Source organism: Leptodactylus fuscus, chromosome 1, assembly GCF_031893055.1.
Source record: "Leptodactylus fuscus isolate aLepFus1 chromosome 1, aLepFus1.hap2, whole genome shotgun sequence".
Taxonomy (NCBI): domain Eukaryota; kingdom Metazoa; phylum Chordata; class Amphibia; order Anura; family Leptodactylidae; genus Leptodactylus; species Leptodactylus fuscus.
The window spans coordinates 146,320,378-146,392,466 of NC_134265.1; the positions used below are offsets into that span (position 1 = coordinate 146,320,378).

At 40.2% G+C, this 72,089-nt stretch overlaps 1 protein-coding gene across 4 annotated transcripts; it reads left to right on the forward strand.

Annotated features, from left to right (window-relative positions):
* Positions 1-19,470: 19,470 nt before the first annotated feature.
* On the forward strand, positions 19,471-58,733 carry TLE1 (TLE family member 1, transcriptional corepressor). 4 transcript variants are annotated; one of them, XM_075278080.1, is made up of 20 exons: positions 19,471-20,238; positions 21,551-21,651; positions 24,275-24,338; positions 24,444-24,488; positions 33,156-33,218; positions 34,831-34,935; positions 41,057-41,258; positions 41,832-41,848; positions 44,318-44,434; positions 45,472-45,525; positions 46,083-46,235; positions 47,214-47,358; positions 48,147-48,337; positions 49,368-49,444; positions 50,366-50,615; positions 51,380-51,627; positions 53,178-53,325; positions 53,933-54,083; positions 56,442-56,518; positions 57,019-58,733. In XM_075278080.1, exons 1-20 carry the CDS (start codon positions 20,215-20,217, stop codon positions 57,124-57,126), a joined length of 2,340 nt encoding a protein of 779 aa, XP_075134181.1. In that variant the 5' UTR covers positions 19,471-20,214; the 3' UTR covers positions 57,127-58,733. The 4 variants fall into 4 exon arrangements, with proteins under 4 accessions (XP_075134181.1, XP_075134187.1, XP_075134192.1 ...); XM_075278086.1 differs by having other exon boundaries at positions 34,831-34,905; positions 41,054-41,258; XM_075278091.1 differs by having other exon boundaries at positions 34,831-34,905.
* The last annotated feature ends 13,356 nt before the right edge of the window (positions 58,734-72,089 follow it).

Here is a 72,089-nt window from a genome sequence, read left to right on the forward strand (position 1 = left end):
TCCAAATCTGGCAGTCAGTATAAAACCCTGGATCAACGTGTCCTTAAAATCTAGAGACCATAACCTGTTATATTTTTCTCTTCAGGAAAGGCATCCCGACCCTCTATGAACTTGTTTAATGAATATATATATATATATATATATATATATATATATATATATAAATATATATATATATATATTTGTTGCAAGACCAAAAAGGTTTAAAAAAAATAAAAACATTTGCCATTGCACCAGTCACACTGGATATAGACACTGTGCATTCTGAAGATATTGCTTTTCTTGTTCTAGATAATTTACTTGTTTAAATTGTGTTGGGGCTTCCTTGGTTACACTCCCATAATCCAGTACTTGACTAGGGAATAGGGAAGCTGGTTAAATGCAGTTCTAAATGTAATGATTCTTCCCCCATCCCCTATCAAGTATGCCTTTGAAGTATGGGAGGAAACTCACAAAACACGGAAAGAACATACAAACTCCTTGCAGATGTTGCCCAAGGCAGGATTTGAACCTTGGACTCCAGCACTGCAAGGCTGCACTGCTAAAAATTGAGCCACCATGCTTCCCAAATGTAATGATATTTGTTTTCCCTTGCCTGTCTCTCTGCTATATTATGTGATACCTTGATTTTTATAAAGACGTTCTGAACACTGCACATAATTCTGCTGAGACAAGTAGTAACTCTCCGCTATTTGGGTTAAATAATAAGGTTCAGTTGATGTTACTTGAACTAGTACTCCTAGTTGGGACTCTCTTCCTGCTTTAGTCAGTAAGGAGGAGCTCCAATCTGTTCACATGGTGTCCAGATGTAGAACTACTCTGTGTCCTCATGTGTGACAATATATCTCTTCCCAGTCTCCGTCCAGAGTCATGTCATTAGGAATAGAAGTCCCACCCCCATCCTTGAAACCAAATAACTAAGAACCATCAAACTTAACTGAACTTGAATTGTTTTGTATAGAGGAATGGTCCAAAATACCTTCATCCAGGATCCAGGAACTGATTAAAGCGACTAGAGGCTGTTATCTTTGCAAAAGGAGGATGTACTAAATATTAATGTCACTTTTCTGTTGAGGTGCCCATACTTTTGCATTGGTCAAATTTTGGTTTAATGCATATTATACATTTTCTGTTAGTACAATAAACCTCATTTCAATCCTGAAATATTACTGTGTCCATCAGTTATTAGATATATCAAACTGAAATGGCTGTTGCAAACAAGAAAATATTTAGAACTAAAAATGATTAAGATTAATAGGGGTGCCCAAACTTTTTCATAGGACTTTATGTTTGCCAGCCTTAGGCCTTATTCATATGAATTTCAAGAAAATGGCAATGCATCTGACATTTTTTGAAAAGCTATCACATGCCCATTTTCAAAACAATGGCAGTCTATGGGGTTATGCACATATCTGTGTATTGAAAGGACCATATGAAAGGTTGGTCAAAAAAAGCACTCAAGATTATGAAAGATCCGTGAAAATGCATGTCACATGAATAAAAATTTTTAAAAATTGACCATTTCAATTTTTCATAGCGTTTTTTTATTATGGTTGTGGGCATATAGTCTAATACCCGGTTCACATTAGCGTTTGGCTTCCATCCGGAAGGAGTCCGCAAGAGAACCCCCCCGAATGGAATACCAACGCAACTGCAAGTGCTGTGCAATTAAGCACATAGACCCCATAGACTATAATGAATCTATGGGGTCTTGTGCGGGCTAACATGAACCGACCCTTATGACACATAGACAAGTCAGTGTTTATTACAATTTATGGTGATCTACCATATCGAAGTTGGGCAAATTAAAACCTAACATAATTTCTCTCTGTTTGTTATATAAAATTGACTAAATATTTTTATAGAAAACACGAGGTTTGAAGTATTCTTAAACACGATCCATGTACTGACTCTTTTGGGCAATTACATTAATGAAGCACTCTTCAGTCTGTTGCAGATTGCTTGCAGGGTTTTGACTTAAGAGTCCCACACTCATGTGCACTTCTCTATAGTTCCTGACTATCACCTGGATAATTTAGAGCTTGGAAGCATTGCTCTTTAGACCTGTAAGAGCCCTTACTGTGTTCCATAATCTATACCACCTACAGTTCCTTTAATATTCACTCATATAATACTTATCTCATGTAAGAGCGTCAGAAGTCAGGGTTCTCTACTATTCCTTATCTTAATTTTTCTTGCCATAACAGAAACATATTTTCATATCACTTTATTATAATAATAAAAATCTTACATGTACGTGTACCAGGTGGTCTTCATTATACAGGTCACTGACACTGTCAAACTTCTTTTGAAAGACGACACTACACCTACAAGGTTATCAGCATGGAGCCAAGAAGTCTAAAACAACTGCAAGCAGCAGAGGAAATGGGCTACATCTCTAACACCTTCCACATCTTTGACATAGATACAGTTAAAAGTTGTCAATATAAACATTTGATCCTTACACTAATGATGCTAATATTATCTGCTACTTTTCCAAGCCTTAACCTAAACTTCTAAGTAGTTTATTGCAGCACTTCTTCACCCAAACCACTTGTATATGTTCAACAACTGACAGTCAAATGCTCTTTACATGTCTAATTTCCCATTAATTCATGCAACTTCAACAAATGACCTGCAACTGATGATGTAGACAAATGTATGTGTCACTATGGTAGTCTATAAGATATAGGATATACATTTCTAAGAGTTTAATGTGAGTTGTTCATTCTTTCATTTTTGCGTATTTTTATGTAATAGCTATTGTTCTTTATTTTGCATTACAACATAGCCATAAAATATGTGAATTTTATCAGCGTTTCAATGTTTACAATTTTGAATCAATTATTTTAAAGTAATATACAGTTATGGCCGTAAGTGTTGGCACCCCTGAAATTTTTCCAGAGAATGAAGTATTTCTGCCAGAAAATTATTTCAATTACACGTTTTGTTATACATATATTTGTCTCCTATGTGTGAATTGGAATAACCCAAAAACTTAGGGAAAAAAAGCCAAAAATGATATAATTTCACACAAAACTACAAAAATGGGCCAGACAAAATTATTGGCGTCTTCAACTTAAAGGGATTCTACCATTAAAAAACTTTTTTTTTCTAGGTAACACGTCAGAATAGCCTTTAGAAAGGCTATTCGTCTCCTACCTTTGGAAGTGATCTCCGCTGCGCCGTTCGTTCCAAATACCGGTTTGTACCGGTATGCTAATTAGTTCTCTCGCAGCGATGGGGGCGTCCCCCAGCACAGGAGATGCGATGGGGGCATCCCCATTGCTGCTCGAAAACCAACTCCAGCACCGCCTCTGTCTTCTTCTGCATCTTCCCTTCCTTCTTCGGCTGGATGTCGGACGCCTGCGCAGTACACTCTGTTCGGCGAACTTTGCAACTGCTGGTGCCAAAGGAAATGGGGGACATTCATTTTATACCATGTAAACCCTACCCTGGGTTTTCCTTTATAATTACAAACAAAAATTTTGAGAAATCACAGAAAGGACACTAATTTGCAACACTGAGGGGGGTAACACTAATAAGTTGGGTAAAAAGAGTGATATTGTAAGAAGGCAAAGTTAACACAGGGGTCTTCTCAGGGCCAAATCTATTATCTAAGGTGGGGGCCAAAACTGCAGCATTTTACAGTCACTGCAAAGGACAAATCCCAATGACAAATTGCAGAAACATACCGTCAGTGGAAATGCTGCTATTTATAAAACTGAAACGGTTTTGGAAATCGCAGCATGACAATCATACCTATGAAAACACTGGCGGTTTCCCTATAGGTATAATTGAAGCAGAAAGTCTGGTGAGAAAACTTCTGTGGTCTTTCTGTGAAAAGTGCTGTGGGAAAAACCGCCATGCATTTCTGCCGCGGTTTTTCCAGCAGCACTTTTCCATAAGGCCTGAGCCTAAGCCCACTGTTATTATCAATTCTGGATGCTTATTGGCAACACTGGGCATCCATTGACTATAAAGGTCACTCAGTATGAATTAGAAATTGAGCCTCTGCTTTGTATCACATGGGTATTATAACAATGCCAAACTTTACAATCATCATTTTATGGAGGAACCTGAAATTTGTTCAGACTCCCACTGAAATGAATGGGAGACTTGAAAGGCATTTTTGAGAAAGATTCCACCTAAAAAATTTTCTGTAGTACGCTCGTATAAACGGTCACAAAAAAATGGCCGCGGGCATGTGCAGTCGGCTCTGCCGAGGCTGGACGGCAGAGTCGTCTGCGCATGCCTAGAAGTTTGACCCCCAGTGCTGGAAGAAGATGCGGAAAGAGACATTCCAGATGAAGACAGAAGCGGCGCTGGAGAGTTCTCTCGCAGCATTGGGGACGCCCCAAGTGCTGTTTGATTGCTGCAGCCCGCCCTCAGTGCTGCGAGAGAACTCATTTGCATACAGAAGAAATCCATGATTTCTACCGAACAGCGGCCCAGAGAAGACATCTAAAGGTAGGAAAAGAATAACCTTTCTTAAGGCTATTCGTACGTGTTAGGGAGAAAAAAATGCCATTTTAATGATTGAATCCCTTTAAAAAGAAATTTTTGTTTTTGAAATCCCTAAGAAAAAGTTTCTGGCTCTTTTGCTTTGTTCTGTAAGGAAACACGCATTTGTTTCCCTAAATTTTGCTTATACTGTTACATGTAGAACAATAGTTCTGCACAGTCTAAACAAACACCAAAGCAGTTCTTTGTAAAAGAGCGTGAAATCTCGAAATATACTGGAACTGTGTATGTGTGTATGTGTGTGTGTGTATGTGTGTGTGTGTGTGTGTGTGTGTGTGTGTGTGTGGTCTAATGCTTCTAATTTCTTTGCACTCCACTTCTTAGGGATAACTGTTGTAACCCCTGTAGGCAAAGCTAGATTAGAAGCAAGAGACCGCCTTTTTTTCCCAGGATCACAAAGGAAAACTACTTATCAAGCACAGCAAGTTTTTATTAACATTTCTTTGGCTATGGTACAAAATGTTCTTGAATATGGAAACTTTCCAGATCTCTTAGTTAGCAATTCATTGCAAACATTTCTTTGCATTAGTTAATGATCCAACTACACTTGTAAGCAAACAGCACCAACATATCTAATCAACGCTGCAAAACTAACAGAATGCTTAGAACACATCTGGATGTTATTTTCTGCTTAGACTGAAAAGAAAACATATGCAGATTCTTTTGATCTAGGCTTAAACAAAGGGATTGTTGATAAAGAGGCAAAGTGGCCAGTCGGTATGTCATTGCTATGTAGCATGATCACTGATATTCAAATGTTCCTAAATTCATTTACTTGGCTTCCTGCAATCTGCAATTTTGGCCATTTCACGAGAAACCGCAGGAGATGTTTTTAGGGCTAACTTCACTTGAGGTTTTCACTGCTATACAATGTGCTACTGATCTGTTTTGTCAGCTTCTAGATAACACTTCTCCTTAAAAACATACTAAATATCTGACGCTAATGTATTTTAATTACCCAGATGGAGATAGCCGCTTTAGAGCGTTGCCTGCGTTCCTTGTAAATAAAAAGTGGCATCGTCAAATCAATTAGATTAAATCACAGGAAGTGAGAGTGTGTGCGAACTGCCAAAAACATCAGATTTGCTTCATTTTTATTTTTGTAAAGCTCATTAGGTTGTTGCTTCATTTTCCACCAAGCCAAAATATTTTTAATGTTTGCTTTAAAAATTCCATTTCCAATTCATCCTATCTTCGCCGCAGAATGTGATAATACAACGAAAGGTCACTGTGTTCTGGATGTTTGTGTTTTTTCAGTTAGCGGAGCTCCGTTAATTAAAATGGTCTCAGGTTTTCAAGGTTTTATGTGTTTTTTATTCTTGTGAAAACTCAACGAAGCATGAATACACTCTTGGTCTTGGCAAACGTATCATTTTAATTTCCAAGAATAAGGGGAAACTCTCGGAATGTCTTGACTTTTTTCTTGGCCTGCCTTTTGAACCTGGTCTGGCTCCTAGCTTATAAAATGTTTAAACCATAATAAAAATACTATGTGGTCTGTGGTGGAATTCCCATGTCCTTCCATTCTCAAAATAAATCCTTGTATGAAGGTTTTACCAAACAATGATAAGTGCAAAGCACTACAAAAACTCTTCATTTATCACCTGGGAAATGTTTACAGATATGTCAGGAGTCTATTCTGCTAATAAACATTCCTTTTGTGTAGCGATAGCTCGAAAGGACTCTCACCCAAACCCATTTACTTTAGCATTAGAAACACATATCAAGTCTAATTTTTGATTCGCCCGACAGCTCTGAAGTGCAGGGGGTGTAGGAAATAACAAAAGTATCCCTATTACCTATTATTATCCAATTACAACCCAGTAACCAAATACATTGGGAGATGAAGCCTTTATTAGAGGCTCTTTCTCTAGCTCTGACTAAATAAGATCACAGCACCCATGCTTGATGAGGCGGAAGTGGAGCTTTGACATTTATTCACAAGCATGTTCCAAGCTTTCGATGTTTTTAGAAAAGCTAAAAAAGCCCACAAGGAAAGTCTTGTAACATTGTACACATTATCACAAATAGTAATTTAATGTCCTGATTACAATAATACAAAGATAGAAATACTTCTATTCATTGTTTATTACTATCAGCTCTTTAGATCTCTTTATCTATCTATTGTCTATTTTTTGCATTACATGGGTGAGAAATACATGAGCTGAGACTTGCATCTGTTTACGGTAAATATGGTGCTGGCTTTCTTGATTTTTATTTAATATCTATCTATTGTCAAGGTCTGGGGTTGCTAAGTGGGGTGGCATAGACACACAAGTCCAGTTTCTTTTAGTCCAAAACAAAAGTAGAGTTTATTTTCACTCAAAAAGGTAGTGCAGCAACAAAAGGAAACAATACAAAAATATACACCTGCCCGGCTAGGCTCTAACTGAACATAGAATAGGTTACCTCAACTAGAATAACAGAAATCCAAAACAATTCAGGACACAGCTCCAAAGAAAACTACCGCTCTATTTGGCACTCCAGCCAAGCTCTGCCAAAGTGTTGCTGCTGGAGCAACTTCTTAAGCCTCCTTGACGAGGAGACTCTCTGCAGCTAATCATCCCCAAAGTGTGGACTGGAGGGGGGTGGAATGACAGGTCCCACTACCAATCCTACCTGTCATTCCTAAAAATCCAGCCCAGTACTGAGCATTTACCAAAATGCTCAGCAGACAAAAGTTGTCTGCTGAGAACAAACATTCCTTCTGGAGTTTTCTCATCTCACCCACCTGAGTAGTCTGGGTGAGATATACACCCCCTCCATTACCTGACCAGCCATGGGCTTAAACTATCTAAAAAAGAAAAGGCTTGAAAAAGGTTCAAGTGTCTTGAGCTGAAACGTTGCATTTTGTATGGGGCAATTAACCCACAATTTTCACTACTAGGGGAAACACGGTGGCTCAGTGGTTAGCACTGTAGCCTTGCAAGCGCTGAAGTCCTGGGTTTGAATCCTGCCAGGAACAACATCTGCAAGGAGTTTGTATGTTCTCCCTGTGTTTGCATGGATTTCCTTCCATTCTACAAAGACATATTGATAGGAAAATAAATGTACACTGTGATCCCTATATGGGGCTCACAATCTACATTTAGAAAACAAATTTAAAAAAATCACTACTTTCTATGGAGTGCCACCTATTTTTGCGTTTTTGCATATTGGAACTTGCTTGAGGCTGCCACCTTTCTCTTGCTGGTGCTGTCTTTATTTGGACATCTATCTATATCTATCTATCTATCTATCTATCTATCTATCTATCTATCTATCTATCTATCTATCTATCTATCTATCTATTCATTAATACACCAATCAGTCAAGTGAATTGAATAATATTGAAAGGATTAATTGAATTAAAAGGATGGAAATAGTAGGAAGTAACTGAACAGTCGGTGCTTAAAGTTGGAAGACGTAAAGATTTGCAAACATAATGATGAGACTGACTTTGACAAAGGTCAAATGTTCATGGATAGACCAGTAGGTCAGAACAATTCAAAGGCAGGTCTTCTGGGGTGTTCCAGGTATGCAGTGGTTAATACCAAAAGTGAACCATACAATAACATCTGGTGAAATGGCGATAACCTCATGGGCGCCCAAGGTGTACTGCACAACCTGGACTTGAAGGATTGAAGGCTAACTGGTATGGTGCGATGCCAGCTACTGTAGAAATGAATTGCTGAAAAAAAATGTTGGCTAAGTTAGACATGTATCAGAACACAGTGCATTGCAATTTGCTGTATATGGGCCTGTATAGCTACAGACTGTTCAGAGTACCCACTTAGACTTCTGCCCATCATCACGGGTGTCTACAATGCACACAACAGCATCAAAAGCAGGTGTATGTCACTTACCTTGGGGCAGACATGGCACAAGAATGTGCTATGAAAAGAAGACAAGCCAATTGAGTGTGTTATTGTCTGAGCAATGATCTGCTGGGGAATCTTGAGTCCCGGCATTCAGGAGAATGTTATTTTGACACATGCTACTTACGCTAATATGCCACTTCATGACAGTTGACATAAAAATGGCACAATGCACGAATAGTCCAATAATAGTTTGTGAACATGACAAAGAGTGAAGGTACTGTAGGGACTTGGCTTTCAAACTCCCCAGATCTCAGTCTGACCGAGCATCTGTGAGATTTCTTGGAATACATGTTTATTCTATGAAGGACTCACCTTGAAATTTACATGAATGAACAGTCTTGTGGAGTCCATGGAGTTCTTTTTGTAGCCCATGGAGGGTCTATACAATATTATTACTTAATGTTATGACTGATAGGTTTCCGTGTTATGGGGACATAGATTATAGTCTAGGAGAGTAATCTGTTTTGGATACCCTTTTGTATATGCCACATTACACCACGTTCAGGCCAGACTGTCTCTCAATTAGCTAAAGCCAAGAAATGTGCAAAGAAAAACATTGCTCTGTAAGACTGCAGGCACCATTGAAAACAAAACGCAATTTTTGCACTTATGAAGGGGTTCCCCTGGTGATGTTAGTTTATTAGTTGGCCCAAGAAACCTATAAATAGTAGCCCTAAAGTAAACCAACAAAAGTGTACTATAGAACTATTTGAGTGGGTGGTCCAGCAGTGTATTGGACTAATAGTCAAAAGACTGAGCCCTTGTCTACAAAATAGAATTGTACCAATAGCTGCAGAGAATGCGTATACTCCTAACACACTGACATCATAGGAGTTAATATTCATGCAATGCAAATGATTCACATTAAAATTTTACAATAATATGATCTCATTTTCAGGAAACCACAAGGCTCTTCAGGTAGGCCTCAAGATACTGCGAGGATTGCAGTGACTGCAGGTCTGTCTTTGCCGGAAGGTTACACTAGGACCTAACTGCATAAAGTTCTGCAACATACATTCTTTGCTTCCACTTCTTGTATAATGTATTCTAAGTCTCCAGACATCAAATGCATGGGGCGATAAACAATTAATGTTCGGAAAGTATATGGACACTTCACTGTAACTAGTGCAGGTTAAATGTAATCATATTATTATTGTCAGTATCATTTATTTATAATCCTGACACTTAAGCCAGAAATGTTTTCCAAACTTTAGTCATCATCGTAATGTCTGTGTTATGAATATTATAAAATCTATATCTTTTAAATGAGATCTTGGATGGCGACCAAAGAACATTTTACAGAATGGATGAAATTTCTTAACTCTCTCTGCTCTTGCTAAAGTGCTCCATTTGCTATGTCATTTCATTAACAGTAAATACACTGTATAGTCCACCCCAAAACTCAAAAAACATTCAACTAGTTAGAATAAAAACCCATACATACACCTTTCACATGCCTCGACCTACATTGTGAAATTAGCTGGGTTATAAAGATGTGGTTGCCCCACTTTTATCAGTCTTTCAGCTGCAAAAGGTGCAGAAAGATAAGAGCAAGTGGGGAAAACACTCCAAAAAATTATGGCATATGAATAGGAAATTCAATGGGTAAGTCCAGACATAGGAAAAAAAAATTCTAGTTCAGATTTCAGTGCAAATCCCCAGTGAATTACTATTTGTTACATTTATGAAGGTTGCTATGAACCTAAATTAGGTGAAATAAATGGTAGAAATTGGAGCCATTTTAGCAAATAAATCAGCATAACGCAGATTATAAAAAAAAAACAAAAAAAAAAACAGCATCCTCATTTTTTACTGAAAATATTTACTAATAGGATATAAATTGGGTATAAAGAAGAAAATGTTTGTTTTTTTACCGTGTTAGCCAGTGGGTATGAAATATAAAAACAAAAAACTTGAGAGTCTTCAGTAGATGATACCTTTTTTATTGGCTAACTCATAATGATGATAGAATATATCGTTTCGAAGTTCTTTAGCTTCTTCTTCAGATATCTGAAGAAGAAGCCAAAGAGCTTCGAAACGTTATATTTGTCATCATTATGAGTTAGCCCTTAAAAAAAGGTATCATCTACTGAAGACTCTCAAGTTTTTTGTTTTTGATATAATTTAGGAGAGCAACAAAAGCAATACACTTCAGGAAGAAATCAACTTAGAGCTATGCTAAAATGATAGTGATCTGAAAAATAAAAGGACTGTAGATAAGTACTGTTCAGATTTACACCACAGAGCTCATCCACATGGCTGTACTCAGGATCTCAAGTATACTCTTAGAAATCTGCGGTCCTGTATTAAATATTTCAATCTTGCATAAATGTTTTACTTTCATGGATTCCAATACATATGGTCTAACAAGTAATGTATTATATAGACATTGTTTCTTGGGAGAATATAGAACAGCATACAGTAGCACACACTTCTCATAGCTCTCTCAGGGAACTATGGGTCCCCATAGATATTTCCCCATAGATATGTTTACAATATCAATAAAATATGCCAAGAAAAATGTCTCAAAATATGCCCAAGCATAGATGCTCCAGCCACACAAAAGTTCCTTCCAAAAAGTCTCCTAAGATGCTCCCTAGGTAGATTATTTTGCTGAACATTCGGAAGCCTAAAATGCTGTTGTTGATTCTTTTTGACCTATTACATACAGACCGTTGTCAAGGTCATCCGATTGACATGCCATCAATTCCCATTGAAATTCACAGTATATTAGGATAAAGATGTCCCTTGTTTTTTGATCTGTAACACAGCTGTGAAAGCAGTCAGGAAAACTGATTTTAGTTTTAGGATATGGTCAAGTTAAAACTGATGTTCCTCCAAAAATTACATCCTATGAAAAGCATCAACTTGAAGTAATAGACAAGAAATCGGAAAGTAAGAGGAGTGTAAAGGAAAAAGGAGAAGAAGTAGAAAAATTGGAGAGAAAAAAACATAAAAGAGGAAAAAGTGAGGTTTCTTACATAGTGTTATGTCAGTTGATTACTGCAGTGACTGGGACATTCACGAGCTCACTGCATGATAACGGACCATAATTTCTATGCAGTGACTTCAGTCCAGCAAATACAACCCAAAAATGGACTGTTTTCCACAGATTGGACTCATTCTTGTGAAAGGGCCTGTTGGGAGTAAGACTGGAGCCTCCAGACCACTGTCCTAATGTGAGTGACAAGACTTCCTTGTTAGGGTATATCAGGTTCATCCAATGATCTGCTATTATCTTGACCAGGAAGGAAGGGGCTGCAGTATACATAATGGCGGTGTCTACTGATGATCAACAGACTGATATGTAAGAGGTGCTCCCATCCTTCACGTGTTAGATTTGTTCCTTGGGAAGATAAGTAGAAATAAACATGTATACTTGGCTGTGTGGACATTGGCAAGAGGTTGCCAGAATGATATTTGGCCTTGGAAGTGAAAAATATTCATTTTATTAATAATCAAAATTATTTTGAGGAAATGGTGCCAATTGATAAATAGCTTCCAAATTGCAGTGGCCATAATGTCAGCCTAACATTAATACTTATAGTAAGCTCACAACTGCCCACATAATGCACATTACATAACTCTCTACACAATGTCAGATATATATTATAGTTTCTGTATATAGTCAACCTCATTAGAATGCAACACATTGCCACGTTGCGCTCTCCTTCACTGTCAGCAGCCAGGAAGTTACATGTGAGAAGTCAATCAATGGCTGTTCCATCTAACATCTTCTTCCTATGGTGACCTTTGTCATTGAGAGAAAAGGATAACTGTGTGGCTGGATTGCAATATTACTATTCACTTTAGCTAACTCTGAGCATATGTGTATCAGGTCAGACTTCCAGCAGAGTTTGTGTCTGTTTATCGGTGTCTAAGATTTACAGATATTTATGATGTGACGTGTAAAATGTTAAATTTATGTTGTAGACAAAGCTCAAATGAATGACAGACAGAGCTAACTCTTAGTATAACTGCTGAAAAGCCTGCTCCTCTTTGCTTCACATTATTTATTACTAGGACTGGCATCATATCTGACATTTTTGTGGTCGTCTTTTGAACCAAACATGGGAGTGGATACAAAAGAGATCAGAAGTCTCATCAGCCTTTCCTTCTTTTTACCTTCACTTAAAAAACTGCATCAAATACTGCTGCAAAATGTGTATGTGATTCTAGCCTAAGGCTAGAGCCCCATGTGGCAAAAAATAAAGCATTGTGCATTACCTGCAAAGTTTATGGGATTCTAGTGAATCCCATCCACACATTGCAGAAAAAAATGTTCAGCGGAAATGCAGCGATTTCAAAAATGTCAATTATACCTACAGAAACTCTGGCGTTTTCCTATAGGTATAATAGAGGCAGAAGGAAAACTCAGTGGACTTTCTTTGAAAAATAATGCAGAAAAAAATGTGATGACAAGGGGCGTAACTACCGTGGTAGCAGTGATAGCAGCTGCCACAGGGCCCGGGACATTAGGGGGCCCGGCGACAGCCGCTACCGTTGCGTTTTTGTTTTTTTTCTTAAATAGGTCATTACTGGTTGGAGTTACTCCCTTAACATACTGATCCTGGTTCCTGCCCTGGTTTTTATACCCCGGAGTATAATAATAGTGTTTGTGTGGACCGCAGCCTTACTTGCCGATCCTCCCCGCTCCGGCACACAGCAGCTTCTCCAGGCGGCCGTGGGCAGCAACCAGGATAAGTCGGGGGTTAAGTCTTTTCAGACCCTGGAGTATACTGATTGGAGGCCCAGGGGAGGTAAGGGAACATAAAAAACATTATTACTTACCTCTCTGGGCTCCAGGCAGGCTTTGGGCCTACTTGAGTGATGTCCCTGACGTTGCGACGCAGGCCTGGGTCACGTGACATGCCATACGTCATTGAAGATGGCCGACATCAACAGGGATCGCATCAGAGCCATGGATAGGTATGTAGCAGTGTTTTTTATGTTTGTATCCTCCCCTGGGTCCCCGATTATTATACTCTGGGGTCTGAAAAGACCCCAGAGTATAACAATTGTTCATGGCTGTCCACAATGGGGCATAATACTGTGTTCAGGGGCCACTAGGGGAAATAGTGTGTGCAGGGGCCAGTGTGGGACAATATTAGTGTGTGCAGGGTCCACTATGGGCCAATATTAGTGTGTGCAGGGTCCACTATGGGGCAATATTAGTGTGTGCAGGGGCCACTATGGGGCAATAATAGTGTGTGCAGGGGCCACTATGGGGCAATAATAGTGTGTGTTGGGGCCACTATGGGTCAATAATAGTGTGTGCTGGGGCCACTATGGGGCAATAATAGTGTGTGCAGGGGCCACTATGGGGCACAGTACTGTGTGCCGGGCCTACCATGGGGCATAATAGTGCATGCAGGAATGCAGGGGGGGGGGGGGGGTTAAGTCGGGGTCTTCGGAATCGGTCAGGGGGCCCCATGTCAAAAGTTGCACACAGGGCACCACCATTCCTAGTTACACTACTGTTGATGATCTATCCTATTAAAGTTTGGCAGGGGACTGATGGCCACGTCCCCGGCCGATCAGCTGTTTGCAAAGGCTACATTATTTGGATGACTGCTGCGCCTTCTTCAATACTTGCAAAGCACAGTGCAATAAATTTGTATAGCAGCTGTGTTTGGTATGGCAGCTCAGAACAGGACTTAGCTATGATCAGGCCATTTGACCAATGAACAAAAGCATAACTACCAGGGTAGCAGCTGCCTTTTCATACTCCCCGAGTATAATGATCGGAGGGCTAGGAGAAGTGAGGAAACATGAAAAACACTGTTACTTACCTCTACTGGCTTCGGGCCTACTTGGTGATCCATTAGTGGAATAAAAAGCTAGCACAACCCATTCAAGTCAATGGGAGGCTTTTTTTTCAGCGCTGAAATTCCACACCATTTGCCTCTGTGTGAATGGACCCTCAGTAGTTTTCACTACTGCAGGATTTGACTGTAGTTTGTATTCCTGTGCAAACTGGTGGGCACAGCCTAGGTGTAATGTACTGCACACAGTGAGTAGAGGAGAATATGCTCTAGAACTTTCTCTCTTGGTCATAAACAATCCAAGAATCAAGGAAGGCATATGTAGAGAAGTACTAATAAGTACTGATGTACGTAAAGTAGTTTGGTTGTGCTATTTAGTAAGCACCTATCTAGCTCCAGCATCAAACTAAACCTGTCTTTCTTCTCTTATCTACTGCTCTTTCAGAGATTTTCAGAGTGAAATTCAGAGTGGGGAGGGAAATAGTCTGATAAGAGAAGAAAGAATTTCTCACTGAGTAGCTTAGAATCGCCTGTACATTGATGTATGCAAAATAATTCCTAAAAACATTATGACAACTTAATAAACTTAATAAATAGGACAGGTCAAAATAAAAACCTACATTTATTAAACACGCTTAAGTCTTTGCTGCTAACGGTTTTTATGCAAACCATAATTTATTGCACAAAAGTTAGCAAAATCATTAGTAATGTTAACATCCAAATGATTATCATCTTATGAATTTAGAAATGCTCTTACCATCCCATTGAACTGCTCCAGTAATGAACATTCAGTCTCAAGTGTTTGTGCAAACAATTAGGTCAACAAACCCAGAGGATCAGATTGAGCATGGGTCACTACCATGATAAACATTTCAATACACTGTACAAGTATTCACAGCTACTGTTGTAGACATGAAGACCACACATTGAAATGAACCTGCCATTGTTAGTATAAAGTGGGCATGCCAGTCTTTGAATCCTTTGTAATTCTGCTAGCATCACCACCCATCTGTGCAATAGATAGCAAGCTCTTCTAGGTAACTAGCACATTGCTGTAATGGAAGATGCCTTCTGAAAGTGACACCAACAATATCATTAACACACTGTGCTAGATCAAAGAGGTCAATTGTAGACGGTGAGATATAAAAATCCAGACTTCTTGGGAAAGATTGAAAGATAATGAGAGAATCCTCTGTAGATTACAGTTTGTTTAATTTACAAACTGAAAACCAATAGACAGCCAGACTAAATGATTGTTGTAATACTCTGTGGTATCAAACTGTGTGCCTGGAAAAGTCCAGCTGTTAGCTGAGATAACAAGATGCATGGGGTTACCTTTTACCCTTAAGGGTCGTGCAAGATCAGGGATGACTGCGTCTGTTATTCTGACATACACTGATCAAATGAAGACATCAGTTTGCAAAGTTTCAAAGAAAACCAACTCACAAGTAAAGATCCATGCCATACATTAAAGGCCTTGTCTGGAGACACAAAGCCATGGCCACTGCACTTATAATACAAAAGCAAACCACATAATTATTAGATTCTATTAGGACAAATACTCTGATGGCTAAATGGAGGTATGGTTATGTCATCCTGAGAGTTGAGAAATCTTTTAAATAGCTGCCTCCTCTCTAATATGTGACAGCACATCACTGACTATGCCAAGAAAAGGGGCTTAGCATTTAGGTGTGTTCATGTTCATGTGAGTGAAAGGGGCTGGATGGTATATTGTATATGATACGACAGAGACAAGTGGGAGTTCAGATAAAGAGGGAAAAGCAGAGGATAGGAGGACCAGAAATGTGTTGGCAAGGAAAGGCGCCTCCCTGCAAGAACACATCATAGCTTTCTAAAAAACTACTAAACTTTCGGCAATACATGACTGCTCATCTGTTACGTTGGTTATAGTATCTTTGCTAACCCCCTCCCCCCCCTAATTTGTAGATGCCTGAAAAGACCCCAGAGTATAATAATTGTTCATGGGTGGTCCACAATGGGGCATAATACTGTGTGCAAGTGCATTTTGTAACATACAAAATGATCTACAACCTGTCCCCTCCATATATCTCCAACCTAATCTCCCGCTACCTGCCCACACGTAACCTCAGATCTTCCAATGACCTCCTACTCCGCTATTCTCTCATCTGCTCCTCACACAATCGTCTCCAAGATTTCTCTCGTGCATCCCCCATACTCAGGAACTCCTTACCAAGACACATAAGACTGACCCCCAGAATCACAGGCTGCAAGAAGGTCCTGAACACTCACCTGTTCAGGAAGGCCTACACCCTCCAATAACACTATCACCACACCACCATCTGAACTGTCTCCCCCTCTCCTTCTGTCTCTACCCCCTTCCCCCATAGACTGTAAGGGCCCTCTATCCCACTGTGCCAGTCGGTCACTGTTAGTATTATATCTACCTGTGTATTTTGTGTACTGTATGTAAACCTCCAAATGTAAAGCACCATGGAACTAATGGTGCTATATAAATAGACAACAATAATAATAAAAATAATATATGTCAGCCAAACCCAGCAATTTCAGCAGTACTTGCTGACCTTGTGTATGGGGTCCTCTGGGCTCTCCTCTAACAAAAGATGTTGGGGGAGATAAAGATCAAACAGTTGGATTTCAACAGCCAGATCCTTTTGTTCTCAGGAAGATAACCAACTGCCAGAGGTGTCTGGTCCTAACTTTTTCACCTCTTCCCTTTTAGAATATATGCATACTTGGCTCAGGATGTGTATGGGGGTGGTCTGGGAAGATAAATAATAAAAAGCCACATTTGCAGTATGGACACTTTCCCCAGCATTAAGTAAACAGTGAATCTATCTATCTATCTATCTATCTATCTATCTATCTATCTATCTATCTATCTATCTCCTATCTATCTATCTATCTATCTATCTATCTATCTATCTATCTATCTATCCTCTTTGCCTTGGTATTAGAGTGCTTCAGACATTTAGTGAAGCGGGGAATGCACCCCCAGTGAGTTCACATAATATCCACTGTAACCTAATATGTATTTATCTTTATAATCTTGACCATGCCGTGTTATTATGCTGACACCTGGAAATGTTTTACTTCGTAGATATATGCAGTGCTGATCTCCCCAGGGGGATAATAAATGAGAAATGAGGAAATGTGTTATTTAGTAATAATGGAACCCATGACTGAAAATTCCCCTAAAATAAACATAATGCAAATCTTTAACCCATTGATAAGCTGCCTGGCCTGAGAATGCAAAGGCTCTTTGTAATCCTTTGTTTGCATGATCCCTTGGTACAGCCCAGATCCTTGGTAATGTCACACATTACAGTAACAATAGGATGACAGGAGCTAGACAATCAGTAAATACAGGCTACTCACTCTGCATATTACTAATAAGGGCAGAGGCCCAGTGCTCCTTTTAGAAGGCCATATAGTGATTTCAGCTTCATATGTGTCTTTATTAATGGCCATACTGTAGGTGCTGAAGGACTGAAGACTAACAGAAGGCCTTTAAGCCAGCAGGAGCATTAACCACTATATTATCCCTAGTTCTGGAGGATTATTACAATTATAAGCTAAATATGCTTTAATTAGTCTTTAAGATTTTAGTGTTATGTTTTTGCTCAAGTTGGATTTCCCAAGCAATTAATGCTGTCATTTCAAGCAGAGAACGAGCTAAGCATCCATATTAAAAAACACTTTGGATTGTAATTGATGGTAACAACCTCATTTCAGTTGTATATGTGGAGCTACAATCCAAACAAAGGCTATACATATGGCTGCTGCCAGATCATCCAGTCATTTAATAGCACCTACACCATATGCCATACACCACATTTTATGGGTGCTTGCGGTATATTAGTAAGGTGTATGATTCCTACATAGAACTACATCACCAACTGGCAGAGCATGCAGCTACATGAGAGGATCAGAAAGATGTCATTTATCCAATTATTCTAGAGACACACAGTGATGGCTAATGGATTGGACAGAAAGTGGTTCAGCAGTAAGTACAGAACCATACATGAGTATGGCTGCACTAGGGTAATGGGTTTGAACTGACCAAGAGACACGTTCTCTACATTTTTGGGTTGGTCTTTTGATTTCTTTGCTTCCAATTGAACATAATGGGAGGCGGATTCTGCCCCAAATCCGCAGCAAATTCTGCCCTTAGGTATGTGCCAAGCTCATCAAACAGTATGTGATATTTGCCTCCAGAAAAACTAACTGGCAAATTTCTCCTGATATAAATTACCCATCAGCACCACATTTAGTGAATTTGTTATCCCACCTATGGCTAGGTTCACATCTGCGTTTGGGTTTTCGTTTGGGGGGGTCCACTTGGGGATCCCCCAAACATAAAATCTAATCAGCATAAAAAAAGCGGTTACCCGCGGAAAGTCATGGACCCCATAGACTATAATACGGTCCACCTGGTTTCCGCCCGAAAAATGTGCCAATGCTGGTGTGAACCCAGCCTATACAGCCTAGGGCAGGTATTATACCTTGTGTTCTTGAGTCTGTTTAGAGATGGGTGAAAACAGGAGGCAGAAATAGGACATGTGAATAGACCCATAGACTCTCTTTGTTCTAAAAGCAGCTGTCTGAAGGCCATTCATAAAACGCCCATCACATAGTAGTATGAATAGGGCGTGAGTGGGGGTAGGTGACCAGGGATGACCAGCATGAAGGTACTTGTATCCAGGCCACTTTGTTCTCACCCCCATGGGAGCTATCTGTTGACATGTCACAAGCTTCACACATATTGGCTCTAGTGTGCGCATGGGACAGATACTTGGAGTCTCAACGAGTTCTGCTCTGCTACTGGGTGTATTTTGTACCACTCTATGGAATATGTCGTCGCCATAGATGTCACCAGACTTGTAAGAAGAGTTGGAGTCTGGAGGGGAAGGCACATTGGACGTCCCCCTTTCATCTATTTCTGAGGCAGAACCATAAATACTCCCATAAATACACCAGCATATATTTTAGTATTATAAACACACACACGCTGCTTGACGCTCTCGGCCCCACGTTACTTTGATTGACAGCCAGGCAGCTACTTCTCCATCTCACCGCCCTTCCCACTCTGCTGCCACTTAGCTCCTCCCCCGGCCGCACGCTATTGGCTGCTCGCTGCGCCCAGCAGTCCGGGTGGAAGGCTTCCCCAGGAACGACAAGGGGAGAGCGCCGATTGGTTAGATGGTGCAGCAGACGTCATGACCCCACGTTGGTCTAGCAGTGCTGCTATTGGCCGCGACGTGCCGAGCCTAGCATGGTTTGGGCGGGGCCGGGTTCTGGTTAGCTGGAGGAGTGTGAAACCGCGTGTTAATGTAACCAGTTGTGGAGAGGAGAGGGCGGCCCGAGCCGTCTGTGTCCCGTGTACGGTGCTGCCTGCCAGTGGGAGTCTCCGCCGAGGCCTGGATCCCGTGTGTGCTATCCAGTGTGCGCTGCGCCCAGTGCTAGGGTTTGATGTGCTGCGGGAACTTTGCGCGGGTTGTAGCCGCCACTTTGTTGTGGTGCCCGGGAAGGTGGGGGATGAGCGGGCGGAGCTGCTAATTAGCCGTCGGAGCTCCGGGCTGTTCTTGGTCGGCTTTGTGTTGTTTGTTTGTCGGCCGCGCAGGATCTGCTCCCACCGACTCCCTCAGCTGGATGTTTACGGATTGCTGCCGGGGCTCTGCGTCCTCTCCAGTCGCCTGCACTGCCCCCTCCCTCAGGCCATGAGCCCCGGGGGCTGCTGAGACCCCTTGTTGGTGGGGGACCCCCGGATACTCGCACGCTGCTGCCTCCAGCCTTGTGGATCTATCCGCTCAGGAGATAACTTAGCCGGGAAAGTTTGCTGTGAATCCCCGCCCGGGTCCGGGCTGCCGTCTCCTTGTGCTCCGCAGACAAAGGACGCCCAGAAGAAAGGAGGAGGCGGGAGGGAGGATGCTGGCTGGCGGGGCCCGCTGCATGTAGCTCGTGTGCCCGCCGCCCTACCGGGACCACCACTCTTCTGCCATTGGAGTTCAGCAAAGTCATCGAGAATTGAGCTGCAGAGGGGCAAAGCGGCGGTCGGGAGAGCCATGTTTCCCCAGAGCAGACACCCGGTGAGTAGTGTGTGGGGGGCTGAGGACCCCCAGCCCAGCCGGGGTCTCGTGTCTATTGTGGTTTGTGTAAAGCCTTCTCATGCCCACATGTCTGCCATCTGTTCTGTGGGGGAGGGGGCACTACTAATGTATGCCGCATACCACCCACTCATTACCGCCTGAACTTTCTGTCATCTCTGGAGCCCTGCGTTACTGTGCGGCTGTCCTGCGGTTGGAACTTCCTGGTTGCTGGATATACAGCCACTTGGGTTTTTTTTTCTTTTGGTTCCTCAGCAGATGAACAGGAAGAAGTAGTCAGTCCCCACGTGGGGAGAGCACAGCCCCTTGCCTCTCTAGTGCCCCCTAGCTGCTGCACTCATGGCACACACTCTCTCTGTGAATGGGACCTATGTCGGACAATGTATTGACCTGTTTGGGACGGGGGTTGACCAGTTTTATTTTCCCTGAGGCCTGAACTGGCTGCTTCCAGTGAGCAATAGCTTGCCCACCAGTCATGCTTCTAATGTATATAGACTATCAGTTCTGCCTTTTGTGTATTGCTGTGATATGTCCATGTTCACATCACTCTGTGGAGCGTCCTAAAGCTGTGTGGTCTTAGGCCTAGTAGTTCAGTATTGGTAGCGTGCATTACTAATGGATGGAAATGGCCTTGTGTTTCTTAGATAACTGCGTGTTCGTTTAAATATTAAAGGTCTTAGACATTTTCTCTATTATAGACTTTTTCATGTTGCTGGAAAACTTTGTGTGAGTAGGGGGTGGCTGATCATTAGGGGTCTGACCACTGGGACTCTCAGCAGTCTCGTAGGACCCCGGAGTCCCCAGTGCTTCTGATGGGTGTCGGAAATACGTTTGTGGCAAATCCCTTATGAGATATTGGACACTCTCGTCAGTTCTGTTGTTGGATGTGCTGTAGTGTCATTTACTCTACCATTTAGATAGTAGACTTGTCACACCAGCTGGTATTGAGTGACTGGCAGGGTGGCGGGTTCAGCTATTTATATCATGCAGGTGAGGTCTATGCTCGGGGTTGGCAGAATGTGTGTCCCACCTATTTCTGCTGTCTCCATTCAGAGAACAATATTGGCTGTGTTTGCTGCTAATACATTCATTCTGGTGTTGGATGAGTTAATCAGCATTCCTGCTTTGCTTGGCAAGTCATATGGAAACATTTCTTGGTGGCTTCTTTGAGACCGTTGTGGGAATAAGACTGCGGGGTATTATGTCTGCTTTGCCTCGAGTATCATTCAAGTGGAAGCTGTATTGAAGTTTTTGTTTTAATATTTAATTTCATTCCTGTCTTTTGGTTCCTTAGACGCCGCACCAGGCCGCAGGCCAGCCATTTAAATTCACCATCCCAGAGTCCTTGGACCGAATCAAGGAGGAATTTCAGTTTCTCCAAGCGCAGTATCACAGGTGAGTATCTTGCTTGTGTGTACACGTAACCTAAGCTGGGAAGTCATTCAGAACCTGAGTGTTCTCATCTGAATGGATTGCATAAGACTTGATGTATTATCTATAGAATGGGTCATCCATATGAGATTGGTAGGGGCTCAATACCTGACACCCCCACTGAACAATTGCTGCAACCTTGGGATTTACACTGGTGGTGTGCAGGACTTTGTAATCACAACAGCTTCTTCGTCTCAGGAAGTGACCTCACGTCTGTTGGTCTCATGGCGACATCTCCTCTCCGTCCTATTGAAATGAATGAGACTGAGCTGCAGCATGGCCATGTAACCCACACACATGACGTCACTTCCTGTTTTCAAAGGCCTGTACATCCCCTTTAAGCAACATTCTAATACACATCATATTATTGTCCCTTCGTATGATGTATCTTGATATTACATAACTATATCATGTGCCTGTACATTACTGTCACTGTGTCTGAGCTTGGCAGGACACAGAAAGCTTTTTTTGTTTTTCTTCCCCCGCTGTGGTACAAGGTCGTTCATTGGTGTGGCTGTATGTAACCTCCTTCCAAGTCCCAAAAACCTGTTTGTCAACTTTAGGCCTGGACTACACTGAGACTTCTTGTAGCTATACCGACTTTAAACCATTGAGTTTCAGTTGCAGTCCACAAGTTTACATAAACCTCAATGCATGCATTTGATATTAAGCTGAAGCTCAATAGTTAAAAGCATTTAGTGCTAAAATAAAGTTATAGTGCAGCCCTGGTGTAATTTTATCAGTAGTACATCATGGCTATAGAAGGTGCAGAGCTTAGTCATACCTAAGTGCTGAAGAGGGGTGCCATATAAAAAGACAGCAGTACTGTAACATAAGCCTACACATGTTGGGGAACTGAGAACACTCGGGTGAGCTTGCATGTATATTTAGGGTGTTTGATGGAATAGCTGTCTGCCGGTAAAGATGACAATCTTATGTTTGGCAATGCATGGTAAAGTAGCCTTAACACGATACAGATCATTCTTGCTATTCAAATATATATTTTCTGGAAATAAACAACCTCCCTCGCGCCAGCTGTTCCACTAAAACTCCCAGCACTTGCGCACACTCATCTGTTCATCTCCTATAGATAGTGAAGCTGGCAGTTATGGCGTCCCAATAGCTGGTGTACTAAAGGTTGCTAGTTTCTGCATGTGAACGGATAGATTGGCTCTGCATTAGACCTGAGAAATGTGTCTAAACATCTGGTTCTTAAACCTGCTATTGCTGTCATGTAAAGCGGCTCGTCTATTGCTGGGTTTATTCCGTTTCTGGTGAAATAGGCAACTTGTAAACTGTTTGGAATCTTAGTTTTGTCATTCTGTTAGGCCTTGCCCATTTCATTCATTAGGTGTTTACAATAGATGCTGCGCTTTTCTGCAACCCCAGTAGGTGGCGATGCTCACACCACACTATTGTTTTCAGAATGGTTTGTCCTGTTTAAATAAACTTGTCTCTTTTCGCCTGGTGTTGTGTGTTTTCTACCTGCCTGAGAACTGTCAATATTTGCTCTTCATTTTGTAACAAAATCTTGACTTGAAAACACTACATGAGTCAAAGCTGTTTACCTACAGGAGCCTGCTGCAGTCATAAGGCTGTGTGGATATGGGGAAATTAGTCATTGCTTATGGAAATAGGAGCTGCTGCATTTTAAATTTCTCGCACGTCTTGAAGCCTGGTTCCCATCTGCATTCGGGCCATTCCGTTCCCCTATCTGCATGAAATATGTGGAAAGAAAAGTCCTGTAAGCAGAACTTTTCTCTCCGCATTTTTGTGCGTAAACCACACGGACCTCATATAGTCTATGGGGTCCGAGGGTTTCCTTAGGTAACTGCTTTTTTTTTTCTGCAGATAGGTTTGCATTCAGAGGGTCCTCGAACAGAAACCCAAATGCAGATATGAGCCAGGCCTTAGCCAAAAAGTAGAATTGGATATGTGCACATGTATAACTGTAACTTCCACTTTCATGTCAATGGGGTTAGTACAAATCCATGAACATGCTGCAGAAACAATCCCATTCACATGTATAGTATGGAGATTTCAGATTTCTCTGCATGTATCCTGTTTTTGGTGCTGTATTGATGTGGGGTATTTTGGTAATTACATGAGATAACTGGACTCCACAATCTTGAGGGGTTGCATGTGCCCTGTATGATGAGCAGTTGGCACATGCTCTAACTTTGATACAGCTGAAGAGGAGCTGTAAACTTAAATGAAGCTGCACATGTTGCATGACCTTTAAAGGCAAGGGTCACATGTCGGTTTTGTAGCTGCTTCTGCTTTAGGAACAGAAACAAAAAAAAGCAATACTAAATCTATAGTATGACAAACATGCCTGACTATATTGGGGTCCATTGAGTTTATGGAGTCTATCATCCCTCGGTCTACACCACATGTAGACAGTGAGATTGAAATTGGTATCTTAAGTCTGTGATAATGGGCGAGTCTTCTTTTAAATGGCATGTATTGTACTCTACAACCTCCATGTACGTGTACAGTGTGTAGATCTAAGTTGTCTTTTTATCTCTGCATGAATACATTTTTTTTTTTTTTTAATTCTTGTTCAAACCTTTCTACTTTTCTACAGTCTTAAGTTGGAATGTGAAAAACTGGCAAGTGAGAAGACAGAGATGCAGAGGCACTATGTGATGGTATGTAGCTTTCCATTGTTGTGGATTTAAATTTTTTATTTTTATTTTTTTCTGTGTTGTCTTACTTTGATATATTCAGTCTGTCCTTTTTTGTCTTTTTTTCAGTATTATGAGATGTCTTATGGACTTAACATTGAAATGCACAAACAGGTAGGTTTAACCTAGTGGCGTCACTTGGTCTTAATTTTTTTTTTTTTTTTTTGTGCAGCAGTTATACATTATAACCATAAAGGGCAGATAGTGAAATTTGGGGGCCACACAGTGGCTCAGTGGTTAGCACTGCAGCCTTGCAGCGCTGGAGTCCTGGTGTTCAAATCCCGCCAAGGGCAAAAAAACCATCTGCAAGAAGTTTGTATGTTCTCTGGTGAAATCTACATGTTCCTTTCCAGTCAAATGTATGTTTCGCTCACCTTTTGGGTCTTGGACCTGTTTCGTTCAGTCTTATCGCACTTGACCACAAATTTGATGGCTTCTTCTCGAGTGCCAGAACACGGCTTGTTTTGTTGCACTGTTAGAGCTGCGATTCCATGTCAAAGGGTAGATTTTTTTCATAATGTCAAGTGTTCCATTGCAATATTTGCTTCATTGTCTATGTAAACTGAACACTGACTTTATATGTATCACTATATGTTTGTATTTCGATGAATAAGTCTCTTGGCAGGATTAGACTACTTGTGTTCATCCGCACTGCTTTCCCTCCCCCAATGAAACAGATGACATTTTGAAGAAATGCTCAATCATTTTCTTTTTCCTATTGAAAATGCATGCACACTCTTCTGAACCAAGTGTGCATGTGTATTGGGAATTTAGCAAGTATAGAAATATGAGCCCGTTTAGTGAGTTAGAGGTGTCTGTAGATCCATTTGTCACCCGTAAATGAGCATGCCTGCTGATGGTTACTAACCTCTTCCCCCTTCATGTATATTACTTACATGGTTACTACTGAGCTGCTGTTTCCTAACTGGTAACTTGGAATATCTCACTGATTGAGAAATACACATAGGTCATTGGTCGTGGAAACTTGAGATATGGGCTGTTGGTTTTCGTGTTCCCATAAAAGTCTCACTTATGACCACGATAATGGTGAATAAAGAGAGTATTGAACTGGAACAAGGCACTAAGGGCCTCATAGGAGAGGAGCAGCTAAATGATTGCTCAACCCAGAGGACCCTCAATTCAGCTTGTATTGTCTGCCAAAGAAAGCATTAATGGCAGGGTGTAAGTATTCAGCAGATATGCTGACGTTCACCTTTTCATCGAGATGATGGTACAATAAGTCTTTAAGAAATCGATTGGCTCTTAAAAAAGATTATCATTAGATGAAGTTGCACAGTTGGACACATTTCAAAGTGCAACAATACACTTGGTGCTTGATGTATATGTGCTAGTCCGTCTAAAATTCTTGTTTCATTAAATTAAAGAGCATGGCTGACCGACCAGGGCGCAGCAGAGAAATTGATTAGTTCAGGCTTCAGGTCCTGAGTATATTCAAAGACCTTTAGCAAGCAATTGGAAGGAGCGGCATTTCTGTGGGGCTTTTCTTGGGCAGTATGTGGCTGTAGGGTAGACATTAGCATTCCCATGTCTGCTGAAAATGGTTCCAAGAAAGCTGCTTTGTTCATTGCCTAAGGTCACTTGGGTTCTTATGAAAAAAGACTTTCTTCTCTGGTTCAGTGTGGTGCGTGTATCTTTATGTAGAGAGTTGACTATTATACGGTTTGATTGATCCTGTTATATTGATGATATTCTTAATGATATATTAGGAAATACATGCTTTCAAAGTGTTTTTAATATGGTAAGGGATGATTTTTCAGTGTCTTCTTTTATAATCTTTACACTATGAAGAAAGCAGTATGAGAATAGTAACATCTTCACTGGTGCTTATCAGTAGTGGCAGCTTTTACCTCACCCCCCACCCCCCTTAGAAAGCACGTTTTGGGATGTTTCTTCAGTCGCCGCCATTAATTGTAAGGAGACATTTGGTAGCTAGTAATCATAATTCTTATTAAAACTGGTGACGTGAAGACCCCAGGGTGCAGGCAGGCTCAAATTGATGCTTTTTGCTGACTGATCACCAGCATGGCCTAAGTGCTCATTATGTTGTAGAGAGGGCCTTTGGAGCGCTCATTACGTTTGACAGGAATTCTCTCTAGGGGAAAACTGGGCATTAGCTAGACTCCTGACAGGCTGAAATTATTCCTGCTTTATGGCTTATAACCAAATGGTAGCAAGGAATCATCTGGGGACGCAAAAAAATGTCATTTCTGACAACATCTTTGTTACTGGGAGATGGGAAAAAGGGGCAGAGGAAATCCATAGAGACGGCGTTAACATTCTTACACCCGGCTGCTGTGTCGATGCTTCACGTACATTTTGTGAAAGCCGTCTGACTACGGTCATCTCTTAGCACTATGATGCGTGAATAGGATATGTACTTGGTAAATATGTGCAGATTATTTTTTTTTCTCTACCAACTGGTTTCATTGAGTTTGAATATGCTTTACGATGGTTATGCACATGGCAGCAAGCTGCTATTTCCATATGAAGTTTACATTTCTGTCCGTGATATATAGTGTTTGCAGCCATTGTATTATATAGACCCTTTTGTAATTTTCTTTCTCGACGTCTACTAAAAAAAAAACAAAAAAAACTTTAATGTAAGATGAGATTTTCCCCTCCCCCATTGTCATGTAACCCCTTCCTCCACCCCCCCAGGTAATTGATCACAGAGCCTATTGAGGAACCGTAAAATTGTCCTTGGAAACAGTATTCTCTCTTGCTGAGGTGATAGGTCAGGTCTTTGTTTCACTGGGTGAATAGGGATAATGTTTGGGACCTGCCCTGTAATTAACACTTTACATGTCCCTGTAATTTTGCCCCCCCCCCCCCCCCACCAGCCACCTGCTTTTTGTGAGTATTTTGTTTTCCAGTTTGGAGAAGTCCAGTGCAAAGATGTCCTTTAATTGTTTTTACCTAATTCTTTTTACCTCTAAGTGCTTGCACAGTTATCAAACTGTTTACATCTGTCTAAAACTAGATTTTAAAAAATTTCCCTCAAACTGTACCACTTGTGAACATAGGTGGCCTCTGGTATTGCAGGTCAGCTCTGACGTGGCTTAGTGTATTCTTCTACAGTCTTGTAGTGACACAGCAGCAGTGGGGAGTAAACTTTGACTTAGGAGTCGTATTTCCAAAATCCAGATTTAATTTTTTTTTCGTGCGTCAACATGTCCTTACTCTAAATGTATAGCGCCAACTTATTCTGGTTGTTGTCAGTGTATGTGTGTGTCTAACTGGTAAATTAATTAAATGGATATATTGATCTATATATCTATCAGTACATTTCATGACAACAATTGTTGGAGGTTATGGAGTTCTTTGTGTCCAGCTATTGATGAATCTACACATGAGGAAATAAACACATTAGCAGAGGAGGCCATTGGGATAGCCATGAAATAGATTTAAGAACACAAGTTGCCAATACAACTTGTTTAGCAGTTTGCATAGACAGGACTAGTATGGATTTTTTTTCCAGTTGAATTTGGGGCCATGCCATATCTGTAATGCTTATTTTAAGCCTGTAAGTAAAGGAAGCCTGATATTTTATAGTCTGCATTATTAAACAGTCCGCTCAGTATAGGAGAAAACAGATGTTGCGAAGTACTCTTCTGACCAATATGTCCTGGTCCTGCCTTAATCTAGACACACAGGAAATTGCTGCTCAGCCAATCTCTGCCTCATCTTGCATTCACATGAGCGACTCTTAACCATGAAACTTGGTTGTGTGAATGTGGGTTTGGCCTCATGGCATGCAATCCTACTGATTTTTATATTTATACACCATAGTCAATAAAAAGTGAATGAGGTCTTAGGAGTGATTGTGTGGCATTATCTGTGTCTAAGAGGGCTCAGGAAGTAGAGACCAGCAGGGCACCCAGACAGCTAGAGGCAACAGGCACAGCACCAAAAAACTTGGATGTCTTTGCATGTTGAGCAGGCACTCACTAATGGTAATATTCTGGTATTGGCTTGCTCTGGCTTTTCACTTAAGTAGTCCTGCTATGTCATCTGTTGCTAATTGTAGCCGTAGTATTTTTATGTCATGACTGATGTGTCGAAGCCAAAGGCTCACTTTGTGACAGCGTGACACCTGCTTGATTGCTGACATTTTCATATGCTCGGCTAGTGAAAGTATTTTGAGTAATGCCAATCTGGCTTTTTTGTCTCCCTAGACCCTCACAAAGTTTGTTCTCTGTATTGTGAAAACAGTGTGATGTCTCAGGCTTGTCAGCCACTTAAGGGTTATCATGTTTCAGGCTATGGTTAAAAGTTCTGACATGCTAAAGATGTACAAGAGCAAAACTCTTGAGCTCTTGACAAGGGTCTTCTGCTGCCAATTGGCTTTATGTCAGCAGCAGTTACAGCTGCTAGGGAGCTGGACATTTACTCTAGTGAGATGTGTAGTGGAGAACATTGGGACAAGTGTTTGAGACGTTCAGTGACTCACACATTCATATTGTGTTATTTATAGGAAAACCTTTTCTTACTATTTTTTTTTTTCTATTTATTGATGCCATGTCTAATACAGTCCAAGTTGACTTGCTCATTTTACCTAATAAAATGTTGCATTACCAGCCAGTCAATGACCACGACTGGTGCAAATTTACAGCCTAAGCCAATCCTAACATATACAACTTCCTAACATGCACTATTCTTCCGAAATGCTAGTTTTGGAGAGATATGTGATAACCTGTCCGTCCATCAACCTCCACCTATAGCATATATAATGTTGTTCTCCGATAATGTCTGGCCAAGTGACTGCTATTCTTCCTGTAAATTAAAAAAAAAAAAAAAAAAATTGCAGCCATTTATTTCCTCCAGTTACCCAGTACTGATTCCCTTCTGTCTTTGTTTACAATGCGACCCATATAGTCAGTTTGTGGATACACTGGTCATGAGGTGGTGACTAAAGTATGGCACAAGACTGTTGTGGCCATCTGCTGCCCACTTGTAATCATAGAATTAATTGGGAGCACCACCTAAGTGTGTGTTGGCGTTGGTTTTCTGTGTGTTTTTTTGAGCCAAAGCCAAGGATGGCTGCAAAAGGAATGGGTAATATATAGGAAACACTTATACTTCTATCTCCTGCTCAATTCACTACTGGCTTTGGCTGAAATACGGCAAAATCTACAACAACTGCCTTAAATGTAGAATTTACAGTGGTTTCAGGAGTGTTGGAAATTGGGCAACACCGCCCAAATGTCTAATGCTTTTTTTTGTTTTAATACTGTAAATGGCCCTCTACTCTTTGCTTAGTGGTGAACTTTCCCTGCATTTTCCCGCACCTACAATATTTTGGTGTGGTTTTGTGTATTTGAATTCAGTAGCTTCAGCTTTTCTCTGTGGGAACTAGTGCGCCACTATATTGATATATAAATGAATGAAAGAAACAAAGTATGTAGGAAGGACATGTGGAGATAACGGCTCTTAATCCCAAATGCTCTTTGAGCAGCAACCTCTGCAGTTTGTCATATCCCAGTTAATATGGCAGTAAAGAGGAGATGAATGTGGCTACTTTCCTAAGCCTTTTACTCAGGAGACCTGTAAATTTGATTGGCTGCTCCAATTCCAGCAGAATCATTCGATTTGAGAGCAATAGAGAGATAAGATATCCAATTACCCAAATGATTTGCAGGGTTAGCCAACGTTGTCATGGAGACACGAGTTGGAACAAATTAAATTTTGAGCAATAAAATAATTTTAAAGCTCATTTGGGATCAGAGAAATTTGGCAGTGGTATATACCTGAATTGATTCTTAGCTTGACATGCTGTTTGACATTGATATACTGTAGGGACCGTGGCTTCCAGATCCATATGATTTTACTTTTTAATGGATCATTCTTTACTAATGCACCTTTTTGTCATTCACTCTAATGCACAATGAAGTGTGCTTTGTTTTGTTTTTTTTTTAAAATTCTAAAAAAATGTTTTTCAAGTAACTTTAAAAAAAAAACTGTCATATTTGACTGCTTTTAATACTAATGGTCTGCCTTTTAAAGACTGGTTGGGGGAGGGACAGCACTGCTGTGTTTGTGTGGTTTCTTCTTAACCAATCAATTAATGGATTCCTGGTTTACATAATGAGTACCAAGCATTTAAGAAGAGTGGCGTGGATTTAAAAAGGAAGAATGCTCAGCGCAGAGAGCATATTCCTCCCCCCCCCTTTTCCCATATGTCTGCCGTTAGACAGATGGAGATGAAAATTGCTCTGAGGTCAATAAGCCATTTGCAGCGTTCTCACTGCCTTCGATTTTTCTCTCATCCGCCACACAGATTATCTCAAATGATTCAGTAATGACAAAAAGTGCAACATTGACCTTTATTCCTTTGTGGTTTACAATGTTGCATAGTATAAATGGCAGGAAGTCCATTTTGATGTCTAGGAGGACTTTTGAGCTATTGAACCAGGCCTTTTACCCCTTGTCAGTAACTGAAGACCTGTTGTGCTGGTACGAAGTCTTTGTAGTGGTCAGACAAATATTTCTCATCTTCTCCACCTAATTTTGTCTAATTTTGTCGGTTTTAGAAAATAGGACTGTTCTTTTCCTTGGCTTATGTTTTGTATTGCAGCTTGGCTACATTGATGTAAATGGGTATGATATGTAATACCACCTGTGGCAGATCTAGCACTTTGTTTAGAAGGTAGCCATGTCTGGTTATCACTGTTTTTTTAGGTTACATGTTACTCTAGTGAGGGGGGACAGATTGGAAATTTATCCTGTGATGGCAGAATAAAACAGTTTTCCCAGATATAACAATGCTGGTGGATACACATAGCAGTCTCCCAACACAAGGTTTGAGCATGGAGAGGGCCTTCCAGGTTGCCCCTATATACCGGGTGGTCTAAAGGTAGGAAGATACCTGAATAAATGGAAAGCTGGAGGTTGGAAACTCTATCCTGCGAGTGGCATGTTAGTATTATTATTTCTATGTATCTCTGATACATGTTACGTTTACCTCTTTGTCACATTTGAAAAAGTAAAATTGGTTCCAAGTAGAGGGCTTTGGCCAGAGTGTTGGACACTGCCCCATACAGATTTACCCCTTCCTCTTTGCAACATGCATCACACAAAATGGCGCTCCCCACCACAGTTTTCCAATTATTCAGGCATTTCCATACCTTTGGTATTATCCACTGAAAATTTCCTAAGGAATCTTAGTTTAAGTATTATAGTCCTATTTGCAAAGAGTAGTGTAAACATGTTAAACATGGCAATAACTAATTGAAATTTTGTCTTGCTCATTGCTGTCAGTACTTGGTTCTCATTGCCACCAGTGCATGTCCTTCTATCCTTGGATGGAAACCAACTGCAACTAAGCAGGGTGAGGTCCTATCTGTGAAAAGCTGTCTGCAGATGTGGACCTGTGAGTGAGGTCTTAGTGCCTTTATATAAAATAAAGTATGCGTGTCATATCTATGGTTCTATATAAGACAATAATATACTCTTGCATATGAGGCCTTAGATGGCATAAACCTGATAGAATACATTTTGTCATATTTCAGATGTATTGACTAAAAACTGGAAATTGTTCTCTATGGCCATTTGACTGCACAGTTTTGCAAACTAAAAATGTTCACTTCCAAGTGACCTTTCAATGTTTAAGGTATTGTAGCTACCAAGAAGGCTTTGCTCAAGTTCACTCTACCAGTTCACAGAAAGCTGTGGTTTCTCCGTACTAATTTCAATGATCCTTAACATGGGAGGACAGCTCTTGAATAGAGGGCACTGCTACAAGCTTGTCATTTGCAAATAAGCCCAGGTCATCGTTCAGATAGCAGGAACCAATGAGTGAAGTTGTGTTGCCTTCCTTTGATGGGCTGTACACTTGAGCCAGCTATTAAAAATGAACACACTCAAGAGAGTCGGCATTAGGAACATAAACAATTAAGGGCTCTCGAGATGTTCTGAGAGCTGCCATACAGATACAAGAGCCTTTTCCTGACATTGTAGGCTGTGGTTTATGGTGCCAAAGAACTTGGACAATTATTACTGTTCTGTCTGCCAGAGCTGCTTCAAGCATGAAGGATTTGGTTTATTCCTTCTTATCTTGATTTGCAGTGCAGGCTTGAATATACATGTTACAGATTTGTACTCTGGCCACAAAACCACTCAGAATGCAGCAGAGATACAGAATTGCTGATATCCTTGAGGAGATATATTGTAGATCCTGAGTACTGCATTGTCTGCTATGTACTTCTTGTACCCACATATTGTACTGTTAGGGTTAATGGAATCTATTTTAGCTAATTGTTTGATCATTTCTATTTACTATATGCGCCTTGTCCTGGCTGGTGGACTAGATTCACCAATGGTGGCAGGCCATAGAAATGGTCATACAGCATCCACTGACTCTAAGGGGACAGGTGAAACGTTACCTGACTTGAAATGTGTGGTCTTAAACTTCTGCGATCAATAGTGGGTCTTTAAGACAACCCTGTTAAGTGGCCCAAGGATGGAACAGTGTTCCAACATTCTTGTCGCCTGTGAGGTGATTCTGTGAAGTTACTAGAAATGGCAAGGAGCTGCACTCAAGTTTCAAGGCACTGCTGTAGAAAAGCTATTTGTGGCGCAGGGGCACAGATCACCACCTTTATTTCTGTGGATGAGCTTAAAGCTTGAGACGGATCCTTTTAACCTTTGTAAAAATAGTCATGAACTTCTGAAAAAGATAGACTATTTTGCTAAACTTGCATGTTTTGCAGACAAATCTTAGTTTTTCTCTTACTTTATTTTTCCTCTTTTTCTCCACCACAGACAGAAATTGCCAAGAGACTGAACACGATTTGTGCACAAGTCATCCCATTTCTTTCTCAGGAAGTAAGTAAAATGCTGGCTGCTAAAGTGCAATTATGCTACTTCTCTGTTTGCAAATGAGTTAGCTTTCCAATGTTAATTTTATCGCATTGCATAAGTATGAAGAACATCTGTTCAAGTTATGGTGTTTGGAGCCCCCTGCTTCTTTACGTAACAGATTGTAGGGAAGGCTATGGGAATGGAGAGTACGATTGCTTCATATATTAGAAAGTACACTGTTCTAACTTCTGTATAAAAGCAGGCAAGGGTGGGACAAGTAGGTAAGGAATAGATGGCTAATGCAAACCCTATGTGCTATGGTACTTTCAAAATGCTCCTTAATTCTGTATATAGAAAAATATTTGAAGTATTCTCCATTAAATAACAATTGTAGAGCGGCTTTTTCTTTTAAGTGTTTGTATGTGACATTCCTCTGTTGTTCCTCCTAGAAACATGAATAAATTGACAACTAGATGTTACCGTTACGTTGCTAGACCGTGTAGAGATCCACCTATTTGACAAAATAACATTCATTTGTCAATTTAGTCATTCCTTTCTAGGAGGAATAACTGCAGCAGTCTAAGAAAAGATATTCCAGAATGGGGAAGGAAGAAAAGGATCTGTTCCATGTCTGGGTCTGTTCACACAGTTATAATTTTCTCTAAGACTTGATACTGAAGCTTTTTGCATCTTTATCAGAGCAAAAACTGTGGTGTGTGAACAGACCCTAAGGGCTCGTTCACACGGGGCAAGAGGGGGCGGATTTTGGTGCTGAATCCACGTCAGAATCTGCCCTCTCACAATAGAGGTCTATGTAGACCGCCAACTTACTTTTTTTCCCTGAGCAGCATTTTCCCGCTCATAGAAAAAAGTAGCTAGCTGCCCTTTCTTCAGCCGGATTCCGCTGCTGATTCAGCCCCGTTTTCCAACTCGCGGCAGCACCCTCCTGATTAGGCCCATTCATTTTGACCTCCTCCGGAGCGGGAAGCTGTGGCTGTTGGAAGCTGTGGCTGTTGGAAGCTGTGGCTGTTGGAAGCTGTGGCTGTTGGAAGCTGTGGCTGTTGGAAGCTGTGGCTGTTGGAAGCTGTGGCTGTTGGAAGCTGTGGCTGTTGGAAGCTGTGGCTGTTGGAAGCTGTGGCTGTTGGAAGCTGTGGCTGTTGGAAGCTGTGGCTGTTGGAAGCTGTGGCTGTTGGAAGCTGTGGCTGTTGGAAGCTGTGGCTGTTGGAAGCTGTGGCTGTTGGAAGCTGTGGCTGTTGGAAGCTGTGGCTGTTGGAAGCTGTGGCTGTTGGAAGCTGTGGCTGTTGGAAGCTGTGGCTGTTGGAAGCTGTGGCTGTTGGAAGCTGTGGCTGTTGGAAGCTGTGGCTGTTGGAAGCTGTGGCTGTTGGAAGCTGTGGCTGTTGGAAGCTGTGGCTGTTGGAAGCTGTGGCTGTTGGAAGCTGTGGCTGGCGCATTTTGGCCCTATTGTGACGCAGCTTCCCGTGTCACAATCAGGACCAAAATCCGCCAATCCGTGCCCCGTGTGACCAGACCCTTAAGAAGGTTACACTCTGAACAAGAACCTATGAGTTTTAGGGGTGCTTTTCTTTTGATCATTCTCTAGTATTGTTGCTTGAATAATATTTCTCCTTCTCTGCAGCATCAACAACAGGTGGCTCAAGCTGTAGAGCGTGCCAAACAAGTGACAATGGCAGAGCTGAATGCCATCATCGGGGTACGTGGCCTTCCTGGTCTACCTCCTACAGTGTGTATAACCAGCTTTCTTTACTTGTTTAATGTGATGATGTCCAATGTCTTTTATTGCTTACACATATCTCAATCATTCTGTTTTTCTTGCCACAGTTAAAAAGTTAGAGCCCTGTGACTGTGCCAGATAAGACGAGTGATTATTGACAATAACTATCAATCTTCACTTGTTTGCGTTAGCCCATTACACAGGCTATTCCAAAGGAAACGGAGGAGCTGTTGTTGCTAAACCTGTTCCTCCCCTATTTTGTTTCATTAGTTATTGTCAGTACATCCTTGTTTACACAGCGCAGTCTACTGCTTATAATCTTGCATGTTTTATGCTGCGTGTGAAATGCAGTCAACTGACTGCATTTTTTTTAAATTTTGACAGCAATCTTGGGACATGTTCACACTGAGTTTTGTGCAAGAGGTGCGATCTGTCTCATACGCCTCCCAACTCTCCCATTTATTTCAATGGCAGACTGAAGCGGATATTTTTCCCTAGCTGGTTTCTCCTCTAGAGAAAGAGGAAAGAAGCGTCATGGCCCATCTTCATGGACATTTTTTTTTTCTGCCTCCTATTAATTTTAAAATGCTTTAGGTGACAGAATTTACCTAAAGATAGGTCATGACGATTAATTTTTTTTTCCACTTGCAGCAAAAAATCTGCTTCAGACTCCCATTGATATGAATGGGAGAGATGGGAGGTATATTTAGAGTCTGTGTGAACTTGGCCTTAGATACACTAGTTATTGCGCATTTTAAATGTTTCTCTGACTACATGTGATTATTGCCACTTTACAGTAGTTCAGATTTATGTGCTTAGATTTCAAAGGTGTTTGGGCTAAAAATATTGACGACCTATGAAGGATAGATCATCAGTATGAGGTTAGTGGGGGGGGGGGGGGGGTGTTGTCTCACATCTCATACCCCTATTGATCATCTGCTAATGGTTGATGCAGAGAATGGAACAGGAAGCAGGCAGCTCTGTATATTGACCAGACCAGGTACTGCAAATCGGTTCTCTCTTATGAGTCTGTTCTAAGTTGCAGTGACTGAATTTTACCATTACACACAGAACAGAGGTTTCTGTTCTATGCTCTGTCAGCTACTAAGAGCTGATCAATGCTGGGTGCCGGCTGTCAGACCCCGAAAAAACTGATATTTGTGAGTTCTATTTAGGATAGGTCAATATTTTTAGTCCAGAAAACCCCCTTCTTAAAGGTATATTTTATTAAGAAATCAGACTGTTTTCATATTGATCTGTCCTGTTCCCAGGCTATTCATGGGCTGTAGCTGTGCCAATTACTACCTGTATGTTTTAGTTTCCTTCCTTTTGACTCCAACACAATCTCACATTGGGTGCCAACTGTAATAATAGACTTGCAGTCAACTATCTTTAAAGATATCCTCTCTGCACAGCCTCACCTTACTAAGATGTGAACCAGTCTAGAAGGCCTGTTAAATATTAGAATTGACTGTGTGGCAAATTGGAAATGGCAAAATGCTAGTAAATAAGCTGGAGGATTAACCACTTTAATGGAATGGGTAAATTGAGAATCCCGCAAATTGGGTAAATGGCCCCTATGGTCAAATGAGTGACGTATTAAGTATAATGAAGCCTGTGTAATGAATTTAGCTTTGTCTTCTGAGATATATATATATATATATATATATATATATATATATATATATATATATATATATATATATATATATATATATATATATATATATATATATATATATATATATATTACATTAGTGTATACAATTATTTAAATGCGATACGATATTATATAATTTATAATGTATATGTGTATGAACAACATGTTCCTATTGTCATTGGTTTGCGGGCTCTTAAATTCTGACTTGGGAAAATAGAGGGCAACAGCAAAAAGTGCAATATTACTTATTTTTTTTTATTTTATTTTGAGATGCTTCTCATTTTCGAGGCAGAAGCAACTTGCATCTTTCAGCCACTGATGGCATATCCTGTAGCTTTGCCCAAATGTATTTTAAGTTACAGATTGCTAAACAGCTCTGACTGTTAACGTGACCTTGCTATATTCATGTCACATGATCAGTCCTTATCCTTCGTGTAGCATAGTGCAGATGCTAGGGCTGGGCAATTAATTGTTGTAATCTTGCCCACATGGATTATTTCAATTATTTTTTCATCCATGCCATCCTGTATTATTGGCTAAAGGATGTCAGAAACTAACCAATTAGGATTGCTGATATTTGAGTAACCAAAACATGAATTCAGTGAGCTGGTGTCACATAAATAGGGGGTGTGGTATGTAAAAAGGAGTGTCCTAAAATAATCACATTTACCGGGTATTTTACGTCATTTAATAGTAATTGTACTGGACTAAATTATTCAGCTGTAAACCACCCCCACCCCCTAAGGGCAGATTCACACAACACAGTTTAATCTGTCATACTGGGTTGGTGTGTTCAGAGTTTACTGGCCTGACCTTCATCCTGGTAGCGGGACTCCTAGAGTAATGGTTATCTGTGATGCTAGGTGTCCCTGCCTCCCAACGTCATACTGTGCCATGTTGTATGTACAGGACAGTATGCTGGGAAGTGGGGCGTCATAGATAACTAATGCGAGGCCTACTGCTCCTATCATAAAGGTCCAGCCGCTATATCCCCCGTACACACAGGCTAGATTCACACAACCAAGTTTCACAAAGTCTGGGTGTACACATAATAGTTTACTAAACAACCTGACATTACTGGCCGGTATTATAACTCCTTCTGACTAGAAGATGAATTATCCCTACGACCCAGGTTTTTAACATAAAACCCACCCCCAAATTGAGTAAGATATTCAGTGAACGTAATAAGGGTCTTTGTCATCTTATGCGAGCACTCCATTATGTATAGGTGACACAGTTCAGAGTGTTAAAACTCCCCTTTCAGTGACTTGGTGCAAATTGTTCCTCAGCGCTGACAGAAATTGCCAGTCAGACCCCGAGGGGCCATTTCATCAATGTCCATTGCTAGAATATGGAGCTGGGTGAGCAGCCTGTCTGTGCTTATATATTTAATTACTTGATGTGATGGTGTCTTGCAGGTTTTAGTGTATTTTCCCCCCAGTCTCTCTCCCTGCTTTTTAATCTGTTTATTGCTTAATGCTGCCTCCGTGTGACTGTCAATCACAAGTTATTTGTTACGCATTAATGAATTCACTGAACCATGCATTCCTCCCTCTGTGTGAATTCAATTATTCCCGCCACATAGTCTAGAGTATTTCTGCCGGGTTTCTGGCCTCCCAACACAGGCAGAAAGAAGGAGCTGTCCTTTCTGATTTTATTCATGTGAGCGGCTTGAGCCGATTCAGATTACTCATTTATCAATTTATGTTAATTGCTTGTGAGAAGATGCCCTGCTGGTCTTTATGGTTCCCTCAGACACTTTGTAATGATAATTAGACATGCTGCTGTATGGATTAACAGTGCCATAGTCCAGTGACGTCTGCAGACAATGGGACCAGTTAATCCATCTGTGCTTAAAATTACATCCCAACTGGAGACTGAGGAGAAAAAAAACATAAAAACGCGGGAGGATTAGTGCTGATAAAAGAATGAGTCTCAGCTTGAAAACTCTCCTTTCATCAGTTTCTCAATTGCAGATCTGCAGTTGGTTTGCCTGTGGTAAGCCATTGGCAGTCAATTAGGTGAAATAAACTGGGAGGGTGACCTTCATTTCCTTTTAATAGCTTTTTCCTCCCTGAAATGGGGAGCTTCAGTGGATTTTCAGCTTACGTTTTATTCAAGCCGCTTTATTACACTTGACAGCTTAGCCTTGCATAAACATTCCCTCCCCTAACCTTCTTCACTCTGCCACCCTCCCACTGAACACAGCTCTTCATTTCCATTGCCCACTCCCCAAATGGTGAGCTTATTTTACATCTGAACCACTATTGAACACATTTAAATCAATAGACGTAATCCAATCTCTCTGCGGAATGATGGGTTTTTCTGCCGCGAGAACGTCTGTATTACTGCCTAGATCTTCCCCTGTTAAAACTGCCAAATTTTAATGTTTGTCCTATTGGATATGACTTGTCAATTTGCATAAGTGATCTTGTTTTGGGTAATTGGTAACTATATAGAGCCTGCAATAAGTCTCATTCTCTGGCATATGCTTTCTTTGCTTTAAAAGAGCCTTTGTGCATCCTACGAAATCACAAGAGCATAAAATTGGGTTGACAATCCGCTGGACCTTTGCCCCTTTTCATTGAAAATGCAGTGTGTCAACCTGTATCCCTGGAGGGGAGGGTATTTTCGGAGCTTCTGTCTGTTGCTAGAAGCAGCAGCTGCATTGGAAGTATGCAGTGGCCGGTTTGATAGCAGCTGTCAGTATTGTTGAGCAGGCAGACTTAGTAGACAGAACAATAGAGGGGGGGCATGCTCCTCAGGAGCAGCGTCTTTCACACCAGAAAAAAGAAATAGTAATTTAACGGTTTAGACACCTATTAGGAGTGTGAAAGATCATGTGTTTTCTCATGCAAATAAGCCAGACATAATTCTCCTATCAAGTTTGGCTCGGCTTCCCAGCAGCGGCCAGGTTGTGATGGTGGCGGGCTAAATATTTCTGAAAAGCAACCGACTCTCTTTATATTGATTTTACTAATTTTCTGTTCCTGAACCTGATAAATAGTCTTGGGTGCAGGTTATTCTGGCGTGCTTTGTCCTTGCAGTGTGGCCTTCTTGTACTCGAAGTATGCTTAATATTATGTTTGCTGTTGTATTTGTTTGTTCTTGCTGTTTACAGAAGGTGCTGTCATGGCCTGACCTCTTAGCTGGCGACCTGTACAGCAAATGGCTGGAATAGGTTTGCTGGCACAGGACCTTCCATGAGCTGTGATCATTTCTTACATAATGTTTTATGATTGAGCATTCTGTCAAAAGTCTGCTTGTCTGCACTGAGCCAGCATCGGCGGATTGAGTTGTCTGTCTCCTAACAGGCTCGCTTTGCATGAGGTGATTGGCTAAAGGATTAGCAAGATGCTGGTTTATTTCGCTCCTTGGCTGTGGTTGCCGGCTATATCTAGGATTGTAGTGTGTGAAGCTTAAGAGGATGAGGTTAACCTCTTGAGGGCTTATTTGTGTGAGTATCTAGTTAATCCTTAGAAAGCCTATAAATAACTAGGTTGCATGTATTTGTCGTCCGTGTGCCACGGAATAATATGTGGCAGGTGTAGCTCTCCTTGTCCCATATTTTGGAGGGTTTCTTTTTTGTCTTGGCTTCTCTGTTTTGAAGTCCTTTATCAATAATGAATTGGTGAAAATGTCAGTGTCATCTGTAAAATTAATCCTGATCTGCTTTCATCTTTTCTCCAGTTTGTAATCTGTTGGCTTTAGTTTCCAATCCCTAGATTTAGTATCAGCTATCCACTGCAGACTGGTTCCAAAGTGCTGTCTCAATATTGGGTGTAGTATTATGTGCATTGTATCAAGCTCATTAATCTGTACTCTGCTACTATTACATAACTGGTATGATGTTCTGCAGTGTAACTATGGTCTGCTTAATGTCCTGATGTATATAGATTTGTCTGTGGATAAACAATTTCCCCAGCACTGTTGGTTTATATGAGTGGGAGGTCTGTTACAAGGGGGCTAATGGTATGAATACTGTTGAAACAGAATGGTTTCTTCTGCTTTTTCCTGTAGTTGAATTTTACTTATCTATGGCTTATTTGTACTGGTGAATAGTTGTGAGCACAAAACAGTGTAATCTTGAATTTAGTGTACACCAACATTAATTTACTCCATTATCCTTTTTTTTTTTGCAAATGAGTGGTGTAAAGGTAACTGTACATTTAGGTGCCTAATATACAAGTTGTTTGCTCAGAATCTTAGCTGGTTAGGTGTATAGAAACCCATTGCATATGCAGCCATACTGTTCTTTTAAGGGGTTGTATGGGAGCGGTGTAATTTAAATATTTAAATTATTAATAATTATAATCGCATTTTCATTTAAAAAAAGTGACACTTATTCCTACCTGTATTCACCTGAATAAGGTTTAGCTATATTGACAAATGCATCAAACTCATGTCATTTTTCTTTTTTTTTCTCTTTTCTGCCTGGGAAAACCCTGTCTCAACGTGTGTCAACAGCAGCAGCAGTTACAAGCTCAGCATTTGTCTCATAGTCACGGACCACCAGTGCCTCTCACTCCACATCCGTCAGGACTCCAGCCTCCGGGTATTCCACCTCTAGGAAGCAGTGCAGGCCTCCTTGCCCTTTCTAACGCACTTGGTGGACAGTCTCACCTTGCCATAAAGGATGACAAGAAGCATCATGATTCAGACCACCATAGAGGTGAGAGGCATGGCAAGCAGATGTAGGCTATATATTTTTAAAACAATTGTTTACTACAATTTGCATTTGTCCATTTATTTATGTTTTGCAAGATAATGTACAAAAGGAAAATTGTAAGCATTCTGTAACCATGCTTTACTGCAATTGTCTGTAGCTGCAGCGGCCTAGCTAAATATGCCATAGCATTCAAAGGTAAAGAGCAAAGTAGCATCACCTTAAGATGATAAACTTTACATAACAATGTATAGTTTGTATAAGCAGTCTTATTATAGAATTTGTAATATCTGCAAGTGTCTTTTACTGTGTAACAAATGTTTTATCAAAAGTAATGCAAACTAAACTGCAGCAAGAGCTATGGCATTTAGTCTGCTGTGTGATGGGCACATTTGCACTTTTAATTCTTGTTTGGATTATGTAAAATGTAAATGTGATTATCAATGGAAAATAAAACGTCCTTCTAAAACTTCTGTGACTTCTAATTTGTCTTTATTTTCTTTTTTTTTGTTTTGTTTTGTTTTTTTGCTTCTTTTCTGCAATGGATATGTCTGCATTTATGGGTTTCCCCCTGAGCAGAGAGAGAGCCAGGAACAGTAAGTAATGTACTTCATGCTCAGTCCTCCAGTGTCTACATATCATATGGGTGGTCATTTTTATTGGCAGTCTACATGAAAGTGGTTTATTGGTTCTATAGGACTAATGCCATGCGGGCACAGATATGGTCTGAAACCACTCTGTGGCCATATTCAAATGTCAATATTTTAGTCAGTGATGTTAAACCATGACCAGAGTGGGTCAGGAGTACAGATGGTGACTAAATCTTTCCTTTGTACCTCCTGTCCGTGTAGTCTCAAGTCCTTGTTCCCGCTTGCAAACGCTGATGTGTGAATAAGATCTGACTGTCTAGATGTATTTCTCCCACCCCCTCTAGCTTAGAGGGCTAAAGTGGTTGTTGGGGGGGGGGGGGGGGGGGTTATGAAAGGTGCTCACAAGTGGTGTAGGCTTAACAGAGCAGAACTTATCTTTTGAATTCCGTGCTGCATCTTTGCTGCTCCTGCTGGTGTATTTAGATAGTGCAGTATGGATATCATGTTGACAATGGATGACCATTGCAACCAATCAATAGTTTTACTGTAACTGGGAATTGTAAAGGTAAGTACTGTTCAGTTTAAGCTCTACATGTCCGTGGGATGTGTTTATTCTGACAACAACTTTGTGATAATGCAATGAGAGGGTCCTAAAACGTTTATGTTCAATCTCAAATTTTTCTAAAATAATAGAATCCTTTTTTGTCTGTTTTTTCCAGACCAGTGTGAGTTTTAGTAATAAAAAAAATATATATTTTATTTAACTGTTTCCTAACAGTTCTGGTATACATGTTGCATGTGTTCATTTTGTGCTTAGAGGTTGAATCAAACATGGGTGAGAAAGCAAGAACAAGGAGTCAAAGAAATGCACATTTATTAGCCTTTCCTAGTGGTATTTCAGTAGCTGACTTTTATAGTTCTTTTTGGTCCCAGTGTCAGAAGTTGACTTGGTGAACCTTTTGTTTTCCTCCATATTCCAGCCTGATGATGCTTGAAAACTGGAGTTCAGCTCATTTACCTTTTTGGGGGGCCAGGGTGTCTTATGAAATATATAAAAGGGTTGTGATATTTTTTTATTTTTAAATCTCTACTCAGTTGAAAATAAGTCTCCCTTGGATACCTTTCCAGCATTCTATTATAGTTTTACAGAGAATATAGTATAACAGTTCATCATTTTACTATATTTCCTATGTAATCTGACATGGTGTAGGCATGCTTTGTCACTATGCAGAGTTTATGTAGAGGGGAGTAGATAAGCAGTGAAATAACCTATTGTGACTGTGATAGCTGTGATCATCAGTGACGTGACTACTGCAAAGAATTTTCCCACAGAAAGGAAGTCTCAGCATATTGTTGGACTTGGTGTTGATAGTCAGAACTGCAGGATTTTTAGTACTTGGAAAATTTAGAAACCGTTCCGAAAATTCTTCAAAAGTGTTTAACATTGAATTATTTTTCTATTGTGTAGGGAGGGTTTTGCTGAACACTTCCGCATTATACTTTATTAACCTATTGTACTTTCTAATAGCAGAAAACAACGAACGTTCTCCCTAATTATGCAGTAACGAAGGTCAGTCCTGTAGTCATCCACCGTTATCAATATATACATACATAACAAATACCTATTATGTTAGAAATTGTTTCTGGTGTTTGGAAGCTGAGCCTCTATTAACACTTTTCTGCTAAAAGAAAGTGCTATAGGTTAATGTTACAAAAATGTTCATTGATCCTACTCCATAACAAAAAAAAGTGAAACTATAAAGTGCTGCAGTACCATTCATGGCCCATATGTGATACATTATATACAACTGACTTTTTGATACAGGTTAATCTGTACTATAAGGATTCCATAGGCCACTATATTCCTTAATAAATTGACCACAAATACACCATATTGTTTGCAAAGGTTACTGTATTTAATAGCTACTCACAAACAGAGACCTGTCCTTGTAGTTTATGGTTTTGTCCTAAAATTAGGTCATTTTCAACCCAGTGAACCCATTTGTCGTTTTAATCCATTTTATCGATGTGACTGAGCTTAAGATCACTGGCAACTATCTTTGAATTTTACTATCGCCTTTGACTTGTTATGTTTAATGGCGCAACACCTTGGTGTTTAGATGAATGACCCGGCCAGTCTCATAGCATGTTCTCAATTCAGGGCAACACTAAATGATCGAGGCTTTGTGAGCATGAAATTGGTAGAAATTTGTTCTGCAATTCCTTTAAATGGGCTTTCAAAGTTTCGTGAGCAAGACTCACAACTGAGAAATTCGGCACCAACCTGGAAAAAAGTACAGCTGACTTTAAAAATTTCAAGATTTGGATGTAGTGTTTCCTTGAAAGCCTCTAATATGTATGGAAATGTATTTTTTGAACTTGTGGGCAGGTTACTGACTACACAGTTTGATTGTGACAGAAAATGTATGTGATTTCAGGTTATTTGCAAATATTTTTTTTATTTTGCTTTTACAGAGTAATTCTTTATTGGTCTCTGATGGCCTACGAGGAACAGATAAAAGAAGAAATGGACCGGATTATTCTAATGACCTCAAAAAGAGGAAAGTGGATGATAAGGATTCAAGCCACTATGTAAGTTAATGACCCTTTCCTGCTAGGCTGAATGCCGACAAGGGTGTTAAATTATGTTTTTGAGGTCATTTCCCTTATCACATTTAAATTCATTTTACTATGCGCACTGTTACATTTGTTTGGTTTGCTGGGGCTAGAAAATAAAAGTAGTTGTGGCATATTTAATACCTTAATGAATAACTGATATTTCTGTTATAAGAGATGACTGCTAATGTTGGTTCATTGTGAGGCTTCCTTACCCCTTTATAATATCTTTTGAAGAGTTGTGAAAGCCCTTGGTTACACTATACGTCTGAGCTTTGACTATGTGAATGCAAACTGCAGAAGGAAATGTAATACTTGGCAGTACACTTAGGAGATGTGCTCTAGCCCTCTGATAACCCTTTCTCACAAAGCAAAGTTATTTCCTGTTTGTCTTTCAAAAAGCCAGACACCGTTAACAGTCTTGGTTTTCCGGTTTGAAAGGCAAGCATTTCCAGTAGTTTCTGAGTCTCGTACAGATGGCAAAACATGCAGGAGCAACAGGGGTCACATTTTTGGAAACTTTGAAATGTCCACTCTATTCCCTTTTAGTTCAGTCCTAAAGTTTTTCCCTTATCTTATGTACTATTTAGTGTACAATATAGTTAAATTACTAAAACCTTTTATTCCTGTGTCTAAGTTGGTTTGTCCTCTTTCTGTGTTGTCTTCCAGCCACAGAAAAATTGTACACTTTCATAATTGTTAAACACTTTTTCAGTAAAGTTTTTTTATTTATTTTTTTTTTTGCTAATCTTCACATGCATACTTGGTTTGTATGAATATACATATGTCTTCAATAGGGGGAGGGGTAAGCTGATGACTACCCCCCTTCCTTTTTGAGGTCAATAGTATTGGGCAGTAAAATTTATATAATAAATTTAAATAAAATATAAATAAATTTAAATAAATATAATAAAAATTAGACCAGTATTACGGTAGTCTGTGTGACCACCTTAATCAATGTGTATGAAAAGTATCTTGCTGAAAATATATATGTATATATTTTTCTTTAACAGGATAGCGACGCAGACAAAAGTGACGACAATTTGGTTGTGGATGTTTCCAATGAGGTGAGCATTGTTTTAGATTTTTGGTTAAGAGTTTGTTTCAGTCTTTCACCGTATCGAGCGCATTAATGGGATTTTCCCATCTCCCTGTTTCAGTAGTTAGCCTGTTGTCTTCTCTTCTCACTTCCTGTATTTCTCACCCCCCCCCCTCCTCCTTTCCCCAACCTGCTGAAAGCAGTTTGCTGAACAGGACACTATGAAATAATATGCACATGCTTGGAGAGAATGGACACAGTGTTATCTGTGTGTTTACATAGAGAGAGAACAGGCTCCGCTTTATCAGCCAACTACAATTAGCTGAATTGATTTGTCCTGCTGCGAGTGACCTCTCTTGTCCTGTCACCTAGGACCTGCTCCATGGAAACACTGCGTAAACAATGGGAGGAATTAGTTTACATAACAGGCAAACAAAGCAGCATTTTTAAAGCAATATATTTAGGAAAAGTCTTCAATTTACATAAGCTACCAGTTGACATAGGATCCTTGAGATGGGAATACCCCTTTAAATGTATGTATTATGTTCATGTTGTCACAATATAAAATTAATTGCATTTCTGAAGGACCCTTCTTCACCAAGAGCAAGTCCAGCCCATTCACCACGAGAGAATGGAATTGATAAAAGCAGATTAATGAAGAAAGATGCATCAAGCAGTCCGGCATCCACGGCATCATCAGGGAGCTCAACATCTTTAAAATCTAAAGAAATGAGTATGGTGGGTAAATATATCAAAATACTAAACTGGTGTTCTTTTTCACTAGGGTCCTTCTGTGGCATTGGTGCTGGTGGGGTGTAAAGGCTGTGTAATGTGAAGACAAATGTGGTCAGGACCTGTTGCAAGGCATTAGAGATGAGCGAACACTGTTCGGATCTGCCGATCCGAACAGCACGCTCCCATAGAAATGAATGGAAGCACCTGTGACGCCGGCCGGCTGCCGGCAAAGTCAGCGTCACAGGTGCTTCGATTCATTTCTATGGGTGCGTGCTGTTCGGATCGGCTGATCCGAACAGTGTTCGCTCATCTCTACAAGGCATACGTAGCTTCCCAAAATGTACCCATTCACTAACTTCCTGTATGCATGCATGCATAAACTTAAATATTTTTTTTTGATGGGTTATGTTATTTTAAGGCCTTTATTTTCTTTTAGGTGTCAAATCATATTTAGGGTTTTATATATTATATAAATATGTGAAATCTGCTTGTGAACCGAATGCATTGTGATAAAAATACACCTCATAGCACATGGTGTTTGGCTGTGGCTCCTGCATTAAGTGATGGCAAATTCATGAGGCCTTCATTTTCCACAAGCTTAGTAGGCCAATTGTAAGTGTATTGGATGTAGTGTGATTTGGTGCCAGATAGTCCTTAATTTGTCAAGCTCTGTGAAAAGACCACATTGAGGAAATTATATGCAGGCTCAGAAATTAGTTTAGAACAATCTCCTCTATGCGGCTGTAGCTAGCAAAAAAAAAGTGTAACACTTTCTACAGATCTGAGTTTTCATTTTGGCAGTCGAATTAAAGGTCAACATTTCTTTCTCACAAGTTAATGCTGTCAACATTGTGTGGATTTATGAAAATTGGCTGAAGGATCGGGTAGTAGATGCCCAGTATCCCAGCTGCTGTTGTGATAAATTGTGTAATATGGCCTGGATTAAAAATAATACTCATTTAATTTGTTTAATGATACTAGCATGAAAAAGCCAGCACGCCTGTTCTGAAATCAAGCACGCCAACTCCTCGTAGCGATGTGCCGACTCCCGGCACAAGTGCTACGTCAGGTCTTCGTCCGGGACTTGGCAAGCCTCCCTCCATGGACCCTCTGGTTAACCAAGCTGGTAAGAATTCCCTTTTTCTTCTCGAATGTTTACATTGCATATGTTACGTACATAATACCCTATGAATCTTAAATATGTTTTTCTCCCCTTTCCTCCCTTCAAAGAGAGCTGATGAATAACAGATGTTTGCACTCAATTTTCAGCAGCTGCACCACTTTCAGTCAGACTGTTTACACTTGGCTTTATTTTAATTCCAAATACTCCAATTTTCAGAAAGGCAGGCAAAAGATATCCATCTACTTATTCTCAGTGTAATGCTGTTCTCAAACCCATAATTCCCAGTTCCAGTTGGTTAATATTTGCTATATGCATACAGCAAATGAACGCAGTAATATTTACTTTCACAGGCAAGTCCTTTCATGTAAATCCTTGAAGAAATCTATTTTCCTTTGTGAAGCGACTATTAAAATTCAGAAGTCTGGCCTAGAATAAGATTAATTCCAGATCTCTCAGCCTTTATCTTTCAGTTTTGGCACAGGCAAATATCTTGTAAACAAAGATCAGGCCTTTTTTTTTTTTTTTTTTTTTTTTTTTTTTCTTCCCAAGTAAAAGCTGGGTGAAATTCCATTACAGTTAGAGAATCTATAAGGTTTACCAAAGGGACATGGCAATAAAGCCTAAAATTGCCACTATAATTACTATTTCCCTTTATCTAATATGTCCATAATATACCGTCTTACTAGTATGTACATTTATCTTTGTGTATGTTACATTTTTTTTAATGTGTTTTATTTATTTTTTTTATTTTATTTATTTATTTTTTTTTTTTTGTCCATTCCCTTCCCTAGCTGCTGCTGGTTTGCGGACACCTTTAGCAGTTCCAGGTCCTTATGCTGCTCCTTTTGGTATGGTACCTCATGCTGGAATGAATGGTGAACTTACCAGTCCAGGTGCATATGCAAGTTTACACAACATGTCTCCGCAGATGAGTGCAGCTGCTGCAGCCGCTGCCGTTGTGGCATATGGCCGGTCACCAATGGTAAGTGCAACATTTTATTGTCTTTACTTTTAAAAGGACTTCAAAAAGTGATGGCGATGAACACGTTAGAGTTTACATCCCACCGAAAGTTTGTTCATACTTGAAACCATGTAAGCTAGTGGTGGCCAGTGCCTTTTAGCTTAAATTGGACAATGCTACAATATCTGGCATCTCTTCTATAGAACTATGGCATAAACCTTGCGCATGCACTGCACTAGCTTAAATCCCCATGACCGCTTTAGGCTAAGGCGCCCACGTAGCGGGCAGCAGTGAAAATACACTGCGGGGAAAAAAACACGCTGGCAAAGTATCAGGTTTTTTTGCTGCACTTTTCACAAAGTCCGAAGAGGTTTCCTCTGGACTTTGTTCATTATACCTATAGGAAAACAGCCAGATATCATTGACATACTGCGATTTCCAAAATCGCAAAATCACTGCATTTCCGCTGCATGTATTTTTCTGCAATGTGTGGATGAGATTCATTCGAGTCCCATCCACCTTGCACGGACTGTAAAATGCTGTGATGTTTACGCTAAGTGGGGCCCTGACTTTACGCAGCTGTTAATCCACACTGCAGAGTGTTGGACCCCCACTGATCCAATATGAATGACTTGCTCTAAGGCAATTCAATCAAAAGGCCAATAACATGTTCTGTACATCAGAACTATAGTCCTATATACTGAAAGAATAGAATACCTGTAACAAAATTTGCATTCAACATGGCTTTAAGGGAATTTTTAAATCCGTGAACCCTCCACCATTGCATGGATCATGAGGATTGGCATATAGTATGGTAGTCTTGATCTGCCCCAATGTGTTTTTGGTTTTTATTTTATGGTTATACCACTTGTGTCTAACAAAAAAAAAAAAAGACTGAAATTCCTGACGCCCCCTACCTTTCCCCCATAGTTTGTGTAAATGGATGGACACCCATTTTTGTTTAACTTGGTCTAACATAAGTTAAAACTCAATGTGAATGGCCACTAAGGGGGAAACTATTAACTATTGCTTCAACTTTAAATTTATACAGGTTGGTTTTGAAACGCCACCTCATATGAGAGTGCCAGGAATCCCGCCAAACCTAGCTGGAATCCCTGGAGGAAAGCCGTATGTATACATCTATTCATCACTTATATACAAATTATGGCAAAGTAGTTCTATCTATTTAGTGTCTTTTCTATTAAAGGGAGTCTGCCACCTGGAAACTCTCAAACTATCCATGGTGCATTGTAGGGGACTTGCAGCACCAGTAGATGCAATCTTTTGTGCTACAAGCTGTGACTATATTTTAGTGTTTTCAAAAAAAACTTACTGCGCTTACAATATTGTATTTTATTTACAGAGATGCTCCCACCTCAACCAGTTTTAGATTAGCTAGGCATTTTCTACTGGAAGTCAATAGTTACAAAATTAGTAAACCGATATGCTACTGTTCCCGTAATGCCCTTAGTAGTAAATAGGAATTGCGAAAATGGAACAGAACAGTTTAGCTCAGTGTTTCTGAAACTCCTGACCACCTTAGATATACGTAGTCATGAGAGGCTGTGATGAGAATACCCCTTTAGATCATATTAAGTTAAAATAACTCATCAATTATCACACTAGATGTAACCTTGATGTATTTTTTTGTGCGTGTTTTGATATATAATGCAAATCTTCCTCCAGTAGAGGTGGTGAGTTGTCTTAGTATCATGCTATGAGGAAAGGCTTTGCAGTGTCAGTTTTAAGTACAATAAGTGGAAGCACAGATGTTCTTACTAAGATTGTTTAGTTGTCACAGAAGATGTATGTCAGCAGCGAAAATACTCAAGTTTATAGATTTCAACTTCTGATTGTTTTCCATGCTTCAGGCCAAATCGGAAACTATATTTAATCAATGTTAAGTGTTTTCCTGTTTGCCACATAATGTGTCTTTGTATTCCAAATCATCGGAGCCATAATGCCATTATTACGGATCACATTGTAGAGCTGCTTGTGCTGCAATCTAGGTGTTCCTTGCATCATTCTGTAATGTCATTTTTCCCCCAGGGCTTATTCCTTTCACGTTACTGCAGATGGCCAGATGCAGCCAGTCCCGTTCCCTCCTGATGCTCTGATTGGCCCCGGAATCCCTCGGCACGCGCGGCAGATAAACACACTGAATCACGGAGAAGTGGTTTGTGCAGTTACTATTAGCAACCCCACAAGACACGTGTACACTGGTGGAAAGGGATGTGTAAAAGTCTGGGACATTAGCCAACCTGGCAACAAAAGTCCTGTCTCTCAGCTGGACTGCTTGGTAAGTGAGCAGGAACTTGTGTTCTAGGTAATTTCTCCTTGGAGAGAAAATAAGGAAATGGTTTTCTGTTTTGTCTGACTATTGCCAGAAGTTTTTTTTAGGTTGCCTAATGAAGTACAGTTATTTTGGCAAAGGCCACTTTTATTTTTCCCCCAGTTATGTGTTTTATAAGTAGTGCCCTTGGTTAATATTGCTTTTGCCAGTGTTTCCTTCATTTCAGCTGTGATCCTGGGGCACGGTATAGCGTGCTTGGCTGTTAATCACTTGACACACTGGCATGAGTATTACATTGAAGCTCCTTACCAGCGCTTTGTCTCATGTTCAGCTCCATCTAAGTACTACTTCATTGTGTGATAGTTGAAAGAATTGATTCTCATGCACTGTAGCTGGAGCGTCAGTGATCTCCACTGTGTGTGTTTACTCGGCTTGTTTGCCAAGTAGGTGGTTGGAAATTGTTAGATGACGGTTATGAAAAATAATCTTAGGATTTGGCGTTGCTATGATGAGTGTTTACCTAGGCTTCTCTAGTCGTACACATACAGACTGCCTTTGTCATTAGCTTGGTGGAATGTACTTGTGCAAATAATAATGTACTATTTATAACATTCGCATAGTAAATAGAATTCTGAACTTGCTTACAGCCACAGAAGAATTGGTGCAAGCTGTAATGTTCATGGCCAGTTTATTTTCCCCACAAGTTGTCTATTTTACACAAGTTGAAGTAATATAAAACCTAACATACATTTGTTTTTTCCCTTCAATAGAACAGAGATAATTATATCAGGTCATGTAAATTACTCCCTGATGGGTGCACTCTGATTGTTGGAGGGGAAGCCAGCACGTTATCCATATGGGACCTGGCAGCGCCTACCCCACGTATAAAAGCCGAGCTGACATCATCTGCTCCTGCCTGCTATGCTCTGGCCATCAGCCCCGATTCCAAAGTCTGCTTCTCCTGCTGTAGTGATGGCAACATTGCCGTGTGGGACTTACACAATCAGACCCTTGTAAGGTATGTGATAGCGCCACCTATATTGAATGTCTGGAACTGGCAACATTGAATCAGCCACGGAATCCGCCTGAAGAAAGGACAGCTTGCTACTTTTTTCTATGAGCGGGAAAATGCTGCTCAGGGAAAAAAAGTAAGTTGGCGGTCTACATAGACCTCTATTGTGAGGGGGTGGATTATGACATGGATTCAGCGCCAAAATCTGCCTCCTCTTGCCTTGTGTGAACGAGCCTTAAGGGACAAAGGGGAAAAAAAAGGAAAAAAAAACACTCTGGCTATGGGAAGATACTGACTGATGTTTGGTGTTTGTGTATAGTAGAACTAGTATTTCTTACACAATATTCTTTGAGGTAATATAAGCTCTATTACCCATGTATTTTATGAGGTTTGTTGATATCTTCTACTGTTAATGCCAAGCGTATAATATTGCATTGCTGAATAAGTTGTTTTTTGTTTTTTTTTTATTTTTTTTTTTTAATTTAAAGCCAAAGTAGTAGACTCCTTTCTAGAGAAGGCCGGTAGTTGAAAAGCCAGATTTCTCTTTATAAAATGACAGATATATTACGATGACTTTCCTGGAGAGTAATGTCATTTTATTAAGCAGAAATGCTGACACAAAGTTCTTGCGAACTGACCTTTTGTATTTTATGTTCCGTGACCCTGGCAGTTGGAATATCTTAATACCAGCAGTGAATGCCAAAAGGGTTAAACAAGGCTTAGCAGGGATTTTTATTTAATTGCTCTTAGAGCTAGGTTGTATGTAGCTCACATCTTTTTGAATCCTATTAGGTTGGCAAACCTGCTCGTATAGAAGGCCAGCAAACTATTCTGTCTGGAATAAATCCATGAGGCTTTACAGGCTGTTTGGCAGGCACATGACAGATTTGGGACTTTGATAATTCTCCTCCCAACCTTCAGATGTAATTTTAAGCAAGTACAGCCAGTGTCCTCTTGGCATAACCTTCCATATCCCCCTCCTTCCCTCCAGCCCCTGTCAAAGTGCTGTGTATCTGTTAAACACCATTACATGTCTCTTACATAAGGAAAAGTGGAAGTTATAAAAGACTGACAGACATGAATGATGGTGTTTACATGTGGATAGATTATCATTGCCTTGTTTATTTAGGGATGATTTTTAAATGGTAAACTTTTTTTTTTTTTTTTTTTTTTACTATTTCAACACTATTCTTTGCATTGCAATGCATAGTTATCTGTCCCCAGTGGATAAGTAGTCAAAAAGGTCAGGGAATTCTTTGCAAGTGTTTTTTTTTTTTTTTTTTTTAAATAAACCCATCTCAAATTCCTTTGAATTGTAACAAATTAACAAATCAGTTTTGGAACTATTAGTCTTATTAACCTTAGACTAGACTAGTAGCCTTTTGAACTTGAGATGCTTGTAGGTTACATTTGTTAGGATGGGAGGAGTGGTGTTCCATTTCACTGGATTTACAAGAGAGATGACACATGTAAGGAAAGTCCAAAACTAACAACCTAGCAATGTTTACCTTGACTACTGGCAGGAAATCATTATTCAATCTTGTTTGTCTTATCAGGCAATTCCAGGGCCACACAGATGGAGCCAGCTGTATTGACATTTCTAATGATGGTACCAAGCTCTGGACTGGAGGTTTGGACAACACAGTGCGATCCTGGGATCTACGTGAAGGCCGACAGCTCCAGCAACATGACTTCACTTCACAGGTAACTATACTGCTGGTTCTGTTTGGATTTGTACTTGGAGCTTGTTCTTGTACAATGCTGTATCATAAAACTTTTTGGAAAGAACAGTATGTGTTTGACACCTGATTTTCTTGGTTTATTTTTGACTCTTCAATGTTTAAACTCATCTGTAGTTTCTACAACGGTAACTCTTGTTTGCATTATATTCTTTTGTTAGTTGACCTGTCCGATTTATTACAACCTCCCTTCCCCATTTTGTTGATGGAAGGTACATAGATATAATGGAATGCTAAATGTCAAAGGGACTATCAGTTCTTTTCCACCACAACTGCTATAGGGTATAGAGAATGTAACTGAACTACAGAAATTAGCAAAATATTTTGGGACATAGCTGTAATTGCAACACTATTAAACAAAAGGCACTCGGGTCTCTGTACAAGCACTGGGATCCTGGGAGTATGTCTGACACCCCCCTCCCCCCTGCACTGATCTCTCATTGAAGACTTATTCTGAGGATTGACCATCAATAGAAATGAGTTTGAAATCCCACACAGACTTGAGACTTGAAATATGTTATGTTGGTACAATGTACTATGTTGTCTTAATATGTTGCTCTTATGATCTTCAGATTTTCTCTCTTGGATACTGTCCAACTGGTGAATGGCTTGCAGTAGGAATGGAGAGCAGTAATGTGGAGGTTCTGCATGTTAATAAACCTGACAAATATCAGTTGCACCTTCATGAGAGCTGTGTGTTGTCACTAAAGTTTGCCTATTGTGGTAAGTAAATTTGAAGATGTACTCTTGTGTTGTGGTGTTAATATTTGTATAGTCAAAAGTTCTGATATATATATATATATATATATATATATATATATATATATATATATATATATATATATATATATATCATGTCTTCTATAATTCTGCTGTTTATGGCTTATCCTTAAGATAAATGGATTCTCCCCCCCCCCCCCCAATCCCCTTCCTACAGCCCTCAATCCACATTGATAAGCTGCTTGGAGCCACTTTTGACGTCCATCTTATACACAATGCAGGGCCACTAGTGGAGAGTGCTGCATTGTATAGCAGCCAGGTGCTGTCACGTGCAGCTCAGTGCTCATTGCAGTGATTTCATCCAGCCACAATTCATGGGAACGGAGCTTTCTGCTTCTGGACCTGTATTGTGTATGGGAAGCGACTTTGTACAAATGCAATCTAACTTATGGGTAGCAAAACATTCTTTTCAGTCTTTGGTTTCATGGTAACTTTAGGCTGAAACCACATGTTTCTAGAAAAAAAAAGTGCTCCACTTTTCAATCTCGCAAAGTGCGTTTTTAATCCCCATGCTGTTGCCTTTACCTGTGATTTTTTTTTTTTTTGCCCATTAGAATCATATGTAACGAGACAAAACTTAGCGGGAAAGCAGTGGAAAATGCAAGCCTTTTTGGGACACTGTTCATATGTTTTTAGCTGTGTCTTGCTACATGGGTCCCTAGCCTTAAAGAAAGTCTACATGATTCCACAGACATGTCTGCTTTCAGCAGTAACACACTCCACAGGTTTTATCACAGCTCAACCTCATTCCCTTTATACACTGTCTGATATCAAATCATAGTTCTATTAGGCAGGTTTGCCACTGTTTTCAGGAATAAAGCAGCCAAATCTACCATCCTTGAGGAATACTGGTCCTATAGCAGTTACCAGGTTTGATAGTATTTTTGAGCCAGTTTATTTTACTTCCATTTTCCCTCAGGGACTGATCAGGGTTTCTACCAGCATTTGTGTAAGGTGGCTAGTAATGCTGTATCGGTCCTTTGCCAGTTTGCATCCATACTACAACCCATTTGCAGCTTTGACCAGTTTTTGCTTCCAAAGATGGCCATTAACCTAGGATCCATTTAGATCATGTTTATTTCCTGACACTTCTATACATATGCATGTGCCTTTCATTATACAAACATTTGCTGATTATTGGAACCCCCCCCCCCCCCCCGCCCCTCCCCATACCTGTCTATGGTCGACCCTGTCTTTAGGAGATGGGAAAGAGCAGGATTTTCAAGGGCTGCACACTTCATTTAATGGGTCGACATGGATCTTGCAGGAAACTCTGGACGGCGGCCCAGTTGACACATTATTTGAGATCCTTGCCCCTGGCCATGTTTTCCAGACCAGTCACTTTGAGCCTTTGAAGACTTGTTGTTTGGGCTCTCTCCCGATTAGGCACATCCTTTCCTCAGCGTAAGCCATGTTTCAAGACCATCCTATCTTCACAATTGGGAACTTGATGTCTACTTCACTGACAGTCAGGCTCTTTCATAGCTAGTCGTTATCAGTAAGCAGGCTCTAAGTTCTTGTTAATGTTGTACCATATTCCCTTCAAGCTATGTAAGCTGATTCCTTCCATCTTTCCATCTGCTGGACATGGGATTATGCAGAAGGGAATTTCCTGCATATTTTGGGGGCTGGAGAGGGGTTTGGAGGATGTCTCGTCTTTCATGGATTATACTTCCCCTTCAGCCCTGCTCTGTTCTTGCTTTATCTTTGCAACTTTCCGATCAAGACCTATGCATTTCTATTGTCCACCACTTTGCCAACATGGCAAGGGAGTGCATCTCTACACTGTGTAGGCATTGAGAATATGGTTTAATGGTTTCAGAATGTTGAGGAAATGTAATGGAAGATCGGACTGCCCAACTTGAAAGCCTTGATGAGGATCTGAGTAAATCTATAATGTCCCAATCCGGAGATGCTTGGAGTAGAGGTGGTTCACTGATCCCTGCAACCCTCTCACTTCCATTGTACTTCCTGCTTCCACTGGCCCTCTGGTTTTGTCTAGCATTCCCCTTTTATTTTTTCCCTCTGTATACTTCTGTTTATCCTTTCCCCATTCCCTCATTTCATGTCTTGCTTTCCCTAAATTTAAACTTTCAATTTTACAATCTTATATAAAAAAGGAAAAAAGTTTTACTTATAAGGTTAAACTATCAAAACTGCTTACGTTTTTTTCAGATTCGTCTTTAATTGCTTACATTCTGGCACTCTGAATTCCCCATTTTGTGCATAGAGTGCTAATTATATCCTTGAAAATGTAAGTTGTTAATTTTATTGCTAATTTTATTTATTTTTTTGCTACAGGAAAATGGTTTGTGAGTACAGGGAAAGACAACCTCCTTAATGCTTGGAGAACGCCTTATGGAGCCAGCATTTTTCAGGTATGTACACTGATATTAAAATCTTTGATGCTCATAAAAGGGGTTGTCAGGATATTTTATTGTGACCAAAGCCTGGGGAATGTGGGAAAAAAAAAAAAAAAAACATAAGAAAACCATACTCTCCTGTTCCCATTGTTTTGGGGTCCCAGGCTGCTGTCTGGTCCCTGTGACACCCTGGAAGAAGTCCCTACTAAATGTGACCACCGAGGCTAATAACCTAAGGGTAGGACACAAATCGTTCCTTTCCTTAGGCCACTGAGCCTGCTGATAGGCCCCAGCGGCCATGTGTGCTAGGGACTTCCGCCAAGGGAATTGGGAGATTGGGACAGCATCCAGCAACACCGAGGCGCTGGCTTCCAGTGTGTGGCTTTGTTTTTGCCCACCAACCTTCCCCGGCCACCTGTTGCAATAATAAAAAATCCTGGACAACCCCTTTTAATAAGCCTTTTATAAATATTTTGAAGTGTGAACTAATACCTTTGCAATTCTTTTCTTCATAGTCCAAAGAATCCTCTTCTGTTCTTAGCTGTGACATCTCTGTGGATGACAAATACATTGTCACTGGATCTGGAGACAAGAAGGCTACAGTCTATGAAGTGATCTACTGAAAGTGACAATTGTTTTAACAGACTTTCTGGGCCAAAATCTGCTTGTTTGTGTAGAAGTAGAAGACAGTTCTAAAAGAGAGAATCTCTTTAGCGTGGATATTAAACTCTACCTGTGTGTACAGAGCATACGACAAAGACTTGTATCCATATATGTTGTTAGCTCAATAATGGCAAGGAACAAACTGAAGTCAAGAGAAGATGGACATCAAATGTCTTAATGTGTCTGCTGATTTTTTTTTTTTTTTTTTTTTTTTTAAATCTGATTTGTCCCTTTTTAAAATGTGACTCATGCGGAGACACAGATATTCTGAAGATGGATAATTTACCAGATTCTTGAAATACAAGTTTGTTTAACGTTATTGTCCGTTTTTCCCTTTTTATTGTATTTTTGTTGAAGGTCAGGTTTTTTGTATAAATTGTAAATATTTGTTTTCTTACAGTAAAGGCTTTAGTACCAACAACATTTTTTATTGTCAAATATGTAAATTGATACCCATGGTGTATATAGGATTTGTAATTACTCAGTAAGGTTGTGAAGGTCTATTTTCCTTTTGGTACACTGTAATAGGTATAGTGAAGTTGTAAATGTTGTATAATGCAGCTGCAATGACTTGTCATCTGTGTAATAAGCTGCTAGTTGAAATGACCTATGTTCTGTATGTCCTATCTTTTCTGTATCTCAACCTGCTTGTAACTTGATTAACTTCACCTACAGTGGGAGTCTTCCTGGTAACTCTGACATTCAGGAAACACTTTCTTCTTGCACAATACTAAGCAACAGTCTTTGCTGGAATTGAAGAGTCCAAGTCTGTATATAAACTATTAAATGCATTTGTAAGAATAGAAATGTACGCATTCATATTTTTATGTTCATACTTGGTGTGAACTTAGATGGGTGCTTTTATTTAGTAGCATCTTATTGAATCCCTGCAAAGTGTACAAGGCTTGGGATCACATCCTGCTTGACAATTTGTAGTCAGCCTTAACACCTAAAGTATTTTTTTTTTCCTTTCTTCCCCTACCTTCTATGTTATAAATGATGGTATTTCATGTTTATATATAGAGGCATGCAGAATACGGTGTTCTGTTGCGCTAGTTTAAAACATGTACAATGAACCTTGATTTATAGATGCATGTATAGATGACCACCTGCAGATCTCGGATTATATACTTTAAGGTTAGGTCTACACATGTAAGAGTCTTACATGCATTTGTGTTACATTGAAACCCCTAAGCTATGGTTTAGGAGCAGCACAGAAACGATTGCTGTTTTTGCCCTCCATTGCTTCTGCAAGATCACAAGCGATTAAAACCATCGTGATACTGCTACTCCAGCAAAACCTGACATGTACTGAGCCTAAATGGTAGGGTAATTTTATATATTTTAAATTTTTGTTTTTGCTACTTTTTGTAAGAACATGACCATTTCTTCAAATGTGGTGGAGTCTTTCAGCTGATTTATTTATTTTGAAATTAACACCTTATTTAGAGATCAATAACCCTAGTACCATTTCTGCTTCCATTGGGTTGATACATCATTTTTAAAGAGTAATTTCTTTATGGTAATGAAGTGTAGACTTCATTAGTATGTCAGAAATAAACCTTTATACACTGTATTACTACTTTTTTTTTTCTTTCACTATATATATATATATATATATATATATATATATATATATATATATATATATATATATATATATTCTCCTTGGTAACTTATTTAATGTATTGTTTGTGCTTTTACGTAATATTTTATGGATTACCATATATACTCCAGTATAAGCCAATCTGAATATAAGCAAAGGCCCCGAATTTTACTACAAAAAAACTTGGAGAACTTATTGACTCGAGTATAAGCCTAGTGGGGAAATGCAGCAGCTACTGGAAAATTTCAAAAATTAAAATGGTTGGAGTTTTTGGGTGCAGTAGTTGCTGGGGAAGGGGGTGTTTTGGTTGTCTGTCTGCCCCTTCTCTGAGCTTGAGGACTGGGTCCACCCCCCCCCCCCCCACACTTGGAATTCAGTCTAGCTGAATATAGGGTATCTGCTGTGCTCCTATGAGCCCCTTCCCGACGGAATAGGAGTACTGCAGATACCCTATATTCAGTAGACCGGGCACTTTCAGGCACAGGGATACCTAATGTGTATGTGTTTAACAGTCATTTTCTACTTCTGTGTTCTAGGGGAAAGGAGGAATTTAGAACAGTTATATGTTTTAAAGCTTCTTTTTTCTATACATAACTATTGCAGCTGGTCATAGACACCCCCCCCCCCCCCCAAAAAAAAAAAAAAAAAAAAAAAATTATATATATATATATATATATATATATATATATATATATATATATATATATATATATATATTTTTTATTTTTATTTTTTTTTTCTCCCCTTGACTCGAGTATAAGCCGAGGGGGGCTTTTTCAGCACAAAAGCTCTGCTTATACTCGAGTATATACAACACTAAAAAGTGAGTGTAAGGCTGAGGGCCCATGGGATGTCCGACAGCAATAAACGCTGCGGGGAAAAAAACGTGGTGTCAATGACCTGTGTGATATGCCCTAAGCTGGCTAAAGTTTTACATCAATAATACAAATACAATATCCCATATTTAGTGATATCACCCTCCAAATATGGGAGTGGCATGCAAACAAAGATGCAATTATGACTGAAAAACTAAAACCTAAAAGTGGACTTTTACTTTAAGATCGTGTCCTATTCTATTAAATACTGGCTGAATGATCTATAAATTCCATGCCAGAGTTTTGACTTGCAGAAGGGGAACAGAGGGGCAGATGGACAAACGGGTCATTGCTGGTCACTCTCTGGTGGCCACCAGTGTTGCATAGCCACTGTAGTCCCACAAGTGGCTGTCTCTGTTAAACTTAATCTCAGCATGTCCAGCTAAACTGGTGGATTTCCTACAAAGAATCAGTGTCCTATATCAGTACTTAGGTGCCCTTGGGCCAATAAAAAGCAAGCTTGTTTTACGCTTTAATCTCAGAAAATTGCTTCCAGCAGACTATCCCTACCTATCAAATTTTGTCCCTCTGTAGATCTAGAGATGTTATCTAGATCTGGGTTATCATCTAGGATCAACAAGTTATCTTCAAGCAGTGGTAACAACTTTCGGGACTACATAGTCTATATTCTATATTGGCGACTAGGAAGTGATTTAACATTGACATTCTGTTTTACAATAAAACTCCCCTTTCAAATTTTATTTTGTAGGTTAAAATTCTGACGTAGAATTTAGAATTCGCATATCTTTTAGCCAGTTTTCAATTGAATATAACAAGAGTTCTTCAATAAGTTATATTTTTCAGCGATGGTTACATATTGCTTTTGGTGCCACTTCAATATTTGGAGGGTTATACAACATTATCCCATACCTAGGTTCATCAGAACAATAGGCGATCTAACTTGGATCACCATAATATCCTGTGTCCTCATTTGGGTTCAGTATATATTTAGTCTTTTTGCAGCTTTGTCTTGGGCTAAGGTCACACATTGCGGAAGTGCAGCAGAAAAAAAACCCACTGCGTTTTATAGTACAAGCAAAGTGAATGGAATTCTGGTTGATCCTATCCAGTTTGCAAAAAAAAAAAAAAGCTATGAAGAAGCAGGGTTTCCCAATACATTAAGGGAAGAAAACTGCCTTTGTTCAAAGTTCCATATTGCAAAAGCACAGCTTTTTTTTTTTTTTTTTTTGCCGCTGCATTCACACATTGCAGAAAAAAAATCCACTTTGAAAAAGATACATTTCCAAATATCTCCATCAATGATGATACCTTTTGGAAATGATGGCATTTCCCCTAATAGGTTTAGTAAGGGAAGAAAATCTGCAGAGAGAAACCCACCAAAAAAATGGAATAAAAAAAAAAAAGTTTCAACTGTGGGTTTTTAGCTGTGTTTTGCTAAGTGAGGCCTTAGTGTTAAACAGTTTTGATATTTGAGGGTTTTGTTTTTTTAAAATATATGCTAAAACCCACAGCAAAGTTGGTGGGGGAGGGGGGAGCAAACTTTGTCACCTCTTTTACATTGAGTATCTTTGGCAAAGCAATCTGCATTGTGTGGTTTAACCTTTAAGATATGTCTTTAGAAAATTACTAAAGTTTTCTAAAGTAAAAACTTCTTTTTAAAGAATTATTTGGGGATTTTTACTTTGTAGTATGGTAAAATCCTGATTTCTTGTAACTCTTCCACTAGACCTAGGCCCCTACTTACTATTCTGTAGAGATTACTTGTGGGGTTGCCTCATTGTCCTCTCAGAAAGGGTTACAAATGAAAGGTGATGGATATAGTTGACTACCTTGCAGAGGTCAGAGTACACCCTTGTGTAGTAGTCTGTTATCTCCAAGCTATAGGGTCAGTGCGAACACTGAAAAGTGTATTTCTAAATGCAGTTCTGGCGAGATGGCTGTTCCCATAATTATGTACAGGAAATAGAATATTATTCGATCTATTAGAGATTGAAATTTTAAAAAAATCTCAGTGCAACAGTGTTGCTGACTTTTCCAAAAATGTTTTAATCCGAATTAATTTGTAGCGAATCGCGTTAAAAACAGCTATTTCCTGGCTGCGGAGAGCCTGTATAGCGGTGTAGAACATTGTGCCTTGCAGTGGTTTTTAGTGATGTCCCACCAGGTGTATTGCAGTCTACAGAAGACCTCCTCACTTCGGGACAGGATTAACCAGGTACTGGGAGCTACTAGCAGCCTACGGTCACTGGACAGACCCCTGGCTGCAGAAGATGCATACTGGTGGTTGGTGCTGGGGGGGACATCTAGCATGGTGGAACCTCTTGGATGCTGTGGCCATGTGTGATGTGCTTCGACCTGGAGTTATGGAGCAGGGTTAGCTGTGGGCAGTCGTGAAAGGGTTAAAGGATTGTGACATCAGAGGGCTGGCTGCACACATGGCATTGTGGGTGATCCTGTGTTCCCAGAGTTCCTCGCCCCATGTCCTAACATGCAGCAGCCATTTTAAGTAAAAAAAAATGTGATTCGTTACCACAAAGCGTGAGGAAATCCAGATTCGATGCGAATCGAATATTTCCTGAAATTCTGATCATATTCCACTTTATCAGCTTTGATTTGCTCATCTCTAGTTTCTATAAGTAGAAGACACGTACTGTATATTTGTCCAGCAAGTGTATTGGGACACCTCTTAATAACTGAACCAAAGTGCTATCATCTAGTGCTTACTGAATTTTAATTTGTGGCTTATTTTTCAGCGTGGAAAATTCCACACCAAATTCTTCACCATTTTCTTCCAGGTGAATGGACCCTTAGGAGTACACTCGTAGGGTCAGGGTACATGGAGGTTTTTTTTACGCTGAATCCGTCTCAAAATCAGCCTGCAAAAAAAGCCTCCCAATAGATTTCTAGTGAGAGGCTTTTTTTTTTTTTTTTGAGGCAGATTCAGCGTCAAAATCAGCGCCAAAAAACTCCATGTGCACTGACCCATAGACTAAGGCCTCATGTAGCGAGCTGCAGCCAAAAATCACTGTGGAAAAGACAGCAGTGGAAAAACATCACTGTTTATTTTCCACAATGCTGTTCACAGAAAGTCTGCAAAGTTTTTGTGGACTTTGTCCATATTATACCTATATGGAAAATGCAAATGTTTTTGAAATTGCAACATTTCTGCTGCTGACTTTTTTTTTTTGCTTCTGCAGTGTGTGGATGAGATTAGCAGGAATCCTATCTACTTTGCCGGTACTGTAATGCATGTTGCGAAACCGCTGCATGTTCACAACATGAGTCTGTGGCCGTAATTGCAAGAAAGGTTTTAATACAAGTCAGAAGTTGCGACTGCCCGACTCCCACAGCTTCTGTTCACTTTGGCCAATATAACAGCAATAAATTTGTAAAATTACATAAACTAATATATAGATTATATTTGTATGTAAATGATGCTTCACAGAGTTACTATTTAAAACATACAAAGATTACTCCTACAGAATGTTTTCCAATTTTTCTCCTTCAGCAGATTAGAGTAAAGGGGATATTGTCACTCCTTGGGGAGAGACCACCATATAGGTGTGAGGAGATTTATTAAGCCTTTAGCACTCCACTTCGCAAGGGACCATGGGAAGAATATGCAAATCTGTCTTCCATGATGTAATTAGGAAGACAGAATTTCAGTGATATAGCCCAATAAAGGCTGCTCCCTTTAGCATCATGCTCGACCTTCCAAGAGGCCTTTGTTTTGCAATGATGCTGGGATTATTACCAGGTATAGTCTCTCAATCGAGGACTGTCGTTTCGATGGGAAGACAGGCTTGCACATTCCAGTGAGCACCATCTATTGGTTTGCAACACTGAGGCAGCAGCTGACTTCCTAATTACATCATGGAAGACAGATTTGCATATTCTTCCCATGGTCCCTTGCGAAGTGGAGTGCTAAAGGCTTAAAGGGATTCTACCATTAAACTTTTTTTTTTTTTCTAATTACCACGTCGGAATAGCCTTAAGAAAGGCTATTCGTCTCCTACCTTTAGACGTGGTCTCCGCCGTGCCGTTCCGTAGAAATATCGGTTTTAACCGGTATGCAAATGAGCTCTCCGAAGCAATGAGGGCGGGCCCCAGCGCTGAAAGGCCGATGAGCGCTGCGCGAGAGCTCTTTCCTGCGCCGCCTCCTTCTTCTGCAGCAACTCTGCCTCTTCTGGCTTCTCTTGCTCTTGTAGGAGCATAGAGAGGCCACCCCAAAATCGCCGCCGGCCGGCTCCTGTATTGAACTGCAAGAGCGGCTACCCAAAAATGGCCAGCGGACATTTTTGGGTTGCCGCTCTTGCAGTTCAATACAGGAGCCATCCGGCGGCCATTTTGGGGTAGCGGCTCTTGTGGAGCAGACCTATAGCTTCTATGGAATAGTTTTCTGGGGTTATTCCTATCTGGATATGTATGGCTAAGTGGTCCACCTTTGGGATCCACATCGATCTCAAGAAAGCAGTTTGATTTGTTGTTCAGTTGAAGAAGAATAAAATGCAGATGACCAACAATTTTTAAAAATAGCAATAGCCTTCGTATAAAAGAGAGAGCATGTCATTACCATTTCTTAATTTTTGTGAGTGAACAGAAACCTAAAACTTAGCTTCTTATTTCTTTGCAGACAGGAAGTCACACTTGTCTTGAGGCTAGAATACCGATGCTAAGTGTCACTCAGGCCATCGTGTGCTGCACCAAAAAAGTAAGAGGAAGTGATTGTGGTCAGTGAATGTCTGTGTTCATTTTGAGGGTGTCACGCACAGTCTTCATGAACCTTGGTCAGATGACATGAGACATTCTGCTTTTTTTTTTTCTTTTATGTAAAACTGTCATTTGGCTTATAGGAAGCTAATTTTGAGTTAATAAAGCAGAGTGCCAATACAATGCTTAGCCTGGTTTTCAGAAGGCAGCATGCGGTGGTTCAATTTCTTTGGCTACCACAGGAGGACTGCATTTCCAACTAATCTCTGAGGGATGCAATAACGAAACTCTGGTGAATACACTTATTATATTCTTAAAAAAATAAATAAAGGCCAAATTCTCAACAAACAAGCACACTGTGAAATTATGCTCTGTTATAAGTCTACAAAATTAAACTCCTAGCACTCAGCAGCACAGCAATTTTCAATGCAAGGGGGGAATTTGGAATGTAGAAGTCCATCTTAACCTAAGTGCATTTATACATGGCATTTAGACAGGACATGAGACACATAAGCAATTGAAGAACACTGACCCACCCTCTGTCTCTGTCTATTTTGCGCCTAGCTGCTGGCCTTCCTTCTTTCAGTAACTTTTCCTCTTCTGACACATATAGAACTCCTACTAACCTCATCAATATTCACTTTATTCCCTCTTCTTATCTTTCTCCTGTCTCTTAACTGCTCTCTCTGGAATGCCCGCTCAGTGTGTAACAAACTAGAATATATTAATCACTTATTCCTTAGTAAATCTCTCAACCTCCTCGCCTTTACTCAAACCTGGATCCAGAAGTCTGATACGGCCTCTCCTGCTGCTCTGTCTCCTGGTGGCCTACATTTCTCACATACTTCTAGGCCTGAGAACAGGCAGGGTGGTGGGGTAGGCTTACTTCTATCACTGCAGTACACTTTTCAGGTCATTCCCCCAGTTCCCTCACCCACTTTCCCCTCATTTGAAGTCCATGCAATCAGACTTTTCCGCCCTATCTCTTTACACATAGCCATGATCTACCATCCACCTGGCCCACCCCCTACCAATTTCTGTATTACTTCACGTCTTGGCTTCCTCTCTTTTTATCCAGTGATATTCCTACCCTCATCATTGGTTACTTTAACACTACTTGACTCCCCAACTGCCTTACAGTTTCTCTCAGTTACCACTTATCTTTGGCCAGTCTCTCTGCTGCCTCAAATATCATGTCTTTGCTTTATCTGAAACTCAATCTCTCAAATACTGAACTACTCCTGTTTCCTCTAAACCTGTCCCTGTTATATCCATTGCCATCTCCGGCCTTACCATAACCCCTAGGCAGTTTGCCTGTTGCTATGTTTGATTCAGACCTTTCCTTCACCCCCCATACCCAATCACTCGCCATCTCCACCTCAAAAACATCTCCAGAATCCACCCATTCCTTTCCACAGATACATTAAAGACACTTATTGTCTCTCTGATTCATTCTCGCCTTGACTATTGTAACTCCTTAATAATCGGTTTTCCCCTTAGTAAACTCTCCCTTCTACAATCTATTCTGAATGCAGCAGCCAGGCTCATCTATCAGTCTAGATGCTACAGCGATGCCTCCGGTCTGTGCCAGTCACTACATTGGCTGCTTATTCATTATAGAATACAATATAAACTTATCACCCTCATCCACAAGGCTCTCCATAATGCTGCACCTCCCTACATTTCCTCCCTCATCTCTATCACCCAACCCGTGCTCTCCTTTCACTCAATAACCTAAGACTAACACCTTCTATTATTAGAATCATCCACTCACGTATCCAAGACTTCTCTTGAGTTGCACCACATCTCTGGAATGCTCTATACTGGACAATCACATTAACTCCCAATTTCTACAGCTTCAAGCACAACTTAAAGACAAATCTTTTCAGACAGGCTTATCGCAATTCTTAATGTAAACCCTTTGCAGTTAGAGTCCCTAAAACTAATCCTCCTCTGTTCACGATCCCACATTATCCCACAGGATTTGATGTTGTATCAGACTGTAATGTTATATGTCCAGTCACCATCTGGACAGTTAAGGACACTGACTGGTGATGGCTCATACAGCTTTATTTATCTGTAATGACAGTAACCTCTATCACAAAAAAACGGCTGCACCACTGTATAAGCAATGCTACCTCCGATACCTCCTGCTACCTCTTTTGTCACCCTCTGTACCTCATAGATTGTACACTACAGAGTAGGCAAAAATATTAGTTAAAACTCAACTTTTATTAGTTATAATTAAAACCGCATATATATAACACAATAACCTATAACTCTGAGGTTTATTCAGTCTAGTATTTTTAGTATCAGACTTTTCCTAGACACCTCAGAAGTTACTAGAAAGAGCATCTATTCCTAGGTACAAATCCACCTGGTCTAGTGTGATAAGAAACACTCCTTTTCAATCTAGTGTCTATATAATGCATGAGTGTTATACACAGGGCAGTTAGGAAGTATGGTTAGATACCTAATGTAAAATAGTGATATGGGGAATAGATTTGAAGCGTAGCGGAATATGTTGGCCCTATATATAGTAAAAAAAAATCTATTATTATTATTATTATTAGCAGTAGTAGACTACTACTAGCAAAACTTATGAACTACCAAATGTACAGCGCTATGATTAGTACACAATACAGGGGGCAGAGCTAACTGCAGTACAGTTGGTTGTTCATTCAGCTGAGTTTAGGCCATACATGCAGTGGGTTAGCTGGCATTGGGCTCACTATTAGGTAAAGTGGTAGCAAAGAGGGTAAGGCAGCACCACACCTCCCATGAGGCGACCTGAAGCGAGCGCTTCAGGCGGCGCTATGCCAGGGCCTCAGGGAGGGCGGCATTTTTGCTAACCTAAGTCAGTCCAGGACAAGCTGTCCTGGACTGGCTTAGCACCAGCAGCCTCCCCTCACGCCCAGGCAGAGCGCAGGCAGTCTCCGAGCCTGCTCTCTGCCGGCGAATGGCGTTAAGCCCTGCCCCCTTCGATCCGCCCACCCCCTCCACTAAGCCACCCCCCACCCCCCCCGCCGGGGGTAAGGGGGGAGGGGGGGATTCCCATTAATTAGCTGCTTGGAAGGGCCGTGATGCTTGTGCAAGCACTTTGCCCTCTTTAACCCTTTCCCGCTGGTGGTACATTTTGATTTTTGTTTTTGACTCCTCACCTTCCAAGCCCCATAACTTTTTTATTTTTCGTTCACAGAGCCATATGAAGGCTTCATGTTTGTAGGACAAATTGTTCTTCTTAATTATACCATTTATTATTCTGTACAATGTACTGGGAGCGATTCAAGACATATTTTGGCACACATTGGTGCACAATGAACCCAGTTTTCTAATCTCTGGATTATCTAATCTTCAAATCATAACTGGATTTTTAGTAAAAATGTTAAGAATCCTAAAGCTATAGGGATGGCTCTTCCTAACATATTTTTATATTACCTGACCGGTCAGCTTCGCTATCTGAGGTCCTGGGTGTTATCGGATCCTTTACCTGACTCGGAGGCCCATTTAGCATGTTATCTGCATATTTCCAATTTATGGCCGGTGTTGGAACACCCCCACTTATACAGAGGTAACTTATTGCCGATTAATGTCTTGGCCTCACAGATTTGGCAGCGGACTAAGAAAGTAGCAGCTTACACTGAGGTCCCTATTGAGACCCCGATGTGGGATAATCTGGGTCTGACAGAACTATTTGCCCTCTCAGGTGCACAGAGTTGGAAGCAGTTTGTTGTTATGTCCCTAGCTGATATTTATGACCAAGAGGCTTTCCGTACTTTTGAATCCCTAAGCACCCAGTTTGGTATCCCCCATTCCCAGTTTTATAGATTTCTCCAAATCAGGCATGTTATTTCTACACAGTTCCCCTCACTTAGTGTAACCATTTCAGCATATCCTCTCATAGGGGTGCTCCGTTCCCAGGGTCCTCAAGGTCTTATCTCGACATTGTATGACCATCTCATACGGAATATAAAAAACAAAAAACTTGAGAGTCTTCAGTAGATGATACCTTTTTTTTAATGAAAAATTTTCATGTCATTGCTGATATTGACATAATGACATGAAAATTTTGATTTTAAGAGGGAATTTTAAACCAAGGAAACAGCGACTGATTCATGAATACAAGAGCATAAGAGCATGACCCTATTTAACACTCTGGAGAATGGAATGAATGTCTCACGTGGGTTCATGTCATGCTATAGAAATCACTGAACTAAGACAGCCATAAAGATTAGAACCTGGGACCTGTGAATTGTTTACATGTTTATACTAATAAACCTCTTCTCCTCATCCCCCTCCTCCTGAAATCCTATCCCTATGTGTCCTCTTGTACATAAATATGCAGCCTTCAGAAATTGTTCTTAGTTATATCTGAAGAAGAAGTCAAAGAGCTTTGAAACGTTATATTCTGTTATCATTATGAGTTAGCCATTAAAAAAGGTATCATCTACTGAAGACTCTCAAGTTTTTTGTTTTTTATATTTCATACCCACTGGCTAACACGGTACAAGAACAAACGTTTTCTTCTTTACATCTCATACGGGTTAAGATGTCTAGTTTGGAAACCCCTGTTTTACTGAGATGGTGCACTCTTATCCCTGATCTCACAGATGATACTACTTTCCCTGATCTTCTGGAGTCAGCACAGTTTGTTTCTCCTGCTGCTATTAAAAAGCTGATACAAGTTTATATCCTGCATCAAAGCTATCTGACTCCTGCACACTTACACAAAATGGGAAGGCTGAGACACCCTGGGTGCTTGCGATGTACTGGTAAATATACAGATTTTTGGCACATGATCTGGGAGTGTCCGATCATTAAAGGTTTCTTGTCCAAGGTCGTAGGCCTGTTATCTGATATACTGGGCACTCCGATTCCACTCTTACCTGAAGTATGCCTGTTCGGAGTTTTAGATGAGGAGGAATGGCCGCACAACTCACGTATCTTTTTATGGGAATTGCTTTTCTTAGCCAGGAAGGTGATTGCCCTGCGATGGACAGACCCCCCTCCCTCCCCATGTGGCGGAAGCTGGTGAACTCCATTGTCCCATATAATTAAGTAGTATATAAAGTCAGGGGCTGCCCTCAAAAATTTTGTAAAGTTTGGGGCCCATGGTGCGACTCTCCCTTGACCCTGTATACTGACCATTGTCTTCTCTCTGCCCTGAATGCACTTGTTCCTTAGATGTTCAAGGAGTGACTCTGGCTCATGCTTATACTGCATTTGGAGTAATGTGTATGTTCCTGTGGATGTTTTTCTGTTCTCTCTCGTTTTCTACTCTCGTCTTCTGCAGGTTGGATGGAGATTGATACTTCTCTCGACTTTCTGGATTTGGACTTTCTACTGGATGATTTTTGCAAGCCTTCAATTACTAATATGGACTTTGCAGCAAGGTTTTTGGTTCTTGTTCTGTTTGACGAGATTTTTTGGTCCAAGGTTGCTTTGGATTGTGTACCCCTTGCCATCTCTTATGTCTTGTTTTTTCTTGTACTGTAATTTGTTATATACTTTCTCAATGAAACGAGTTTAAAAATAAAATGTTAAGAATCCTGATATGACAATTACTATGTCACAAATCATAAAGGGGTAATAACCCAATGATCTGCTGCCCCTTTCCATTCAATCTTGAGTGTTGAGAGTCTTAATTGAATATGTCTTGAATCGCTCGGTGTAGAACTTTCTTAGAATTGTCTTATGGTCATCTCTATCATAAGTGCACATAATGTTCTCTACACAGGAGCCTAAGCAGACCACACCACTTATATCTTATTTAAAAATGGAAATTGAGAATACCACTGCAATTGATTCGCTAGCTAGACAGAATTATAGATTAATAGAAGAGACAAAGTATAAACATTGTTCTGACTATTCCAGACACTTAATCTGCTTCTATTGTTCGTACGCATTGTATGTGATGACAAAATAATTCATTCCTTTGATTCAAACCTCCTAAACTAAACACAACACTAAAAATAGGTACCAGAGAAAAGCATTGCCAAGAAAATAAACACTCTATTCTGAAGAGGCAATAAAGAACATGTGAGAATCTTGCCAAAGTATAATGAGCATTTTGGCATTGGCTTGTAGATGTTATTGAGCACTAACAACCCAGATCAGACCAATACAGCCTGTACAAATGGATGCTACACATCAACCAGTACAACGTACAAACCAAATAAATACATAAAGTGTTTTATCTCTTCTCCGTACAAGGCTCGCATTCCCCAAATAGATGTTCCCTGCAGCATATGTTTGTCTTAAACCTCATTTGAAAGAATGATTACTAGTATTAAATATGGAGCTACCGAGATGTTAGAAGGAAAAAAAACACCTTGGTAGTTCTCCAAAAAAGCACAATGCAGTTAACCAGAAAATATGAGTTATTAGCTTATCATAATTACATCCAGTTTCTAAAGTAATGGAGCAGTCCACAGTGAATTTCTTCAGGGAAGTGTAACAAAGAGTGTGAAATGAGCAGATGGATTTAATTTTTGATGAATTTCGACTGCTAAAATGATCTCTCAAGCTATCCTTGGTTTGGCATGTATCATGTTAGCGATTCTTAACCCTTCTGATGGTGAAATAATGCAGAGGAAAGACTTTATTCTATATTACTTCACAGTTAAAGGGGCTTTCGGAGATTTGTCATAATAAGAATAAGATTTAAATAAAAATTAAACATTCTACTTACTTTATTGAGTCTATCAGGGTATGTTCACATACAGTTTTTTGCAGGCGGATTTTGATGCGGAATCCGCCTCAAAATTCACCTGCAAAACGCCTTCCGTTCATTTCAATGGGAGTCACTCACAGTTTTTTCCGCTAGCGATTTTTTTCAGCTAGCGAAAATAAATGCAACATGCCCCATCTTCACGCGGATTCCGCGGCTGAGTCAGCCATAGCAGCGTCCGCTGCTCGAGACTCCCTCCTGTTTAGGCCCGTTCATGTGGGCCTAATTAGGAGTGGGATGCCGCGATGGGATGCCAATGCACAGCGTCGCAGCTAGCCACGTGAAAAAGCCACACGGCGGAAAAGGATTCCACCATGTGGACATACCCTTACTCTTTTGTTTTGATTGACTTCATGTTGTTTGACCATGCGACTGAACGCCAAATGGATGTTACATCAGCATCTGTTCACTGACACAGTCACCTGACACCACTTTGTATCATGTTGTTACTTTTTAGTAGCAATGGGAAGCAATGGCAAAATTTATATTTTTATAATACAAACTACAAAATCTTAATAATTTTATATATGATTTCATTAAAAGACAAGTTTAATAAATTTACCATCCTTATTGTTAGCTTGGTTTCACACAGATGTGACATCTGCATTTTAATGTCTATTTTATGAAAGGAACAACACCCACTCAACCAAATGTATATCACCATAGGGCTTTATAACAATCTAAGCTGAGTTCAGTAAAACTGCAGGGGACCAGGCGTTGTGGCCATAAAACAGACCCAAAAGGCTCTACATAAAGTTATATGAAACCAGCTGTAATTCATTTGAAATACCCAAATACAACTCGAGTTAGTCAGAGACAGCTAGACATCAGCATGGATGGTGACACACCTAGGTGCTAGATCTACTACTTAAAGGGAATGTGTCTCCAGAAAATTACCTATTCTTGAAACAAGTTTATGTTAAATATACTTTTAAAAGAATTTGGGGGGAGTTTTTTTTTTTTAATTTTGCACATTATTTTCTATATTAAAGAGGATTTCCTCCTCCTCAAGCACATGTGGTTTTATATACCGCTACTGTC

Bases quoted from the DNA above. Each gene is read 5' to 3' on its own strand.
- TLE1 (XM_075278073.1), top strand. From the start codon at position 20,215: ATGTTTCCCCAGAGCAGACACCCG. The intron at 33,219-34,830 runs GTAAGTAAAATG...CCTTCTCTGCAG, and splicing joins TCCCATTTCTTTCTCAGGAA to CATCAACAACAGGTGGCTCA. The intron at 56,519-57,018 runs GTATGTACACTG...TTTTCTTCATAG, and splicing joins ATGGAGCCAGCATTTTTCAG to TCCAAAGAATCCTCTTCTGT.